We start from the raw sequence: 72089 nt of genomic DNA, 5'->3' as shown, positions 1-72089 counted from the left end.
GAGAGGCGGAGACAGAGAAAGCTGGTCCTGGTGACTCACTGTCACGTTCCTTTTCACTCCAAGCTCCTGTTGCCTGGGAAGCGTGCCTTCTCGTCAGCTGACTCCTGATCTCTCTCCAGGCCAGCCTTCTCTCCCAGTAACCGCACCTCTGCGCACCTTGGCTTCTGATAGCCAAGCTCTCAAACACAGCATGTCCCCTAATGAGCGCTTCCTCCCCTGACACCCTCTCTCCCTCCTGCTCTCAGTCTCCAGAGCGAGGCCCCCTTACCCTCCAGCCAGCTGCCCGGCCAGAGTCTGGCGTGCAGCTTGACCCCCTCTCTCTTCTTGTCTGTCACAGCCAATTAATCCTCTGACTCTGTGTGTCACCTCCTAAACATCTCTCCACTCCCTCATCTTTTTCCCACCCTCGCAGCTCTGGCCAGAGTTCTGAGGTGGCCCTGGACAGGTTAATCTCCCAATCATTCGGTCCTCCTCTCCATCTTCCTCACCCCGTGGCCCCTGGAGTGCGTCCCGGGGTTCTGGCTCCATCCTGCTCTCCCTTCATCGCCCTGGGGCGCCCAGCTCTCCCACTGCAGGGCATACAAGGCTCGGCTCCCTGTCCAGCCTTCGGCCCTGCAGCACTTCCCGGGCAGCCTCTCTGAACACATGGCGGGTGGGAGGGTGGAGGCTCTGCCCAGTATCTTCTGTTTCCGTAGACCAGGAGGAATACTCGCCAAGGGAAGGCGTGGAACAAGCAGCCCTCCCCGCCGCCCTGTTCTCCTGGACTGCGGCTGGGCTCTCTGGGACCTGGGAGGAGGAACCCAGCCCCCTCGGCGGGGTTATCTCCCCGTTTGTCCCGCAGAAACGTTCATTGGGTGCCGGTGCGGTGCTGTTTGCCAGTGTTCATTGACTGGGCTGGGCTTTGCTTGGGGAAGGGGGAGGCCTGAGGTTTTGCTTGGGAGGAATCCAGTTTAGAGGGCTATTTATTACTCCGCTAAAACCCCAGCCAAGCCAGGCTCTCTCAAACCTCCATGCTTCAGCCTCTGCTCTTCCATCCCTGAAATGGCCCATCCTTCTTCTGGCAAATCCCTCTCCTGTCTCCAGCCTCCCTCAGGCTCTGCATCAGCCACGGTGTCTCCCCAACCCCTTCCGCGCTGCAGTGCTCCTTCCCCAGGCGTCCCCCCACACTTGGTGCCTTCTTCCATTCTCACCAGTACCTAATGCTACTGCAGTGTTTGTGTGTCTAATGCAGATTGTCCCCCTACCCCCTTACTTCCTTCTCATTTTTGTATCCCTTGGTCCTAGCACAGGGTCCGGCACACAGTATTTGGCTTGATAAAAGTTTGCCGAATAATTCAGTTCAACATAGTCTATGCCACATATATTATGTTCTAGGCATTGTAAGGTAAGCATTGGGATACAAGATGAGTAGATGGGGACACTTGGAATTGTACAGTCTACTGGAAAAGTGCACACACTTGCAATTAAGTCCTTATCAAGTAATATGATAACTCCTACAATAAATCTATGAAGAATGCAGCTCTTGGGTAAAGAAGTATTGGATCTGGAGTTAAGACTGGGTTTAAATCTGCCAACTGAAAATTGGCAATTGCCATCATCTGCCTCTACAAAGATTGTCACTAACCACTGCAGTCTCTGACCTTCAACACACCCTAAAAAGAGTTTAGGGTGGAGATCAGGAATGAGGCACTCTCTGCTCTGGGAAGAACTGGCAGAACAGGCCTTCAGATAGTTAGATATTTTCAGAAGATTTTATGAGCCCAAATTCTTGCATCTTCTCATATCTAGAAAAGCACTAAAGTAATTAACAGAGGTGTCTGCTCCTCGTGACTAGCAGCAAGCTTCTGCCAAAATGTGTGTTTGATTGCATGTATCCCCCTTCACCAAAATCACATATATACTGACCTCACCCCTACCTCTTTGGAGCAGTTCCTCAGAGCTACCTGAGAAGCTGTCTCCAGGGCTATGGTCCTCATTTTGCCCCAAATAAAACTTAACTCACAAATCTCATGTCGTGCATTTTTTTTTCAGTCGACAAACCCTAGCTCCATAACCTACTAGCCTTTGTTTTCATAACTGTACAATGGGAACAATAGTACCTATCTCAATAGGTTAAAGATAAAATGAGATGTAGCATGTAAAAGCATCCTGCATAGTTACTGGGCACATAAGATATGCCCAATCAACATTTGCAGAATTGTCCCTGCTGCTAGAGCCTTTGATTTTGCCTGGGGCAGTTGTACAGACTTCGCAGAGGAGTGATACTGGCACTAGATTTGGGGAGGGCAGCTGTAAATTGCATTTCTGGACAGAGGTCTCGGAGCTGTGGCCTGTAACCTGGGGAAGCTGAGGCAAGTCATCTTCCAGAGGACAGGAGCAAGGGGATCTGTGGTAATGTGTCCCCGACCTGCCCCACAGCTGCTGAGTCAGGCCCAGGCCCAAAGGGCTCTGTTTTGTCTGAGGGAGCGGGAGCTTGCTGCTGCAGGACAGGCCTGGACAGGCCCTGGGTGCTGGGACTTGTGCCCAGCTGTTTCATGGGAGCAGCTCACAGCCCTGCCCAGCCCCTCCTGTTCCTCCCATCCCTGCAGGGGGGCCCCAGGGAACCTCAGCCCAGATTCCTAGAGTGACTGCCAGCTGGGATTTAGAGTGGGCATGCTTTTTCCTTGGGGCTTTAAAGTGCCGCCCCAAAGCAAAGAATTCCTGCCCCAAGTGGCAGAGTTAAAGGTCAAGCAGCCCTGGATGAAATCCTAGCTCTTTGAGTTTATAACCTTGGGCGTGTAGTCTGACCTCTTTAAGACTAGTTCCTTCATCTGTAAAATGGGGATAACAATTCCAACCTCCCAGGGCTGCTACCAGAATTAAATAAGGAAAGCTGTGCTTTCTTACTTTGCACAATGAAGACCTTTGTACCTGGCATTTATTATTCACAGTAGCTGTAGGGGAAAGTTAAAGGATCTAGAGACTCACTCTGATCTAATCAATCATGGAGTCCACAGAGTCCAGTGCTTCTCAAACTTTCCAGTTCAAATCACCCAGGGTTCTATGAAATGCAAATTCGGATCCAGTGGGCCTGGGGCAGGAGCTGTGAGTCTGCATTTCTTTTTTTTTTTTTTTTTTTTTTAAGGGAACGCTATTTATTTATTTATTTATTTAGGCTGTCTTCGTTTCTGTGTGAGGGCTTTCTCTAGTTGTGGCAAGCGGGGGCCACTCTTCATCGCGGTGCGCGGGCCTCTCACTATCGCGGCCTCTCTTGTTGCGGAGCACAGGCTCCAGACGCGCAGGCTCAGTAGTTGTGGCTCACGGGCCTAGTCGCTCCGCGGCATGTGGGATCTTCCCAGACCGGGGCTCGAACCCGTGTCCCCTGCATTGGCAGGCAGATTCTCAACCACTGCGCCACCAGGGAGGCCCTGAGTCTGCATTTCTAACAAGCTGCCCGCCGGGACCACGTGCGAGCAGCACAGCTGTAGGTGCATCTCCTCACCTCCGCAGGGCCCTGCCCAGTTCTCCTGACTGGCCTGGCTCCTGCAGCCTTCCCCAGCTCCATGCAGGCTTCTCACTCTTGTCAGATGAATCTTCCTAAAGTGGAGGAGAAAATTTCTGATGTACAGCCAAGAATGATTGCAGGAGCCGCTGCTTTTGTGGGAGAGGGGAGGGAGGGCATAGTTGTCTTAAGAGTGGATGGCCTTTAAGCTAGCAAAATGCCTTAGACTCCGTGGTGTGGGAGGTGAGTCACCCAGGGCTTGTTTCTTTTTTTAAAAAAAATATTTATTTATTTAATTAATTAATTTATTTATGGCTGTGTTGGGTCTTCGTTTCTGTGCGAGGGCTTTCTGTAGTTGCGGCAAGTGGGGGCCACTCTTCATCGCGGTGCGCGGGCTTCTCACTATCGCGGCCTCTCTTGTTGCGGAGCACAGGCTCCAGACGCGCAGGCTCAGCATTTGTGGCTCACGGGCCTAGTCGCTCCGCGGCATGTGGGATCTTCCCAAACCAGGGCTCGAACCCGTGTCCCCTGCATTGGCAGGCAGATTCTCAACCACTGCACCACCAGGGAAGCCCCAGGGCTTGTTTTTAAGAAGACTTTAAGTGCCATGAGGCTTAGCAAGAAAGGTGGCTGTTTCAGGCATGACCTCCCTCTGGGTGGGGGATGCTTGCTGTTAGGCTCTTTGCTGGACTCAGTTTCTCTGTTGGGAAAGGGCTCAGCAGGTGCCTGGAAGCCCTGGCTGATGGCAGTGAGGAGCACCTGCTTGGGAAGGAGACCAGATGAAGGACCCAGAGCCGTCCTCTGTGCCCCATCTCCACGCAGCTCCAGTGTCTGCGGGGAGGAGGAGGGAGAAACAGTGGCCACACAGACATTCAGACAGATCAAGCCCTGCTTTGAAGAGGTGGCAGCCATCGCCATAATGTGCCTGGAGATGCTCTGGACAAAAGAGAAAAATGGGCAGAGGCGCTGAGGCATAGGGCTGGTGAGGGGCTCACAGCATTGTGGGGGGCTGAATCCCGCAGGAGTCTTCCCTCAGGTGGGAGGACTTCTGATAGTCACAGTATCAGCCAACAAGAAGCTTTGAGCTGGCTTCATATAGTTCTAATGTCAAGAAATATAAAGTTGAGATTTACTATTAATTAATTGCATGAAACTGAAGAAGGAGCCGTGCGCTGGCAGGGTCTGGAGTTGCGGCAGAGATTCGGCCGCCAGGGGTTGCGCTGGTGGAGCCCTAAGCTCGGATGCTAAGAGTAGGTCTGGAGGAGTGTAATTTTCGAGCCGATGAATGAGAAAACGCAGATGGCAATTACTGCACATAAACCACATTCAAGAGGACATTGGGGCCCCTGTGAGGCTTCATCAACTTTTTTGTTTTTGCATAAAAGAGATGACTGGCATGAGCCTGGCTGGTCTGTTAGCTAAACACAGATGTGCATTTGCAGCTGTGGTTATACTTGTCGGGCTGTCAGGAGGAAACTGTATATTGAGTATTAATGAACAACTGATTGAATAGAGGAAGCTGACTGTCCACCAGTTGTGGCTCTGATTCCACTTTGACAGCATAGACGTGAGATAAGGAAATGCTTTAAAACACGGGAGGGCCTGGAGTAGATCTATAGCAAATTATTTCACACCCATGGTGGCACCGTGGGATTAAAAAAACCAACCCACTCTCATAATATTCTTCTTTCATTTATTTATTAATCTACTTCCAGAAAGTGATGGAATCGACTTACAATTAAAAACACCTATGGGGCTTCCCTGGTGGCGCAGTGGTTGGAAGTCCGCCTGCCAATGCAGGGGACACGGGTTCGAGCCCCGGTCCGGGAAGATCCCACATGCCGCGGAGCGACTAGGCCCGTGAGCCACAACTACTGAGCCTGCGCGTCTGGAGCCTGTGCTCCGCAACGAGAGAGGCCGCGATAGTGAGAGGCCCGCGCACCGCGATGAAGAGTGGGCCCCGCTCGCCGCAACTGGAGAAAGCCCTTGCACAGAAGCTAAGACCCAACACATCCACAAATAAATAAATAAATAAATTTATTTAAAAACACCTATGTAACATGAAATATCTAAAAATCTTATATGTTCTGGTATAATGTTATAAGTCATAATTCTAGTTATTACTTTAAAATGTATATCTCAGAAATAACTAAATTTCCTTGTCAATTGCATTATTATGAGCTTTCACCAAATCTTTAACCGTGGTCATTTTAAAGTCTTTTGTCATTTACAGACAGTTCTGGGTGTACTCTGATGCTTTTGCAAAAATGTTCCTATAAAAGGGTTTCATCTTCAAGGAATTCATGGGAAAGACTCTGACAAGTACAGGTTTCTGGTAACTGACTATACTGCTGAACTGAATGAATAAGCATTTTCAGAACTCTAATGGAAAACTGATGAATTCATAAAAGTGCTAACAAAAGATCAAGATGAAAAAAGAAATTTACATGGGACTGAGTGAACTGATGAGGATGATTATAATTTTTGTGACTTTCTGTTTGAATAATAATAAAAAAAAATCCCACAAGGACTCAGAGGCAAAAAATATACAAATCAATTTTCACTGCAAAGTAAAGGAGCTGTTACAGTGGAGGATTACTGGACTGAATGTCAATATTATGACATAGTATGAGTGTGTTTCGTGTTTGGTAATTGCAATCATTGTTGCTTTTGTTGTGGTCATCCATTTACAATGCTTGGTGTCAGTCTATTTATCTCTTGTAAAAATAAAATACAGTGTGTGTGTGTGGGAAAAAAAAAAAAAGAGCTAGGGCAGAGTTTCTCAAAAAAAAAAAATATCTACAAACAGTAAATGCTGGAGAAGGTGTGGAGAAAAGGGAGCCCTCTTGCACTGTTGGCGGGATTGTAAACTGATACAGCCACTATGGAGAACAGTATGGAGGTTCCTTAAAAAACTAAAAATAGAACTACCATATGACCCAGCAATCCCACTACTGGGCATACACCCTGAGAAAACCATAATTCAAAAAGAGTCATGTATCACAACGTTCATTGCAGCACTATTTACAATAGCCAGGACATGGAAGCAACCCAAGTGTCCATTGACAGATGAATGGATAAAGAAGATGTGGCACATATATACAATGGAATGTTACTCAGCCATAAAAAGAAATGAAACTGAGTTATTTGTACCGAGGTGGATGGACCTGGAGTCTGTCATACAGAGTGAAGTCAGAAAGAGAAAAATAAATACCGTATGCTAACATATACATGGAATCTAAAAAAAATGTTTCTGATGAACCTAGGGGCAGGACAGGAATAAAGACGCAGACGTGGAGAATGGACTTGAGGACACAGGGAGTGGTAAGCTGGATCGAAGTGAGAGAGTAGCACTGACATATATACACTACCAAATGTAAAATAGATAGCTAGTGGGAAGCAGCCACATAGCACAGGGAGATCAGCTCGGTGCTTTGTGACCACCTAGAGGGGTGGGATAGGGAGGGTGGGAGGGAGACTCAAGAGGGAGGGGATATGGGGATATATGTATACATATAGCTGATTCACTTTTTTATACAGCAGAAACTAACACAACATTGTAAAGCAATTATACTCCAATAAAGATGTTAGAAAAAACAAAAAACAAGTGCTACAGGCAGAACGGGATGGGCTCAGCGGCAGAGGCTGGGCTTTCAGGCCAAGGAGAGCTGGTCCTCCTGCCCTTCCAGCCTGTCCATCACACCAGCACCTGCTCCATTGGAACCTGAGTCATGGACTCAGACAGCAGCTTCCTGCCTGGATTCTGGACACTTCTGTGTCCTCTTGGCCCTGTGCACTGAATCCTGTCTCTCATCATTTTCTTCTCATCCACCATTTTAATTTGTTCTGTGGTCAAGTGGCCCTCTTTTATGTAGCTGATTGAGTAAATCAGCCTTTGATGTATATACTAAAGAATTTTTTATCTCTATACAAATACCATGATTAAGAATAAGAAAGTATTAGGAAAAGTACTGAAGGACTGTATAAATGAAAATAATATAATTATTATTGCTTTTAAGTGGGGAATATTAAATAAAAGTGCTTTGAAGAAACAAAAAACAAAAAACACATATGTAAACTGGGCAGCTTAAATATAAGTCAGAAAGAGCAGAAACTAGAGAGGAAGTGGAGAGAAAATTCTGCCCAGAACCCAAGGTAAGAGGTACTAGGCATTAAATATAGGTCCGACGCTCTCTTGTCTTGCTTTCTTCACCTTCCTATACATAAGACTCCGAAGAAGTTGCATTTCCTGTGGCTTCCATCAAAGAAGTTATGAAACATTTCCCCAGGAGCTCAAAGCTGGATTCTGGATCAGCTTTCAGCAGCTTTCTGAGCCCAGAGAGCACTCAGGACCATCTTTTTGGTCCTGTGGCCCCCTACTCTGCTTCCCTCTCCTCACCCTGGAAGATTACTGCTAACTGCCCATGCTTGTTCCGGACCCCAGGCCCTGAGACAGACGCTGTCTGGGCCTCAGTTTGCACGGTGGGTGTCCAGTGGAAAGGCAGCCTCGGTGAGTACAGTGAGGCCAGGTCCTGAGGACAGGCTCTCAGCTGGTGTGCCCACCTGGTTGGATTCCCCTCCGAGTAGCCTTCTGAATTGGGGCCGGGGGACCAACAGCACAGGGAGAAGTCAAGAGTGGGAGAGACAGGAGGCTGGAGAGTGGGCGCGGCCTTGAAGGCGTGTTGAACCTGGAACTCTGTGTTTTAAAGCAGGGAAGTGACCTGCCCAGAGTTGATCATCACACTCACGCAGCACTGGGTCTCCAGCTACCGTGCTGGGCGACAGGACTGAACACAGGGAATCCATCAGGTGTGGAGCTTGGTAGTGGACCGTGGCTTGGGTTAAAGGTGGCAGGTCCATCCTGTGGGCTCCTTTCCCACCTGGTGTCGGTCACTCCCCATTCCTGTTCTCTCGGATCCAGTCATATCGTAGATCTTTAAGTTCCGGGAAAGGGCTTCATCCTCTCCCGTATCTGGGCCTTCCCAAGATAGTTTTCCCTCCCATGAATATAAACCCACGAGCTTCACTGGCTGATACCCGCTCCTTCCTTCGGGAGAACGTCCCTGATGCCTCATCCTCCATGGCAACCTGCAGTTCTCCTTTGAAATAGTCACTGTGCTTGTAATTACATGGATGGAGTGGACATTCCCTATTTTTGTGGACCAGCAACCTATTTTGTATGTATGGCTATAGTACCCTTGTCTTATTTGGGGGTACCACCCCTCCTTCACTCTGGACCTATGTGCTTTGGGTAAAGTTGACCCCCGCCCCTGGGCGCTGAGAGTAGAACATGTGACCTAGGCTAGACCAATCAGTATAGTCCATCCCTGTGGGCTTCAGTGATTGGTCCAGGAATGGGCAGGTGATCCAATTAAGCCAATCAGGGCTAAGGACACTCAGCCCCTGGATATTTGGGTTTGGGGGAATCACTGACTCCCACAGACCTGAGGCTGTGATGATGTGAACCTGAGTTTTCCTGGACCACCGTGACTGAGATTGAACCAACCCAGAGGGAACAGAGCCAAGAGATATCTCTTAGTGACATCGCTGAAGCTCTGAATCAAGCTGTACCTAAAGCCAGCTCTATCTTTGCACGTTTCAGTTATGGGAGCTAATCAATTCCCTTATAATACATAGACCTGTTTGAGGTGGATTTTCTGTCAGTTGCAATTGAAATAATCTAAATGATAGCATTGGTCTATGTTGTCTTCCTTTTGCCGTGAGCACAGGGACTATATCTGTGTCTCCGGGCCTGGCTTAGTGCCTGGACCATAGGAATGTTCAACAAATGAATCAACCAATGAAGAGAGGGGTCTCAGAGCTTCTCCAGTCTCACCCTTTCTTCCTTTCAGACCCGGAAATGAGGCAGTGGCTTGTGGTTCTTTCTGGGTGATGATTTTGTTACAGAGTCCCATTGGAACCAATTTTCTCTAGAGCTGGGAACTTCAGCTACAAGAAAGCAGGCACTTACAAGTCACGACAAAAGGGGCTCTGGGAAAGACCTGTTGCTCAATGAGATTTTCAGAGTGTCTAAAGTTCTACTGTTGGCAGGATTCCTTTGGTTTACAGTTCTGAGACCTTTTAGGAATTCTCTGTAAATACATATCTGTATCTGCTTATATGAGTATATAGAAACTCTGAAAAGATACGCAAGAAACTAATGAAAATGGTTATCTGCAGAGAGTTGGGATGGGAATTGGCTCAATGGAAGACAGGTGGGTGTAGGAATGAGAATTTTTATACTGTTTAAGTTTTGAGCCCTATGTATGTATTACCTTTTCAAAAATTAAGAAGGAGAATATCCATGAGAGTGCAGAACCACTAGAAGCCATTATCAGCTCTTAACAACTGGGGTGGGGGGCATTTATTTATCAGCTTGTTTTTCAACTGGGGCAGCTGGTTTTATTGCGGGAGGCCATGATAGACTGGGCAGGAGTTGTTTGTCCTTGTTGAGGAAGGGGAGTCAGAAAGAGGGATGAAGAATTCAGGGGACCATTTGGAGAGATTTGGCCTGGGCAGATCATGCACCTGACAAGGTGAGAGGGAGAAGAATTAGGCAGGTTGAAGGGAGGGGTAGGGCATCAAGGATCCTCTTTCCCAGGGGCCCACCTGTCCCTGGCTGGACTTGATAATTTCCAAGACTCCTCTTATCTAAAAAAGTTCCTGACACCCCCATCTGTGTAATCTGTAGGCATGTCCTTTCAACTTTCCAAGCCTGTTGACTCATCTATAAAATAAAGGGGCTGGATTAATGATCTAGTCCCAAGTCCTTTCCAGTTCTGATGATCTTATGCTAAGATGCTATCTTCTCTCCCTGCAACTCCTGTGATAAAGCCCCACCCCTGTTCAGAAATGACACAAGTTATAATCAGGGAATAACACACGTACCTTCAGGACATGCCAAGCTTAAACCCTGAAGAGAGCTTGCCTGTCAGAGCACCTAGCAAGAACATTCACGGTTCCTTCCTATGTTTAAATGTTGCTCGCTGAAGTTAAGTGAACGAGCAGGTGGTGAATCAGCTGACAGTGCAGTTGATGTACTTCCTGCCCCGCTCGCCCTGCGTCCTGGGGACTCCCTTGCAGGCCCTCTAACGCCCTCCTGCTGCAGCGCGCTCCCCCACCGGCCAGTGGCCTTCTGCAGAGCTGAAAACCTGTTTCGGTGACTGTGACCCTTGAAAGGCTGCTGCCCCTCACCTCTTGAGAGAACCCCCGTGAGAACGGGGAAGGCCCTCACCTTAGGAGCGCAGTGGTGGCAGTTGCTATGGTTGTCAGTGGTCAGAGCAGCAAGGTGGGTGATAGGCAGCATCTGGTGATGGCTGGAAGGACACTGACCTGGTGTGGGGTGATGGTGGAGCACCCAGGCTGGTGCGTGGGGCTGGAGGATGGGTGCCCCTCAGGCACAGGCTCTGTTGAGGGGCAGGAAGACAGGTGGCCCGGTGGGAACATTCACAAGGGCTCAGCTTTAGATTTCGGTATGACAGCAAATGAGACAATAAATTCAGGGACAGAGGTGGAGTGACAGGACTGAACGTTGTTTGTCGCATCACTGAAAATGGGCAGCTCTTGGCATCCAGACCTTATGGCAGGGTAAGAACAATAGCATCTGCTTACAGAGGGGCGGAGAGAGTGGGGGGCAAAGGTACCACTCAAACCCCATAGACCCTACTGCCTATAATGCACTGTAAAAGAAAAAGATATACAGCTTATATATTACATATATGTCATTAAATTCTGTAATTATTATATGGCTTGTGCTTTTGTGTTAATACAGTAATTTGCTCAATGTAATAATTTAAATGATATCAGTATTTTGGTGACTCTGTTCTGAGCCCTCATTTCCTACCTGACTGGGAGTCACAGTATGTGGAGGTGAACCAGGCTCTTCTTTCCCGGAGGCTCCGTGGGGACCCCTCTGCTGAGGGTGGTGGGCTCACGGTTGCCCAGGCAGCCCACAGGGAATTGGAACAGCAGCTGAAGAGCTGACTCAGCTGTCTTCTGGCGTCCTGAGCACAGGGCTTTGCCCTCTGTCTCTTTACCTAGATCACCTGCCCCAGGTAAGGAGCATACCACTGGATGTCAGGTGCCTTCCTGTGACAGGGGCTTCTGCACTGGGAGCTCCAAGTTCCTATCCCCCAGTGGCTGGGATGGATGGCCCGAACTCTCTGCCCAGGCAGTCATAAGTTACACGCTGATTTCTTTTAGGAATATGACTTTGGTTGGCGCCTCCTACTTGGCATTTCTCAAAGATTTTTCATTTCCCTATTTCTCCCTGACCTCCTCCCATTCTTAATCCTACCAGCAGGAACCTCCTAACAACCTCATGTTCTCACTCCCTCCCAGCCTCATGTCCTGTCCCCCTTTCCCCATGAAGCCCTTTGCTGATTTTGAGATTATGGCTTACATCTTGTCAGCAGCCTCTGGTGGTGCCAAAGCAAAGGGAATGGGGAGGAGAGGGCCAGAGGACCAGCCAAATGTTTGTTCTTTTCCTTTTTAGTTCTGTGGTCTCCAGAAGCTAAGGTGAGCTTGGGATGGGACGGGAATTGAGGGCTATGACAGTATGACCCAAAGTTTGAAACTTCCACTACTATTTATCTAAATACAATTTGAGTTACACTGTATGCGAAGGGAAGCTGGTAAATGAAATGAGTTTGGGCTTTGAAGTTAACCAAATTTGGGCTGAAATCTCAATTTAACAATTTAGCTGAAGTGGACAATTTTCTGGAGAAAAATAATTATTAAATTTGATGCAAGAAGTGATAAAAATATGTATGAACCACTAATTTATCCTATTCTCTGTACTTTCCTGTATGTTTGAAATATTTCATAATTCAATATATTTTAAAATGCTAATAATGATCAACAAATATAGACTCTTCATCCCATTCCTTTAGGGAAGAAACTAGTCACCCTCATCCATAGTTCATACTGACATACAAATTGAAGCCATCTTGTGAAAGAGTAATTTGACAATATCATCTAAATTAAAAATGTGCTAATTTGATCAAGCAATTTTTATTTTTTTATTTTTCTTAAAACCACTACCATTTAATCTCACAATTTTGTGGACCATGAATTCAGACGAGGCTTGCCTTGGCAATTCTTTTGCTCCACATTAACTGTGGTCACTTGCTAGTACTGTATTTAGATGGCAAAGGGGCTGATTTGGATGGTCTAAGACAATTTCACTGAGTAGGAAAGGCTGGGCTCCACTCGCACCATCAACCAGAGGGTCTATACATGGCCTCTTTGGCATGTGGATATATCTCAGATTAGTTGGACTTGTTATTTGATGGACTACTTACATGACCCGGCTGCTCGAAATTTGGTCCATAGACCAGCACTACAGGCATCACCTGAAAGCTTTGAGATTATGGCTTACATCTTGTCAGCAGCCTCTGGTGGTGCCAAAGCAAAGGGAGTGGGGAGGAGAGGGCCAGAGGACCAGCCAAATGTTTGTTCTTCAAATCCCATTTTTAATAATCTGTAGGAAATACTAGTAAGTGTACAGATATCTCTACAAAGATATCTCTACAAAGTGTACAGATATCTCTACAAAGATATTCCCTGAAGCATTGTTTTTTACAGAAAAATATTGAAACAGAAATCTCCATAAATAGAAAAATAGTTAAATAAATCTGGGAACATCCATCCCATGGAATACCATGAAGCCATTATAAATGAGATAAATCTATGTATACTGGTCTGGAAAGATGTCCATGATATACTATTTGGTAAAAAACAAACAAACAAATAGCAAGATAATATATCTATATCTATCAGGACTCTATTTTTGTTCAGAAAAAAATTTCAGGAAATATCTCTATCATCCATCCATCCATCTATCCATCCATCCAAAAGTTCAGAAGGATGGGCATCAAATGAATAATATTTACCTTTTGGGATAGTGGAGAGATTTTCACATTTTTCTATATTGTATTTTAATGCACAAAAAAGTGAGAGTAGGAAATAATTTTTTATTTTCTGTTTTGCTTTATGTTTAAATGAAAAAACAAGCCTTAAAATAAAACCAAATCACTGTAGTTTGGGAACATTTGTGCTGAACAATCATGCTTAAAGGTCATGAAGATATGGTTTCCCGGTCTCAGAAAGCCTGTCAGCACAAACTCGCTCACCCTTGCAGTTTCCTCAATTGCTTTTGACAAGCCCGTCACCTTGATTTCCCATCTTTTGTTGTGAGGAGTCATTTCATTGCTCCTCTTTATCTTTAGATCCTATTATATTCCTTGAAGTGCTCAAGGAGTTGATTTTCAAAGTGAATCCGTTAAAATGTTCCACTTTTCTTCCTCACCTGGGTTCACAGCTCAAGACAACAAGTGCTTCCATGTAGAAAGGGCTGTGAAATATTCTCGGTAAGACTGATCTAGTGTTTGGTGCCTACCCTTTTCTCCGAAGAACAAAGACAGGTGGTTTAGACTAGGGAGGATTTCTATTTTCAGCCAGAGAAAAACATTTAACTCCACCACTACAAGATATCTTTAACGAGAGCAGGCAGATTTTGATGAAAAACCGGAGTGCATGATATTTGGGAGTGTTCTCCTGGGTGCTTTTCCCAGAGACCAAAGCCCAACAAAGAAATGAGATCCGGTCCTCAGTGCAGGTCTGCCCCCTATGGGCTAGATTCTCAATTTATTAGTTTCACTAAGTCAGCCTTACTCAGAAGAAGGGTCTTTTTAAATCACCAAGTTAAGTCCCTGGAACAAAATTGGTCCCTTTCTTGTCCACTGTGTTGAGCTGCTGCCGTGAAGGCTTCTTCAGGACTTCCTTCCTTTTCTGGTCCTTCAGGCCTCAGGGATGGCTGGTGCTGGGCTCAGAATGTGGGTTGATGACTAGACAGCTGACCTGAAGTTGCAGCAGGAATTTTAGACTATGAAAAGGGAAGTTTAACAAAGTGCTTTCCTTTCTCCTTCCCTGGGGGCAGTGTATGTTTCTAGCACAAGCACTGACACATGGGTTATCAGTTTCCATTTTGGTTACATTAGAATCAATGATGAGCAAACAGGGGTATGTCCAGCGGTGAATTTCACTTGGTTGTGAAATCACCTCCCTGCACCAGCTCTGCCCGTAGATGTCGACACTTCGATGTTTGGTACTGACCAGAGTCAAAGACACCTAACATAAAAGACCAGTTATCACCATTCATTAGGAAATGACCCATGCGTTACCAACTCTACTCCTGTCTGAAAACTATCACCTCTGGGCCCTGCTGCCACAAACCCGGCGCAGTGCAGGCGGGCACTTTAGGTGAAACGTGCCTGTGCTTTGAAGCTCCCTTTAAATGGGTCGCTTTGGGTCTCCTGCTATAAGACAAAACTCGGTGGTACTAAAACATGCTTAAGGCAAAATGGAGAACGCTGAAGGAGAAGACCTATCTAGAACCATGGCAGAAAGTTATCTTTAAGGTGTGCATTTTTATATTGACAGAGATCTTAGCAAAGAATTCACACTTACTAAGCACTTACTAAGTGCCAGGTACCACATTAACTGTTTTACATGGGTTATCTCACTCACTTCCTCCCAGCAATTCTGTGAGGTCAGCATTCTTACCGTCTGTGTTGCACAGGTTGGGGAGAAGGGGCTCGGGATGGATAAGTGACCTGCAGAACACCATGTCCCCTGCATGCTGCACAGCCAGGATTCCAATCCAGGCCATCCGCTTCCAGGTCTGTGCTCCTCACCTCACCCACTCCAGCAGCTCATGTAGGGCACTAAATACTGATTAACTGGGTAAAGGCAAGGAGGCGCAAGGAGCCCCTTTGCTGAGGACACAGTGCTGAGCCACGTGTGTGCCTGCATAATCTATGCCTTTACAGGTGGAGCCGTGTAAATCCTTTCCTTCTCATTTCCTGGGTTTATTATTGGACCGGGTATATTTCAGAATAAATGTGCTGGCAATTAAATTAAATATATAAACGTCTTCCATAGAAGCTGAGTGGAAAGAAGCCCGAGTGGTCTTCTGTACATAGTCAGCTGTGGGGAGAAACCAAGAGAAGGGACTTGGAAGGCCCTTGCTGGGTCCTTCCGGGCTCTAGATGCTGAGGCTGAAGAGACTTAATAACAGGCTATGCCTCAATCCACTGGGAAAAATCTTGTTTAATCCCCTATCCCTTAAGAAAAATGTAAAGGTAAAACATTATACTCTTTGAGAGCAAATCTTTCATAATCTCCCCTACACATCTTGTGGATGTCAATTTTAAAAGAAAAATCTTGAATACAAGGTACAAGGCAATACATTGGCTTCTAAGTTTCTCTACTGACTTAAAATTGTCCTTCATCTATTTCCTAGAGCCCTGTTTTCTACCTAATATTATTAGTGAGTGCTGCTGTTTGCAGTGGAAGATGGTGCCCGTGACTCACTTTCTGGAGGGCACATCTCTGAGGTGCCTCTTCTAGTGGGCAAGCATTGGCACTGTCCACATTTGGAGGCTGCTGTTCTTATCCACGTAAGGTGAACGAGTCATTATGGAACTCAAACCTCAAACTCAGCATTGACCCCACGCCGCTTCTAGGTACTAAGAGAAACACTGATGACAATATACCCTGAACCTTATATGAAATCATTCCTTTAAAATGCTTACATCATGAGAAGAGATTCATGAAAATTTAATCCTGGGACATTAAAAATCACTTAGTACAACCTCATATTTTTATATTGGCAGTAAGAGCTCTTAGCAAATAATTTTTTTTTTTTTTTTAAAAGCAGGTGAAGATACTAAAGCCCAAAGAGCAATGTGACATGCTCAAGATCTTATCACTGCTAGTAGATTATCAACCCTGGCTGCGCACTGAAATAAGTGGGAGAGTTTTTAAAAAATACTGATACTTGGGCCTCACTGAAGACAAGAGTTTCTGGGCCTAGGGTCTGGTTACTGACACTTTTTAAAGCTCTCCAGGCAACTCAACTTAAGCCAAAGTTGAGAACCACTGAGGCTAGACAAGAACCCAGGCCCTAATATTCTCCCAGGGTTATCAAAATTGGGGCAGGCTCTCAGTCTTCATTCCTGAGCACATGGAAGACTTGACTAATGAATTCTGGAACTCCTTCCTGCTGCGTCTAACCTGGCCTCCTTCTCGTTGGAAGCTACCACCTGTACTTCAGTGTTGGGAGACAACCTGAAGCCTAGCTCCACCTGGGCACTCTATCTTGCTTCCTCTAAACAGTCATGGAAAATATCTGAAAGTATTATTCTGGTAAAGCTGGGATTGTGTATTCTCACAGTCCAGTGTATTCATCAGTTAGTCGACCAGGGCTCTGCTGGGGAATACCAGGGTGAAAGCCCTGGGTTACTCAACTGAGGTTCTGCTCTAGCTCATCTTGCAGAAAGCAACTTCTCCTTTCCCTTTACACACAGATGTGGAGTCAAGTGGATCTAGGTTTGAATCCTACTCTGCTATTTACAACCTATGTGAATTTGGGCAAGTTCTTTGTGTCTCAGTTTCTTCATGTGTAAATAAGAATAATGATAAAACTATCTCCTGAGTCCAGCCTTCTTGCCTCTCCTCTGGTATTGATCTCTAGCAAAACTGAAGCCTGGGCCGGCGGTCTTCTTTATCTGTCTGAATCTCAATCCTCTCAGGCCCCTGATAACAACTTGCTTTGATGAACAAAACCTTGAGAAGAAAGGCCTTACTCACTAGTATTCAGAGTTCCTATAAATGGCCTTCTGAAGACAATGACTACATTACAAAACATCTTTTCTTGGGTACTTTGTACTCTTCTAGCCAGAGATGAGCTCTGTAGTCTCCTAACAATTTGGATTTTATCAGAATCAATTCTATTCAAACCTGAGAGTAAAGGGTAGACGGCTGACCGGATGCAAGACACAGCAGTCCAGCAGCCTGGGTCATCACTCAGGGACATGAGCCTATGTCATGCACAGAAACCATCTTGCTTCTAGTTGGAACCAGAGTTTGGTTAGATCTGTGAGGCCAGCCAACCCCCCAGGTCTCTCTCCCTGTTGCTTTTTGGCTAAAATGTAAGTTCCTTCAGGCTCTCATCTCAACACTGCTCAACATCTCTAGCCATCCCCTGCTCCCTCATCTCCCCGCAGTGTGGACCCTGGGCAACTTCATTCCCCACACCTTCTGGAATGCCCTTTTGTGGTGAACTCCACATGCCCTTACACTGCCTTAACAAGGCTTTCTTGGAATGGCTCCCTGAGGTCCTTTCATTCTCCAAGTTTGAGATGTCATTCTTCTCCCCCTGAGTTCAGATGAGGACATGCAATCCTCTTGGAAGGAAGGGGAAGATCAATTGTGAACAAAAGTTCCACACAAATAGTACACGTCACTCGGAAAAAGTGTTCGTCATCTTTCTCCCTCGACTGCATCTTCTAATTAGTTCCGTTTGCATCTCATGGGACTACATGGGACAGGTTCTTAATCCAATCCTACCTCTCCAGTGCAGCCTCTTATCTAACCATACCACTCTGCCATATTTACGGTATAAATCAAGCCAAAGAAATTTACTTGCAGCTCTTTAAAAACAACTTAAGAATCATTACCTACAAGAAAGAAGAGCCTCCTTCCCTCCCACTTGGATTTCAATGCCTATGCTCTGTAAGGACCCTGTTTACTTCTCTCAGAGAGTATTCATGGCCTCAGCAGTCAGTGGTTCACTGCTTTCTGCCACTGACTGAAAGCTCCAAGAGGATGCAGATCATGTGTTTTGGAAACTCACATCTCTCTGACCCCAGAATCTGCGCTCTTCCTCACAACACGAATGCCATCTCCCAACGTATGGCTAGCACAACACTGGACCCACAAGGTATTATAAGAGGAACAGTATTCAAGTATCTCAAGCTGGAAGGAAACTCATATGTCATTAAATTCAACTCTCATTTGGAATTTGAAGCCCAGGACACAGTGGCTTACCCACGGTGCCCCAGGAAGTTAGTGGCATACGGTCCCAGATAGTTTCCCTGTACCACTAGGAGATCATTCAAGACTATAAAGAGATTGCAATCTAATCTCCAAGATGAATATACAATAAGCACACAGATAATTATAATACAAGGCATTATATGAGAAATAGAAAGTTTGAGAGCGGATGCGAGGGGGAGAAATCACACCTTTAGGCTGGGGTGAGGTAATCAAGAATGTGCAACAGTCCTCAACCTTTTTGGTCACAGGACCCTTTTACTGTCTTAAAAATTACTGCAAACCCCAAAGAGCTTGGTTTTTGTGATTATATCTATTGATATTTATCGTATTAGAAATTAAAACTGAAAACATGAAAAACTATTCAATTAACTTAAACCCACTGCAAATCACTTGTTCGAATCACTACTAGACTCATCAGTAAAGTCTCATGCTCAGATCGGTAGATACGAGTTTTCCAAAATTCTAATTTTTGCTTGAAGACTTACATTTTATCATTGGCAACAAATACTAATCAGTAATTTTCCTGGAGGTGACTCCCTTTGTTAATTTTTGAGAACATGTATGCTAAGTCAGTCTGAATACCCATAGTTTGTCAGTTGTTCTTTCAAGCAAAAGTGGATTCCATGAAAAAAGTGGTTTGTTCAGCTCACAGACTGCACAAGTGCTTTTTGTGTACTCCCCATTTAGTCACACAGAATATTTAAAAGATATGCTTTATTAATCTGACTGCCTTTATGCAGGACATTCTTAAGTGAAACTGACTTTCTCTATTGCCGGTGCATGGTACCACTGCTTTGAATCGTAAGGTGTCAGCAGTTTTACCTATTATTTGCACCACGAGTATAAATGTCAACAAAGCGAAAACGTGAAAAAGCACTAACGTCTTAGTGTTATGAAAATAGGTTTGACCATGTGCGCCCCCTGAAAGACTCCCGGGGACTCCTCTGAGAGTGGACAACACTCTGAGAACCATTAGTGTACAAGACACAGGCTTTGAAAAAATGAGTCAGATTTTGATAGAATAAGATGAGGGAGGGCAGGAACATTCAGACAGTAAAATGTGAAGTATATCTAAGGAACAGTGGGTGGGCTGTAGGTCTAGCTGGAAGAGGAGGGAAGAAGAGGCAGAAGAAGCCAAAAAGATACTGTGAAAAGCCTGGAAGGCCTTCATGAAGATCAACTAGGTTTAAACCAGACAGGAAGAAGAGGCTAGGGTGAGCAGGTGTTTTGTTTTTTGTTTTTGAAAGTTATTTCAACTTATATAAAAATAAAGCTAGACATGTTTACATTTACTAGTTATAAAATAAAAGTGACAGCAGAGCTACCTTTCTCATATGGAATATTTAGGGAATGAATAAACAAACATGTGGCGAAATGCTTTCCTATAAGAAACATGCTGCACCAATCAATTTAGATAGTATTACTTTTAGAAAGAAGAATGAGAGAATTTATTAAGCACTTATTCTGAACTAAAAACTATACTGTTATATTATTTTCACATGTTATATGATTTAATCCTTACAACAAGCTTACAAAAGAGGTATCACCACTCATATAGATGAGGCAAATGAAGCCCCAAAAGTTTAGTAACTTTCCACAGGACATGACTTTCAACTCTGATTTTGTAACACTTCATATTGTCACCCATTATCTTTGGGGGAAGTCTGAAAACAAATTTAATTATCAACCATATGTATATCTATATATTCCATGCAATATTTTTAAATAGGGCACATTTTGGTGTCACAAACCCAAATAAATATGATACAATGTAAAATCTCTAAAGAGATTGTATATTTTGAATTTTTTCTTTCCTTCCAGAATTACCTTAAACAATACGTAAAGCTGATTACTAGCTGGTATCAGCTGATGGAAATTTTGTTAAAACCTAACAACTGAAAAAAAAAATCAACATTTGAGTTACTGTTGAGCTTCATCACAATACTTACTGGATTCGAGACCTTTTTCCGACCACATTTAAAAATATCAGATGAGTAAGAAAAGGAGGGAAAACAATTAAAAATCATAGTTTGATGCCATCTCCTTTGGCCCAAGAAAAGAAGTGTTAAATGTACTGACATCATCATACAGGTCTGGATGTACACCACCATATCAACATGGCTCCTTCCTGCACTTGGACCTGTTCTTTTAGCTACTACCCTCTCTTACACGTGCATGTACACACATACACGCTTACACACACACTAAAACTTATGGCATGCTTCTCTTCCCCAATGCAAATAAATAAATTCTTTGTTCAACTGGAGGTTGGAAACATTTTGTTAACATTTTAAAGGAAATTATCAAAATTATATCAAATTAATCCCCAAATATTTTATTATAAAACAAAAAAATACACCTAAATACAGAGTAAAGCTACTTATTATTTATTCATTTCTAGGCAAGATAAGGGTCTGAGAGTACAATGCAGTTCAAATAAAGTAGCTACCTGGCTTGATAAAAAAATAAATACTCATTAAAGGTAGAAAATTATTATGAATATTGAAAACAAATATGCAAAACATCTTGAAAGTTTTACAGACTTTGCACTTAAAAATTATAGTTGATTAGAAACTATACTGTTCTTCTACATTGATACTAAAATAGCTGCATTTTTGGCTTAAATTACAACTGGTAATAATCTATCCATTTGTATATAAACATAATATTCTTTCTAAATTTTTGATTAAAAATTATACAATATTAAAAAGCTTATAAATTGCCAATAAAAATGTGAACTCATTTATACATTTCTGACATTAGGGAACTAATTATTATAATTATTATGTTATGGAATGCCAAACATGGGCAACATATCTAAGTTATAGAATAGTTATGATGAACTAATAAAAGAGGAAAAAAATTTCAAATCCATAATTTAGTAAATTTGCTCATTAAAAAAAAAATCACCATTATGATTAAATGCGTCAAATTCCATGAGGTTCTGAATGTGTGGATCTTGTTGCTCTGCTATTTTTTGAAATAAGCGACTTCAATCCAAATCCCCGTTTCCTTTTTTTTTCTTTAAAAGGATCAATTAAAAAAAAAAATGTATGTATGTATTTATTTATTTATTTGGCTGCATTGGGTCTTCGTTGCTGCATGTGGGCTTTTTCTAGTTGCGGCGAGCAGGGGCTACTCTTCACTGAGGTGTGCAGGCTTCTCATTGCGGTGGCTTCTCTTGTTGCAGAGCACAGGTTCTAGGCATGCGGGCTTCAGTAGTTGTGGCTCGCGGGCTCTAGAACGCAGGCTCTGTAGTTGTGGGACACAGGCTTAGTTGCTCTGTGGCATGTGGGATCTTCCCGGACCAGGGCTCAAACCCATGTCCCCTGCATTGGCAGGCGGATTCTTAACCACTGCGCCACCAGGGAAGTCCCCCACTACGTTTCCGATACAATTACACTGAGATAAAATTTTAGGGGGTAAAAAATTTTTATTGAAAGATAAGATTGGTAAACATATTCTTAATACAAAAATGTGAGCATCTGCCACAATGAGATTTATCCTGTTGGAATACTAGGCTTACTGGAGCAAGTGATACACATATGCAAATGTATCACGGTTAGGAGGAGTTTAATGACCAGATCTTTCTTTGCTTGAGTAAAATGGCTGGAACAGATTCAGTATAAGACTACGCAGATCATAACTTTGCTTCAGTTCCTCCCTTTCAGCAAGCCTTGTGTCACGCATTTGAACAATATATTAGACACATGCGGTAAAGAGCTTCTGGCAAATTGGAATCTCTTGATGGGGCTGTGAGCTGGTAATTTTGAGGTAGCCGATTTTCTGAATGTGTTGCTATTGTAGGGCTCCTCAAGTCTTAGTCATATTAAGAAGGAGCCCAACAGGTTACCTGTTGGTTCAGCTATGCTTTCTTTTTTCATGTACTCACCAATAAACAGCATGTCAACCTGATCCTACCAGAAAAATCAACAGGCTGCCTGAGAAAATACCTTACTTGCTGTTCTCTTTACTTAATGGAGTTTTAGGGCATTAAAGGCAAGAGGTACTTGGAAAATCCAAAAATGACCTGTCTGTATTAGGATTTTTCCTTGTACTTTTGGGTGCATCAAAAAACCCCACTTTTATATAGAAATGAATACTTGCTAAAAGAGCAAACTAAATAACTTCTGATATCTAAATGAACAAAAGGAGGAGAAATAAGCTAAAACTGGTAATATATACTTACTACTGTGCGTAGTATTGCTTTGAATTGGTGAAGTTAGATCAGATACAGGCAGTGTTTTCACCTACAATATACCCAGACTCCCGAAAACCCTTCAATTAGCCACAGATCACATGGTTTCTGACATGTCTAAATTATGATCTTTGCTAACAACAGATCTGACTGGAAGAGGTGACGTGTACACCCCTCAATGACCTCTCTGCAGGGCCAGCTTTATCCCCTTTAACTGCTGTAACGAGGAATGTTTATGCTAAGTATATTAGCAGTCAGTAGCACTGCAGTTGCTACTGAATGGCTATATATTTGTATGAAACTCCACAATTCAATTTCTATTTAACAGGGGACAGGCTAGCAAAGAAGTATTTGGATAACTTGTTACCTTCCTTACTAAGTGAAATGTCCATATATCAAAAAGGAATAATTCCAAAATGTTAAAGCACATTATCTTCCCAAGTCCATTTGGTCTTTGAAAATCTGTACAGCCATTAAATGAAACTTCCTGTCTTTTCCAAAGGGCATGATACTATGTACCTTTACCTAAATATCATGACAATTAATAGAGACTGTTCTCATGGATGCATTTGTCTGAATGTGGAAAGTCTGCATTCCTAGTGTTTACCGCAAACCCAGCGAAGGTGATGATCCGTCTGAAGGTCAGTCAGCTCTCCAACAGTTCTCCAGCTGCACTGGCAGGCGTATGCCCGTGTTCCTTTCTTCTTTACCAACTTTGTTTTTAATTTGTGGAATTCTGGCATATTGTTCCTATTAGTAAAACAAGAAGGTTTTAGCATAGTTGCTTTGGTCAGTGCTTAATGACTTAAAAAAAAAAAAGAAATTCTAACTGCTTTATTTTCCTATCTTCACAACATCCAAACACTAAACTACCTGGTGTTCTCACATGAAAAACAGAAGATACACTTTGGTGTTCTCTTTCTGAGGATTTCAATGTTTTTAAATGGCAATCCTCTAGGTCTGTTTATTAAGGCTGTTGTAGAACACAGTGACCTAAAGAGCTGAAGAATTATTGATCTGTCTTATCAGAGACTACATGATATAAGAATAGAGTGGAAGAGATGGTGGTTCATCTCCTACCTCAAATACTCACCTGTCCCATATTTTAAAAGCCTGCAATGTGGCAAATGGAGGGCATATAAGAGGCATAAAGATATCAGGCTTCTGATGGGTTAACTACAGAAATTTTTCATTAATAGAGAAAAAGTGCTTGTTATTTCTATGTGCTGAATTCATATTATATCTCATTTGTTTCAATGATCTGCTTATTTACGTATACTACCAGAAACAAAACAAATGCCTATCCTGAAATAAATGTCAGTAATTTTAACATAATTAAATCTATGCGCACATGAAAAACGATAACCATCTGACTTGATGCTATTATAAAAAAGACTGCAGAAGTTAAATTTAATTAATAGAAAATCAATTATGATTTTCATAATCCATCTACTGAATTTATGTAAATATTCCATGACAAAAGAAAATGAAAAAATTCAAAGTGAAATGATGAAAAAATACATAGTGAAATGATGAAATACAGTATAAGTATTTTTTAAAAAAGAAATACACTGTTAACTGTTACTTGTTGATGTCACTGGAGCAGAAAGCAGGAAACAAAGTGCCCTCTGGTGGCCAATGGGCACCACATTCAGTACTGCACAAAATTCAGGCACAATTGAGGTTAGACCCTAACAAAACCTAAGAGATTTTCCAGGCCAACTGTCTGACTTCAGGAAACTGAGACTTTGACCAGCTGAACAACTTAGCTAAGGTTACAGTGAGATAGCGGAAGAACTGAATGAATAAGTTTTACTGCAAAGAAAAAAGCCGAACAAAACTAAATGTGTTTAATGAAAACTAAATGGCTAAATGAAGGACTGTCCTTTATTCAATCTGCAATATATTTTGACAAACTTAACATGTGATACTTGACTGAATACTTAGAGATTTCAGGAATAGGAATCATGAAAGCCAAGGAACTATCAATAATTAATACATTTCAAGTAGTGCATATTTTAGAAGCTGAGAAAGAAAATTTCATTATTTCCCATAAAGCAAACACAGTTTAATAGAAAAATAAGAGCATTTTATTTAGCTATTATGGCAGGATGGTCAAGTATAGCTTATACTTCTTTTTGAAAATTCTAGAACTTGTCAAAGCTAGGATACACTTATTGCCCTCAAGTGTTTCATCTCCCCTCTACTTTCAAGCAGATCACATCTTCATTCACAAAATCAGGCAGTGAGATGTGAAAAGGCCTCCATTTCCTAGCTTTCCCCTGGAACACATCAGTATATGACCTCTTTCCACCCAGGCACAGAGGTGGCCTCTTCCTATCCAAGGCCCACTTTTCCATCAGACCCCAAAGCCTCCAGGACCTTGTTACTCACACAACCTTCCCTTCTCTTGTCTTCCCCACCCCCCCACAATATAAACATCAAAGCATCTCCTATCTTTTTTTTTTTTTTAATATTTATTTATTTATTTATTTTTGGCTGTGTCAGGTCTTAGCTGCAGCACGTGGGATCTTTCATTGAGGCATGCAGGCTCTTCGTTGTGGTGAGCGGGCTTCTCTCTTGTTGTGGCACATGGGCCCCAGAGCGTGTGGGCTCTGTAGTTGCGGCATGCGGGCTCTCTAATTGCAGCACGTGGGCTTAGTTGCCCTGCGGCATGTGGGATCTTAGTTCCCTGACCAGAGATCGAACCGGCGTCCCCTGCATTGCAAGACTGATTCTTAACCACTGGACCAGCAGTTAAGGGAACCACTGGACCAGGGAAGTCCCAGCATCTCCTATCTTAAATAAATGATCCCTTAACTCTGCATTCACTGACAGGCCTCCAAGTCACCTTTCTGGGTAATATCATCCAGTTTCATGGTTTCATCTACCACTTCACAGTCTACATTTCTTTTTTTTAAATTTATTTATTATTTATTTTTGGCTGTGTTGGGTCTTCATTTCTGTGCGAGGGTTTTCTCTAGTTGCGGCAAGCGGGGGCCACTCTTCATCGCGATTCGCGGGCCTCTCACGATCGCGGCCTCTCTTGTTGCGGAGCACAGGCTCCAGACGCGCAGGCTCAGTAGTTGTGGCTCACGGGCCCAGTTGCTCCGCGGCATGTGGGATCTTCCCAGACCAGGGCTCGAACCCGTGTCCCCTGCATTGGCAGGCAGATTCTCAACCACTGCGTCACCAGGGAAGCCCCAGTCTACATTTCTTATCTGAGCTTCAGAGCCCCAAACAGTACGGGCTCTTGACCTGGGATTTTGGGACCGCGCTAGGCTTTATTTGGGTTGGGTACTATGAAATCTCTCAAATTGTAAGTTTTCTATGTATTTGCATATTTGAATTTTTCTGTGGGTATGTTGAGAGGATTCAGATTTTCAGAACAGTTCTTGATGTGAAAAGTTTAAAAACTCTTACATTAACACTAGAGGAGACTCCTAGAGATTTACATGAGAATGGATGCCAGAGAGGTGTGAAGAAAGCCTCTCACAGTTTTCTTTATGCTACTGAAGAGTGCTGTAATAATTCTGATGACTTGTATCTGAAAATACAGTCTTTGCTTAGGCACAGGTTTGGGGGGCCAAAAATGCATGATATATGTACTTTACTAATTTTTAGCCCTTAATTTTTATTTGAAAATGTGAATGTATAGTTCAAATACATTTTTATAACTTAAAAACATTAGGTATTCACTGAGTATTTAAGGATGTACAAATTACAAAAATATGAGTAAGACACTATCCCAACCACAAGGAGGGAGGCAGACATATACCAACCTAAGATATTTTCAGTCTTTTATTACAGTAAGTGCTATAACAGGTACAACGTGCTGTGGACACACGGGAGAGGATGAGTTTACTTCCAAGTTGAGAGAGTGGTAAAGGAATCATAGAAGATGAGCAATGAACCATACCCTGAGGGACAGGTAGGGTTTAGGTAGATAAAATGGTGGGAAGGTAGCCCAAGAGGTGGAGAGTTTATACTAAGTCATAGGGAATGGGAGCATTGTTTTGATGTAGCTAAAATCTTGCAAAGGTGAAAAGTATACTGTGGAAAGACAAACAAAGCTGGGTGATAGATAGATGGGGACTGGATTATGGAAGGTCTTGAATGCCATGCTAAGGAATTTGGACATTATTCTGTAAGCAGAAGGGTTTTGGGCAAGAGGATGGCATACTCAGAGTTATGCTTTAATTCTCAGCAAGTGAAGGGTGGTCTGGAAGAAGAGACTGTACACAGGAAAATCAGTGAGGAGGCTACTTCTGAACTCCTGTCCAGAAGTAACATGTCCTTAACTAGGCTGACAGCAGACAGATGGAAAGGAGGAGATGATGCGAGAAGTATCAAAGAGGTGGAGGCCACACAATCTGGCCAAGGCCACCAAGAGGCATTACTGCACAATAAGAAATATAAAGTTGTATATTAAGTACATTTTTCACAGAGTAAAGTTCTTTAGAAACATACCTGAAAAACAGATAATCACATGATTTGTCCCACCCATAGTCATCGTAGCTTACTACCCAGAAATCACAGGCTATACAACGCAGATGGTCACATGCTCTGTTCAGAGAAAAAGAACTGTACGTTAGAAATTACTGGTAAGTTAAAATATGAAAATATGCTGATTTATTCATAGACTATACCACATATTACAGATTACTGAGTAAACAACAGAAAAGTAAAGATGAATCTGATTATAAATTTTTATACTATTGGTCTGATTACCTATTTGAACTTTCAGGTCAAATTTCTGCACAAACCTACCTATTTTACTAAGATCTTGCATACTGATACATACATGCACACATGTATATTTACATATATAAAAGAAAAAAAATGGATGTGTAGATCTTTTAGTTCAATGGTTTTCAAATTTGTCTGAGGGAGATCTTCACTTAAGCTACCTTCTTTACGTGTTTCCCTTCCTAATGAAAATTTCAGGATGCCTCTATCACAGAATTTGCCACATTGTATTGAAATGCTGGGACAATATCTTACGTGTGCTGGGACAATATCTTATTTGTTTCTGTTTCCCCACTACTTGGCATTAATGTATTCATTCACTCACTTAAAAAATATTTACTGAAAGCCTACTATGTGCTGGTGAGATTCTGTCCTCAAACAGCTTAGATTCTAATTCGAGAAGAAATAAGCAATACTCATAAATTATGTAGCATGTTAGAAGGTAAAAAGTGCTTTAAATGAAATAAAAAGTAGAGTCGATAAAATTGGAAGTACTGGGAGGAAGTGTGTTATAATTTTAAATACAATAGTCTGCATAGGCTTCACTGGTAAGGTGTATCTAAGCAGTTTCTTTAAGTGGAGTGGTAGTTGGTAAAGGAAGTGGGGTTAAGAGAAGGTTATATTTAAGAAGGAAAAACAGCAGGTTTGTATACTGATGGCAAAGATGCAGTGAAGGGAAAAATGCTGCTGATGAGAGAGGGTAGAACTGCTAGAACGATACTCAGCACATAACAGGTACTCAGTGACAACCTGAGGAACCGAAATGCCAAGCAAATCTCAAAATTCATATAGTACATAGTAACTTCAGGAGTAAAATGATAATATATGGTAAGAATTATGAATTGCTGCTGCAAACCATTTGACTTGTATAATAATTGTGATTTAAAGATTCTCCATTGTTTGAAGTATTTTAAAACTAGAATCAATATAGATACATTTGATCATCTAAAAATTAAAAGGAAATAACAAGAGCTTTTAAGATACCAAAAACAAAGTGAAAAGACCAATAATAGAGTGAAAGAAAACATTTTCAACACATAGTCAAATACTTATACTGATAAAGAGTGCTTACAAATGACAACAAAGAAAAAAAACCTAAAAATATACTCTATGTCACTAACATAGGTAGCATAGATTAGTAGTTAAAGAGTGTAGACAAGATTGCCTATGTTCAAATGCTGATTCCCTAGCTGTGTAACTATAGTCAAGTAACTTAACTTCTCTGTGACTCAGTTTCCCTATCTGTAAAATGGGGATAATAATGCACACCTCATAAAAGAATTATGAGGAGCTAACCAAGTTAATATTGATAAAGTGCTCATGACAGTGCCTGGCATACAGCATTTATTAAAAAGTTAAAATACTACATAAAGAATTAAAATTTCAAGCAACCATGAAATATATATTTAAACCAATTAAGTGAGCAAAAATTAGCACTCTCAGACATTTCTGGTGGGTATGTGAACTGCTATAACCTTTTGGGAAAAATCTTGGCATTATTTTAAGATTAAAATTATACCTAGCTGCTGCACTAGCAATCCCATTTTGGGGAATATATTACATATAAATAAAAGCACCAGAGTATAGGCGTGTATCGCAAGAATAATTCCTACTGCAGTGCTGTTGAAGTGGCAAAAAACAGGATACCACCTGGATAGCTATCAAAGAGGGAAAAGACTGAATAACATTTATACTATGGAATATTAGGCAGTTGATAAAAGAGTTAATTAGATTTAACTGCTGACACAGAGGTGCACAAGGCAAGGTACACAATAACATATATAACATGATCCTGCTTTTATAAAAACGACCCCCCAAATTTTCCTGTATAGGTGTTTATAATAAGTTTGTAAGAACATGGAGAAAAATGTGGAAGGTAATATACCATGCAGCTATCACTGGTTGACTCAGGAGGGGTGGGAATGGAGAGGAAGGAAGGAGAGTACTATCTTTCTCCTTATACATTTTGACTTTTAATTTTTTTCAAAAAGCATATAATACTTCTGCAATTAAAAAATAAAATAAAATCCATCACTATATTTTTTTTCACTTATTTCCCTCTAAAATTCAGATAACTTAACTTCAAAATTGCAAATATATTTTGGCCTGAAAGTTTCTTTGAGAATAAATGCTTTATATTTCTAAAAACATTAATCACAACAATAATTAAACACTTAAAATCTTAAGTTTCATAAACAATTCCATATTTCCTTTTAAACTTTTAGCAATTTATGAAGTTGTATTTGTACATATGGAAATTCAACACAACTACATTTGTACACATTTGAACTTGGATTTTGAATGTACAAGTCAGGAAATGCAAAATGATGGTTCCCAAAGATGCTGTAACTTGCTTTCTTATGCATATGTATTTATTACATGATTGCACAGAGTGTTAACTTTAATGCCTTAATACATATGTGCAATTTGGCTGAATTATTGCTGTTGTGGGAACTATAATTTAGAATTTCCTGACATTTTGTATGTGTAAAATTTCAACCATAATGTTACATACAGCTTTTTAATTTAAAATTTAGTAGTTTATTCAAATCTATTCACACTAACACATTTTCCTACAAACACTGTCCTTTGAGAAAAATAAAACTAACTTGCAGCTAAGAAATCATTCTGCTGCTACGATTCACTCTATTAGACCATTATTATACCAGTCTATGGAATAATCCAGGCTTGCAAGTAGTTTTAAAAATAATCAGGAGAGGGCTTCCCTGGTGGCGCAGTGGTTGAGAGTCCGCCTGCCAATGCAGGGGACACGGGTTCGAGCCCTGGTCTGGGAGGATCCCACATGCCGCGGAGCAAATGGGCCCGTGAGCCACAACTACTGAGCCTGCGCGTCTGGAGCCTGTGCTCCGCAACAAGAGAGGCCACGATGGTGAGAGGCTCACGCGCCGCGATGAGGAGTGGCCCCCGCTTGCCACAACTACAGGAAGCCCTGGCACAGAAACGAAGATCCAACACAGCCATAACTAACTAACTAACTAAATAAATAAAATAAAAAATAATCAGGAGAGTAAAATTCAATTTGGCTTGAAAATAACACCTTGGTTTTATCTGTATCTTATTAATGCCACCACGCTTTGCTACTGCTCTTTCTCCTTTACACCAAGTGGGTAAAAGATTCAAATCTTTACACTCTAAAACCATTCGAGATTATTCTCAAACCAGAGCTTTATCCAAAAATCAAACAAACATAACACATGAAAAATAGGCAGAACAGACTCGATTTCCTTTATGCCCTAGGCATATAAATCAGTGCTTATTTTCAGGGCTTAAATATATTTTTCTTTTATAACTATATATAAAAGAATATCTAACATAAAGTCATGGTTCCAATGAAAGATAAATTGTCAGGTTTTTCCTCTAAAATGTGAGTAAATACAAACATGGAAGTGTCACCAACAGCTTCGTCCTTTTATCAGGCTAGTAAGTAAAATCTTTACTATTTTAAAGATGTTAGTGGTGGGAATGTCCCAAATATAGCCCAATATAGTCTTCTGCACAGACTCTGGTTCTCAGTCAAATCCTGTCAGATCTACACAGTGGACTGGGGAGTCTTGCTGTTTGGGCAGCTGGAAAACAACAGCTGCAAGAGCAAAAGCGGCTTCCCTCTTACATAAATTATACAAGCTTCTGCAAATTGGTATACTAGAAGGCGTAATGGACTAGGCATCAAGTTACACGTCTGAGTCCTTGCCTTGGGCAAGGCACAGGGCTTGGGAGTCATTCTTGACAACTTTCTCTCTTGCCTCCAACAGCCATTTAATCACTGAATTCTGTCAATTCTATGTTCTAAATATCTCAAGTGTGACCCTTTTTCCCTACAGCCACTGCCACCACTTAGGTCACAGCTGCCATCACTGTCTCTTTCCTGGACCACCGGTACCTACTGCCTGTTGACTGGTCTCCCTGTGTTCTCTCCTATCTTGTCCCTCCAACTTCCAATCCATTTTCCATTCTGGAACCAAAATTTCTTTCTTTAGAAACACAAATATGATTATGTCACCCCTATCTGCTTAAAACAAACCCCAAAACAACCCAATGGCTTCCACTGCTGTAAGACATATTTTTCTAAAATCCTCCAGGCGACCCCAAACCAAACGTCCCCTGACTACCTCTCTCCAGCCCCACCAGGAGCCATTCTTTCCCCCACTCACTACACTCCAGCTCACCTAGCTGCTCTCTGTTCCTCCCACACCCCTGGCTCCTTCCAGCTCAGGGATCGTCTAACACGGTGGGTCCTCTGGCTCCAACGCTCCCCTGTCTTTGCTTAATTCCTACTTATTTATCATATCATAGTCTGATTAAATGTTATTTGCTTAGGAAAGCATTCCCTAACACTTCATATTAGTTAGGATGCCAATTATCTATGCTTATAGTATTCTGTACTTACCCTTCACATTACATATTATGTGGAAATTTAATAGTTATTTGTGGAATTAAAGTCTCTTTCCTCATCTAGACTGAAAGCTCATTGAGGGCAGGGAAGTGTCTATTTATTTGTTCACCACAATGTGTTCACTCAAAACCTAGGACTTAGCAAGGACATGATGAATTAATACGTGTTTAATGAATTTAACATCAGTGCCTCAATTTCCTCATTTATAAAATGGGGTTAAAAATTCTTGCTCTATCTGCATCTTGGTTTTTCCCTGTGAAGCAGGTGAACCAATACACATATATTTACAAAAAAGTGCTCTGGACAGTATAAAGTACTTCACACATATAATATTTTACATGCACGTGAATATGTATGTACTTCACACATATAATATTTTACATGCACGTGAATATGGATGTGCTTATCTTTCTGTGTGTGCTGATCTATGTCATGAAGAAGGTGGTCAATGATTAGTATCTTTGTGATGGGTGAAGAAGAAAAGATCTGTGAATATAAACATTTACCTGTGCATATATATGCAAATTGTATGTGTTTTCCCTTCTTGTCACTGTGCAAAAGGTAGGAACGGGGTCGAAAGACTGTGGCATTCTCATGGATCAATGTTATATAATAGACATACATTGACATTCCATCTGGAACGAGATTCTTCTCTGCTAGACTAAATCAAAGTACATGTAAAAATATACTACATAAAAGAAAATCTTAATAAAATATTTACTCTTGGAAGTAAACCAGAACACATAGAGATATTTCCTGAGATAAAATGGAAAAGTAGTAGAATATAGGATTCTTGCAGCTGAGGTGTAACACAATGAGAAGGCAGCACAAACAGATGAGAAAGACCCACAAATAACTACAAACTAGTGTACCTATAGTAGCTAGCTGACTTGCAACATGGGCGCAATTTTAATGTATTATTTCATTTAATCCTTACAATAACTCAGTTTCCTCACCCATAAAAACCAAAGTTTTTATGGGTGAGGAAACTGAGGTTTTGTAAGATTATATCCCTTCTCAAGGCTTCACAGCTTGTAAGAGGCAGAATGAATATCTGAACTTAGGTATTCTGTCATCAGAGCCCTTTTTCTTCATGCCCTGGGTATAGTCATTTGTTTCTTTATCAGTTTCTCTACTGGCCAGTGTTTTATCTTTTTTGGTATCTAGTACCTAGGACATAGAGGACATTCAATGAATATTTAAAAAAAGAAAAGGAAAAGGAAGTTCAAACAGAATGACAAAATGAGTCTACAGTAAGTGAATTAAGCAGGTAAGACAGTGGGGACATGCATTAGAAAGGAGTGTCATTCTAGACAGGGAATAAGTGTAAAGATACTCAGAGGCAGAAAAATATAAGTGGAAATTAGAAGGATAACAAGTGTTCTAGTGGAAGTAGAGTATCTAGCCCAGGCTTTAACTGGAGGTGGAAGAACTAAAAAGAGAAGAGGAAGAACAAGGACAACAATTTGGTAAAGCAAACTAAATGAGTTTAGAGTTAATATGAGACAGATGGCAGCTCTCATTTTCCTTCTGAACAGGGGAGAGGTGCTCAAAATGTTATGTTAGGTATATTTTCTTTAATGCTCTATATGGGTGAGACTATAGAAGATGGAAGTGGATGGTAACTAGGAAACGTTTGCCGTATAGCTCAAGGATGACTTGAGGGAAGCCTGGATTTGAGGCAGAGTGGTCTGGCAATGACCGAGACAAATCCAACCGGGTAGACACAGTAAGTCAGGATCGATAAGCAACCAGACTGTATTCTTCTCTAAGGGCATTTTGTGCCTCTAATGCTTTGAATAGACAGTCCTCAACGCACGACGATTCAGGTGCTATCAACTCTTTATTTACAGCCCTCACAGCAGGCATCACCCCTGTGGGCTGCTATAGCCTGTCTGCTGCCTGGTGTTCCTGGTCCAGGCTTCCCCAGATTCCCAGTTTCCCTCTGGTCCTATAGCCCTTTTTTTCCAGGCCTCCTAGGATCTAGGCCAGCTCTACCACAACCCTCCAAAAACGTCCTTTTGGATCCCACTTCCATTATTCAATATAATGGTTATCTCTCCTGAAACGTGATCAGAATGCAATCATATAGCTCAGTCTTTTATTTCTTAAAAAATTATCAGAAAATGAAAAAGTGCTTTAGAAATAACTAGACAAAATATAATAATCTAGTTAAGTAGGTCTCTATAAAAATAGAACCAAACTTAACAGGATGGTAAAATTATTTGCTGAACTACTTACAATAGACAAGACATGGAAACAACCTAAATGTCCATCGACAGATGAATGGATAAAGAAGATGTGGTTCATATATACAATGGAATACTACTCAGCCAAAATAAAGAATGAAATAATGCCATTTTCAGCAACATGGATGGGCCTAGAGACTATCATACCAAGTGAAGTAAGTCAGAAAGAGAAAAACAAATACCATATGATATCACTTATATGTGGAATCTAAAATACAACACAAATGAACTTATCTACGAAACAGAAATAGACTCACAGACATAGAGAACAGACTTGTGGTTGCCAAGGGGGAGGGGGGTGGGGGAGGGATGGCTTGGGAGTTTGGGATTAGCAGACACAAACTATCATATATAAAATGGATAAACAATAAGGTCCTACTGTATAGCATACGGAACTATATTCAATATCCTGTGATAAACCATCATAGAAAAGAATATGAAAAAGAATGTATATATATGTATAAGTGAATCACTTTGCTGTACAGTAGAAATTAACACAACATTGTAAATCAACTATACTTCAACAAAAAAAAAATTGCTGAAAATCGATCTGTCTCCCCACTTTACGACAGTGACGATGGAGTAGGCTAGGAGTCTGAGGCTGGTAGGGGCTTGGGGTAGGTAGCATCATGGCCATAAGATTGCCCTGAAAGAGGTACTGAGTGAGATACTGGGTGAAAGGAGGGTTGGGGAAGAGACAACAAAAGGAGGGTTTCTCCTTTTGAAATATGTAAAATCAAGAGACTGTGCTTAAGAACTCTCACAGCTTCTCATGCTGACTGGCCAAGGCAGTGTGGGTGACACATCATATAGTTCACCTGTCCTACTCACTGGTTTTCACTGCCTGGGAGGAAAAATGGCAAGGCAGAAGCTCAACTCCTGGTGTCTTGTGGAAACCAAGCTGGGCTGGAAGTGATCCAGGCACTTCAAGTGGATCTTAAAGAAGGGTGTCAACACAATGAACAACACATACCCGACACCATAGCTTTTAACAGCTATCACCCAAGAATAATAAACATTTCAGTAAAGTGTTCTTAGACTGGCTAACAAAATATACCTTTTATTATGAAACAGACTCATGCCAAGATGATAAGAACTATGTTTTAACAGGGCATCAATTTGGAAAAAACTAATTAAGAAAGTATAACATATTTCTGACATCTTACCTCTGTGAAGTATTTGTCCCAATCCCACACGGAACAGCGCTTCCACCAAGGTATACTGGGCTGCAGCTGGACATGTTCAACAGATGGGAGAAAAATAAAATTAAAACATACAAGAAACATGAGAACTTAATTTGGCCTCATCGACTCTATATTCTTGTAATCAAATTGTATATTTTCCTGAGCAAGTCAACTATTTCAAGGAAGAGGTATTTATTCCAGGGTCAGTGTGTTATTGGATAAAACCTGTATATTCAGGAACACTCAAGGAGCTAAAATGAGTCACAGAAAAATGTGTTTGCCAAATAATGTAAGGGACAAAGTAAATACTGAAGAATATAACAGAACATTAATTTTGAGAAACCATTCATACTTTTTTTTTTTTTTTAACGCAGCAGAAAATTATTTACAATAGCAATAACCTCCCATTCAAGTTCCTTTACACTAAGGAGTCACAGACCATAAGAACACTGAAAATGCTGCTATTGGTCTGTCTCCTGAAAGCCGACCAGTGCTTTGTTGCTCGATGTTGTTAAATGGTAACAAAATCTACTAGACCATGCTCACCAGTGTGTATAATTCACCAAAGCAATCCCAACTTACCTCTTACCAAGGCCTTGAAAGGAAGCTCTGACAGATGTGTTACCTGAAGATTTAGATTTTAATTTCTGTTAAAAAAACAAAACAATAAAAGGCCAAGGGTAACTTAGAGAATTGTAACATGAAAACTAATATTCTTTACTTTATAACAAGAATATTTTAAAAATGGCTTAAAATTTCCTATGATTTTAAAGTTTCTGAAATGAAAACAATGATCAAAACCCTTTAAAGGCAAAAGGGAAGTAGACCTCCCTGAGGAATTTACGAATTACTATGCTAACATTTAGTCTAGAAAATTGATATACTGCCATTATTAGCATGCTAAGATTCAGAGTCACTTTATAACTCTTCAGTTAATACTAGAGTTCAATGATTTAATATGAAGGAGCTGCTATTTAAAACTTCATCCTGGAAAAATTCAACTGAGGAGTAAAAAAACCTCAGACTCATTTTAAAGGCTGTGAATGGTACTCACCTGAACTAAAAATAAACTAACCAAACTCCTGGGTAACTTCAGGAATATTAATTATGATCAAATGGAATGGTATCAACCATTAGATGTTCAAGGAAAATGTACAGCTACCTAGTCACAACCATACAGTAGTTCCTATATGGTTACATAACATCATCATTAGCAAGCATTTATTAAGTGTTAACTGGTATAAGGTACCAAACAACATAGCCGACCACATACTAGGACCACCGCCAAGGAAAGGAAGTAGGATGGAGAAAAGGCAATTTAAACTGCAGAGACATGCCATCATTTTACCTAGTAGGTGAGGAAATTTAATGGAGGCAAAAATACTTTACTATTTCTCTTAACTCTTTTATTTGTTGAATAAAACTGATGTTAAACAGAACTGGAAACATTCTTGGTGCATAGCTGAAAAGTAATAATGTGCCTAAGTCTCTTTTTGTCTTTGGAAGCATGCTCCATGTGCCATCCAGGCTTGTGTTTACAACTCAGAGCTGGCACACTGGGACATCTACTGCTGTTTCTGGGCTTTCTTGTGGGAGTCTGAGAGTGGTTAACGAACGAAACAACCTGCAACTGATATAATATTGTAAATCAACTATACTTCAATTAAAAATAAAAGAAACACAACAGAATGGGTGAGCAATGGGGGAGGGAGCAATACTCTGAAGAGCATGACCTGGCCTCCAAGGACAAGGTGGGCATGGACTGGCAATTCACAGACACTTCTTTTCCTCATCCAATCAGTGTTTTACATTGATCTGCTTTCCTCCAGGAGTTTACTTGGGTTGCTTTCTCCCCTGCAGGCTGGAAAACTGGATATAATAACTAACTTCAAAAAGGGAGCATACAGAAGAAGTGCATAAAAGCTTATTTCTTCTTGATTATAAGAGTTATTTTTGTTTCAAATTAGTGTATCTTCTCTAATACTTCTTTAGAGAAGTATTTCCTTCTCTTTCTGAAATGCCTTGAACTGAAGAGACAGTGCCTCACACACAGATACATACCCGGTAGTGCTTAATAAATAATGAATTGCTCAGATGATCAATGAATAACATCATGTAGTTTTTTTCCCTACCACTAATTAAATTAGTACTGCTATTCAGCATTTATGATGCATTCTGTTCGCAGAGTATTCAACACCATTGCTATTGTGTTGACATGTTATTCAACTAGGCCACCAGCTTATTAATTTACCACAGATGAACTGAAAATGTTAAATTTAGAGAAATTAAGATTTTTTTAAACTTGGTTTTATTTTTATTCTTTTTTTTTTTTAATTGAAGTATAATTGACCTACAACACTATGTTAGTTTCAGGTGTACCACATACTGATTTGGTATTTCTATACATTACAAAATAATCACCACAAAAAGTCTAGTCACCATCTGTCACCATACAGAGCTATTACAGTGTTATTGACTATATTCCTCATGCTGTACATTTCATCTCTGTGACTCATGTATTTTGTAACTGGAAGTTTGTACATCCCTCATGTATTTCACTCATCTCTCCCACTCCTCTCCCCTCTGGCATAGAGAAATACAAAGCTTCAGATCTATACCAGTCACTTGATTTTTAGTCTGACAAAAAAAGAAGTGGCCCATATCCATAATCTTAACACAATCATTGCCTAGTTATTTTTAGTCCACTGTCTTGCTTTAATCTTCCTTACCTTAAAAACAAACAAACAAACCCTCTTTGGTATTATATTTATTTCTTAGATTGTTTTCCTTGTGGTCCTTGTAATTTAGACTTCCATTTGGTCTCTTTCTAACAAATATATATATATATATATATATATATGTATATATATATATGTATATAAATATATCTATAAATCTAACAAATATATTCTGTGCCCACCAAACTGGTAAAAATGAAAGTATATACATTCTCATCGCTGCTGGTGAGAAGAATACAAATAAGACAGTCACTTTGGAAAACATTTTGGCAATGGGTAGAAAAGTTGAAGATGAGCACACCTTGTGACCTCCTAGGTTTATATATCCTAGAGAAACTCCTATACATGGGTTAAAAAAAAAAGACATACAAAGATATTTGATGAAGCATTGTTTGTAAGAGCAACAACTTGGCATAATCAAAATGTCTAATCACCAGGGATGTAGATAGATAAACTGTGGTGGAGTTACGTAAGGGACTGCTATACATTAGTTAAAATTGTTTATGCTTACATACATATGTAATAAAAGTATAAAAGTATGGATGGAAAGGCTAATGGTTACCTTTGAGAAGGAAGGCAGTAGAGTAAGATTTGGAGAGTTCTTAAACTATAATTTTTATTTCTTTAAAAAAAGTCCAGGGAGTTCCTGGTGATCCAGTGGTTGGGACTCAGCGCTTTCACTGCTGTGGCCTGGGTTCAATCCCCGGTCAGGGAACGAAAATCCCGCAAATCACATGGTGTGGCCAAAAAAAAAAAAAAAAAAAAAAAATCCAGAGGAGCAAATATGGCAAAATGTTAAGATACGTTCAGTATGACTAGTAAATATATAGGTGGCTGTTATATTATTTTATGAGCTTTTATAAAGTTGATATAGAGATATAAGCATTTAAAAAATTAAAATACTACCAACTTAACTGATTAGTTCTTGGGATGAGAGCAATGGCAAAGCATTTGAGATGCTAAGCACATTCCTATAATGAAAGCTGATTTTGGTCTTTTAGAAAAGTATTCTTAGAGTATACAAATAAATACAAGTAACCAACTTCATCTGCAAGTTGACTTTTGTTCAACAGCTTTTCTAATTTCTCATTCTTGCTGAGAAATAAAAAGCAAAACACACAGTTTCTAATTTTTTTTCCTATTTAAATCTAAGTGGAATAATTTCTTTAAATAATTGTATTTCTCAGAATTCAAAGGACTATAGATACTTGTGTATTCTATAAGTTTTCAGACTATTCTAAACATGTCTTGAGCTAATGAAAGAATTACTGTACATTTAGAACATTTGACTTACAAAGCGTTTTTTGTCAAAGCTGGGCTCTTCAAATATTTCGTTAATAAGACTGTCAAGATCATGTTCTTTTTTAAATGTTTCTGTTGATCTGAAAAAACAAACAACAAACAAACAAGAAAACAGCTGAAGCTTAAGTGCAGATAAAGTCAGCCAGCATCAGAAGAGTTTTGTTTAAATAAAGTCCTTTACTAGAGTTGATAACAGAAGGAGAAATGTGATGTTATTTTTTTCCTACTATGGACATAGCCTAGGTTTCTTGAGAAAAAAGATGTAGTTCATCAGGTACAAATTCACATGTGTACTTTTACATACTTAAAATATAACATTTAAAGCTGTATGTTATATATAAGAGAAAGGTGGGTATGCACTTTTCTAAATTACATCAACCATTTATTTAAGAATACAAAATATGTACAATTATAAGTAGAACCTGAGAATTATAAACAAAGATAATTTTAATATGTCTAATTTTCCCCTAAGGGTTCCATTGTAGGTCAAATAATCATATCTCTTTACTACAGGAGCCAAAGGTTATATAACCAAATGATCAATTACACACATACACACAAAAAAGTGATATTTGCTTGACAGAGTATCTCAACTATCTCTTTACCTTCTGCAGGTAAAGCCATCACAGGATTACTGACAAACTGTTACTGCATGGAACTCCTATTTAATAGCTAACATTTACTGAATACTTTACATAGATGAAGATATAGGGACCGAGAGATTCAAAAACTCGACCGAGTTCATATAAACAGTGGGAGGAGAGGCTTGGAATTGAATCTAGGGCAGTCTAGACACCTAACACTAAATGAGATTAACTCTCTTTAGAGTTTACGTTACAGATGCTGTAAAGCATTATAACTTTATAACTTCATTGGATCATTATTTGTTTTAAAAGACAGGTTTTTTAGACTAACTCTCTATTTCTAGAAACATATTTGCTCCGAAATTGTTAACATCAGGATTATAGCCCTTCTCTGATACTGCTTAGAGTAAGATAATTAACCTGATGTAAGAAAACACAGAGGCTACTGCCTAACACTGAATGTCTGATTCCATCTACGTCCAGGCGTTGCCTCTTCAGTTTTTCCCCTTCTAACTTTTACCCTTAATATCTTCCACTGTATACTGGTTTCTTCCCAAGTATGCTAAGTATGCTTTCTTCTTCAAAGAAACATTCCAAAACCCCTCTTGAAGCTGCCACCCTATTTTACTCACTACTGAAGAGTAGTCTATATCCATTATTTCTACTTCCTTACAAGTACATTGGATTTAGCATCAGCTGGTGATGTGGATAAGGGTTTCTTAACCTTAGAAATACTGACATTTGGGACCAGAAAATTCTTTGGTGTGTGTGTGTGTGTGTGTGTGTGTATGTGTGTGTGTGTCACAATGAGAGGGGCAGGCTATTGTGCACTGTAGGATGTTTTACAGCATCCCTGCTTCTACCCACTAGATGCCAGTAGCACACCCTTCCTCAGTTGTGACAATCAAAAATGTCAAGACATTGCCAAATGCCCCTTGAGTGGTAAAGTCATCACCTGTTGAGAACTACCCACCTAGTTTAAATTATTTAACCTCTCTGAACCTCAGACATTTTACATGTAAAAAGGAAATCTAGACAACTATTTAAAACTTCTTCCAGGTGTAATATTCCATCTCTGGCCTCTATATCCCTCAACTGTAGTGAAACTCTTTTTTTCAAAGTCGCTACTTCCCAAATCACTATATTCAATGGCCTTTCTCAGTTTCAATTCTCTTTAATCTTTCAGAAGCACCTGACACTTGTGTACCAATTCCTTCAATTTCTTTTGTGACAGCAGGTTGCTAAGATGTCCTCTAGAAATTTTCTCCTCTGGTTTTCGTGATGTACTCTCTGGGTTCCCCTCTCTCATGCAATTTCACAATTTCAAGAATCAGATGCATTCAAACTTTACCAGTCTACTCAGTACTGTTAGGGATCCAAACTATAAGCTTACATAAGATTCTGGTCTGTTATTAGATCACACAATACCATGATGCCTACACTTGCCTATGCTTTGCTACAGAAATGGGAAAAAAATGCCATCATTTCATTGAGAAAGCATATAAATTTTAAACAACAGTATACTTTTTGTCTTTTGATGCTGTAATACAATAATCTTAATCAAAGGTTAATAAACATTTATTGGTTCCCTACTTAACTTTGCTTCCTATATTGAATCTTGATTTAAGATATAGTTTCTGTCAAAAATAAAATATATAGTCTAAATAAAATAAATGTAAACACTTGAAACCCATAATTAAATGTGAAAGGTATACATAAAAGCTTAAATCTGGATGTACAATGTCCTGGTAGACTTGGAAATATGAACTTGGGCAAGCAACTATTTTTCTAGGTCTTGGTCAGTGAAATGAGGATAATAATAGTATTCACTATGTAGGGATGCAGAGATTAAATGAAATAACACAATAAGGCATATAAAAAGGACTCAATAAGTATGGGCTATTATTATAGCTATCATCTATGAGGTTATGATATTATCTCTAAATATTCCCATCTGTATAATCCTGAACCACTTTATTCTTATTGCAGTTCAACTCACATCAGTCTTTTTTTTTTTTTTTTAAAAACTAATCATATATTTCTCTTTATCATTTTGAACTCTTCATCAAGTTGTATATGTTCTGACCATTTATATTAGCAGTAGTTCCTGGTATCCAGATGTGGCATGGTCATTTATTATCTGCAGAGCTATTGTTTTTAAGGGACAATTTCAGTATTTTAACTCTTTTAAGAAAAAGAGATACAGGCTATATCACTACACAATTGGCAGGTAGTCTCCTATTAATAAATTCATAATGTAAATCAGTTCCTAACTTTTAGGTATCAATTTTGGCTCAGGACAAAATTTTAATATTTGACATTATATACTACATTTGTTATTAAGTTTAGGGTCTTTGTTGCTGTTTTTTTGCAAAATTTACCTTTACAACTACAATGCCAAATGAAGTGAATGACAACACTTGAATTGAACACATGAATGACAACAGTACTGGTTTGTTACAGCTTCTATAAATGTATTATTGAAAAATCTGAGGTAGTTAGGTGGGATGGGATGCTACAAGGATTATGCATGGATTTTAGCAGTATAACAACAGGCTACGGAGAGAGGTACAAAAGGACCTGTGCTTGGAGACGATCTGTCCACCTTAGTAACCCTTTCCATTTTCAGCAGCCTGCTCCAAGACATCCTATCCCTCCGTGCTAGTTCTCCTAAGATGAATAGGCTCTGGAAGGCTCTTTGATAAATTTTCTCCATGCCCCAAAGGAATAAACAAAAAGAACAAAAGAACTTGCAAGGTAACATTGTTGTAGGATAGGAATGGTAGATGTGCTGGGAATGAGTAAATTAGAATGTCCAGCATTCAAGATAATATACAAATTAGTGAGAGTGATATTTGCATAAACAGTCAAATGAGCGTTAGCCCATTCAAAGCGGTCATTCAAAGCGGTCATCTTTTTGGCCGAGTCCCCACTAGGGATGAACCCATGCCCCCTGCACTGGGAGCTCGGAGTCTTAACCACCGAACCGCCAGGGAAGTCCCCAAAGCAGTCATTTTAGTTGGCTCTACAGTTATTTTTTAGAATGCTGCCAAGTACTCGACTAACTTTTAGAACTTCTGTTTCTAAATTTTAGACTCTTTTCAATGTTTTTATCTTCCGAGGGTGAATTTTTATAAACAAATGTCATTAGAGGTAAGTCTTGGAAATTGGGTAGCAATGGTGTTGGGTTCTGGGAAATCACACACAGGTGCGCAAAAACAAAACAAAATCCACAGATGCAGCCATAAATGAACAAGATTGATTTTCTTGGGTTGTTCCAAAGCTGCCTCTGTGTAATTCCACAAGCGTCTCCAAGAGATTCAAGCAAGAGTTACTGCAGAGGCTCCCAAGCCAACACTTTGAGGGACAATACTCATTCTGGTAAAAATTTTGGTTTTTTGGAATTGAGGGGGGAAGTGAGATAAAGAAGAAAGTCTATTATTGAATAATTACACAGAAGAAAAATGACTGACAAATTTGAAAGATACTTTTTTTGGATCAAAAACCAAGACTTAAGAAAATTCCCCAAATTTCAATTTGGATGCCTGAGATCCTCTGGGACCCTTAGCTGGGGCCGTGGGGAGAAGGAAGGTGGCTGGATTAATAAAGACAATGTTACCAATAATTAAACCTTTTAATCTTAAATCTAATCTCATTCAATTCTCTGAGCTTAAAAAAAAAATCAACTAATGATGGAGTAGAATGGAATCGTTTTCTCCAACAATTGCCCCAAGAATTGTTCTGCCTTGGGAATGGGGTCCCAAGAGGACCAGAGGCAATAAGATGAGGTTCTCTGTGCGGGCACCTCAAAAGCGGAAGAGAATCGCTCACGCAAACGGAGGCCCGGGTCACCGTGACCCCCTCGGGGCTCAAGAGGGAGAGCCTAAACTGCACTCCCCCTCCCCCATCGGAACCCGAGTGAAGCCGCGGGCTCTCAGAGGCGGGGCATCAGCGGGGCCAGTCCTCTGGGGCTTGCTCGGGGGCGGAGTCTGGCCTTGGGAAGAGATGTTAGGATCCTCCAGGCTGGGGAGTTGAAGTGTGTGCGGCCCCGGAAGTGGGGAATTGAGAGTCTGGGCCCTAGCAGGGAGAGGAGCTGGAGGTTGCAGGCGGGGGTACGTTTCTTTGGGTCCGGCGGCGGAGGGGTGGCTTTAGGACCTGAAGCAGGCTTCACCAGAACAGCCCACCCCTCCCGCCTGTTAACCTGAGATTCTCTTTCGCCTCGGCTCGGCTCCGGTCGTTGCTGAGGATGCCGCCGCCACCGCCTCCGCCTCTGGGCCGTTCGACCATACCCAGTCTCAGTGGGTCTGGTCTGCAAAACTTGGACTCGACCTCATCCAAGAGCTCGTCCAGGTCCTTCGCCATCTTGAATCGTCATGTCCTTCCCCTGCTCTTGTAGCTACAGCACCGTGTGGTTTCCAGGGGCAACGCGAGGAGCCGCAGGGCGCGCTGGTCGCCCCCGCGCATGCGCGAGCCGTTCCGAGGCTGTCCTAGGCGCTCGCGATGCCTGGGCGCTGACGCGCTCGCGCGGAAGGATGCAGTGGGGTAGCGAGGCACCGGGGCACAGGCTTTCCCGCGGGGCGAGAGGTCTGTCGGAACTGTCCTTTCCTGCGCTACCTCGCGACGCTTCGCTTTTCTTTGTTCCAGATTGTGTGGCGTGTTTTGTCCCATTTCCCTCTTCTGGACTCAAGTTGTAACCACAATCACACGCCTGCCTAGCTCCCTCATCCGCTCTTCATCTTGCCCCATTGGGGTCCCAGTTGTATTCCAGCAGTTCATAAATTCTTTAAATAATCTGCGGAGAAGCCTGCAAAAGGAAAACAAGGATCTGTACCAAAATACTGCCTGGTCGTAGTCGGCAGGATTCGAACCTGCGCGGGGAGACCCCAATGGATTTCTAGTCCATCGCCTTAACCACTCGGCCACGACTACTGTTGATATTAACTTTGGCAATGAGATCTATGTAGTCTGCACACAAGTATCTACTCCAGTAACAGGTATGTTTAGATCGTGAGGAAAACATTACAAAGCTGCTCTGCCAGATAAGAGCATATTTGAATGTTATGGCTCTAATAATTTTAACTTCTTGAAGGGCTCTTAGAGCATATCCCGTCCAACCTTTTAATCCCCATCAGAAAAAACTGAATTTTAGTAAAATCGCTAAAGTTAGCGTCAGACAACAAGAGGTAAGGAAGAAAGCCTGGTGCTGCCGTACACCTGCTTGCAGAGGTGTGCATTTCCAGGAGGGAACCGGCAACCTTGGGGCCACCGACCAGCCTCCGGGCTTCCTTGCCGGGCTCCCAGCTCCACCCCTGCCCCTCTCTCTTGGACAGACAGCTCCCAAGGACTCTTTTTACCCACTAGGCACTAAAATGCTGTTGCCCACTGATTTAAATTCACTATGCAGGGCCAGACTGTCCCACAGTGCCGTAAAAACACTACTTTGAAAAGTGTGATGCGTGATAAAATGCAAGGTATTGTCATTTCATGGTACTACTGTAAATACTGTACATACCGAAACCTGAACTTTGAGTATTTCTAACGTGGGATAGCAAAGAGGTTGGCAGCCTTGGAAACTCTGGAGCTAGTTTAAACAAGTTGAATTAGTAGCTTCATTTATTTGGTTTGTTGTTTGTTCAAAATATCTTTAATGTCCCTGAAGAGTAACATGAAGTGGTGTGATGGAGCGAATGTAGAGCCTGCCTTTAAATATTCGACTTTTGGGAGCCAGCTGTTAAATGCAACCATTATTAAAAAATTAAATTAAATATTTTAAAAAACAAAAGCAATACTCAAAATTCACTACAGTCTAGTTATTTCCCTACATTTTACTATAATTTATGCTGTTGAGGTTATTTACATCTATTGTATCTGAAATACTATACAGTGGGTTGTTATTGTGAATCTCTTCCTAACTTCCTGTTAGTGATGTCCCTTGGGTAGCTTGGAATCAGGCTTCCTGGGTGTATTTATGCCAGGGAAATTGCACATGCTACAAAATACTTTTCTCACTAGAGCTAGTTGTCAAGCACTTACCAGCACATCACTAATGTTTACCATCAGACCAACCTTGAATATTCCCAGCAAGGCAACATTCCCCTTACCTGTCCGGCTGCCCTGGTTATACTCCCTGAAGGTTTGTTTTAGCTATCAGAATCCTAGCATATTGTATGACTTCCCACTCAATATTTTAAAGCTGTGTTTTGTTTTTCCCTAACTTGCTTTGCTGGGTGATGGTACTTGGAACTGGCCTCCAAAAAAAGACAGGAATAAGCCACTTGATACTGAAATTGCCCTTGCAATATGGTTCTGGGGGAGTTATGCATAGTTGCAATACAGTTTAATAGGCTTAAATTAATAATTTGATTTTTCTCTAGAAAAGATGAAATCTGAGGTATACCACCAGTGGCTGAAAGAATCTTTTAGCATGTAGAAGATTTGCATGAAGGACTATGAAAAGATAAACGAGGAAATGTTTCTAGTTGTGTGTTTTGTTTACATGAATATTGGAAAAAATTGGAGCTTGTTTCCTTCTTCCACTCCCACTCCGGTTTTAATAGAATATCATGTATAGATCATCCAGAGGTTTGGTGTTTTGAGAATTTCACTTACAGCTTGTTCAACTCTTCATTGCGTCTTCTGACCTCAGCTGTGTTGTCTTTCCGGTTTGCGTTAGAGTGAGAAAAGCCAAGTTCAGTGTCTGCAGTGAGAAATGCCACATATCACATATGTGTATGGCTGTATGATAAATGGGAAGATGACAGCATACTATTAAAAATCTGCAGGGAGTTCCCTGGTGGCCTAGTGGTTAGGATTTCAGGCTTTACTGCTGTGGCCCAGGTTTAGTCCTTGGTGGGGTAACTGAGATCCCACAAGCCACAGCGGCAAAAAAAAAAAAAAAAAAAAAAAAACCTCCAGATGTCAGAAGTGATACCAGGTGAACTTCAGCAGCCTCTAAGCAATGGAGGTGGATGTACATGATGAATGTATACTTGGCTTTGGAAGAGTCTGTGTTCGTGCAAATCATATTAGAAGATAATTTTTAAAAATATTATATATTCCTTTGGTCTTTTTGTTTTCCAAAGTGAAGAATCTTATTTGTTCTCTCTATAATTGTTAATATGTGTAGACAATGATGTGAATCCTTGTCCCTTAACTCTTTCCCTGTTTTGGAAAGCATGCCGAGCGTCAGATGTTTCATAAAGGAGTATAGCCAAGAGTCTTCAGACAATACAATTATTAAACATGGTAAAAGTGGCGTGCTGTGTATTATTACATTTACTTAGCATTCCAAGGAAGTATTTTAGGGAAAAGGTGTCCATAATAAGAAAACAAAGCCCCGTTGACTTTCCCAAGTAACTGAAGACTGCTCGGAACCTGCCTTCTTGCTAACACTGTTCTAAATGAGTTAGAGGCGGTGATACAGCTGGTCTGTTGTCACACACAGCTCCAGTGCAACCCCTTCAGTTACAAGGTGTTTTATAGTCCTCCTGGCTGTTCACGCAATGAATTGCAAGGCCTCTTTGGATTCCCATGTACTTGGGTTTAATTTTTCCCAGCCCCGCTTTTCTCTGCACACATCATAGACTTTCTGAATAGATGCCCACCACTGGGCAGTGACAGTGGCGTGGGTGTGAGGGGAGGCATCTTCACAGAACATTCGCCAGCTTCCCAGCAGCTAATGCTATAGAAGGAATGGAAATAGCATTGGGGGGCAGCTCTGATTCTTTTAAGTGGTCCTGAGTTAGGCCTTGATGCCGTGTAGGTAAATTCAGTCCATAACACGCAGAATCTTTATTGGAATTTGTACATTCATCTCTCACAGCTGTGGAGAGTTTAGACTAGTCACAACTCTCACTGGAATACTATCATCTTTGTAATTTGAAAAAGGATCAGGAGCCTGCAGGCTTGGAACATCTTGAGAAAGCTCTGGCTCTGAAATACATCATCACACGTGGGGGACACCACTTGCGGCATCATCGCAGAGAGCTTAAGAATGCCGAAATCAAGTACTTCTCTGGCGTGATTTCAAATGGCCTGAGAAGTCTGAGAACTGTTTTTTTTTTTCAACTGCAAAACAGATTCTTTCCTCTTCCATCAACCCCGTTGCTGTCAATGTGTCCAGTGTTAGGTGCCAGAAATGAGCATAGCCTCTTAACAATAACAATGCCAAGGTTAACACAGCCGCCGGGGGCTCTCTCAAGAATCTGTTAGGGTGTATTTGGATCCACAGACACGTTCTGAAGACGTGCACCTCTTTAGTCTTTCTAGCCTAAGTACATTTCTCTTTGGCAGCCTGGACAAAACCTGTCACTTTTTTGCCAGACCTTCTCATGCTTTCAGGCCTCTCGGCCATTATTTTTCATGGACCCCCATGTGTCCATATGGTAGGGCTAGGCTCAAAAGTTGGTATTTGGGAAGCAGCCTCTGACAGCACAGAGGCCTGGTGAACTATAGTCATTTGTTCAAAAGGCCAGTACTCACAGATGTGCTCTAAGAGGGTAATACAATTTTTGATCCCACCCAAATGGATATTTTATCACCATGCACATAGCAACCAACAAACAGATCAGCCTGAAGAGGCAAGTGCTAATGTATGTGGCGCAAACCCATTATCCCTCTGAGGAGTGAGTAGTCGAGCCTTTGTTTGAGGCTTTGACATTAAAATAATTTTTTCACTTCTATTGTTCTGTGAGTCCAACTCCCTCTTCCTTCCTCCTTGTTTCATATCATTTTTTGCTTTATGATTTTCAGTCTTCAGAAAGTTAAACCTGATTCAAGCAAAAGAAAACAAGGATCAGTTGAGGAACCATGTGGGGCAGTAGGAATTTCAGCTAGGCGTTATAACGAAAACAAAGTGAGAACCAAATGGATGGAGGCCATCAGAAAAGTCTCACAGGCCGGGGCTTAGGTTTAGTGCCTTGTAGTCTTCTGTGTCCCCAGTTGGCCACAGTGCCTCTTAGGAAGGAGACCAGGGTTTTAAGCTGACCAGTTTGCTCTATTTCCTCAGTCACACTTCCACCTATCAATCAATCTTTATAGCTTTAAAAAAGATGCCTGTAGGTTTCTGAAAATCCAAAAGCTCTCTACCTACATGAAAAGCTCACAGAAGTCCCTAAGGATAAAGCCGACAGAACTGTCTCCCTTACAGTGAACTGCCCAAGGAATATTATAGGGGGATGGAAAGGACTTTAGTGATTGTGTATAAAACTCTTTCATTTTACAGACGAAGCAGTTAAGGCCAGAGAAGTGAAGCAATTTAGAAATTCTTTAATAAAGAGATTTTCATTGCAACCATTACATTGTCATATTTCATTATCATACTGGTTATCCTGGATAATACTGTTTTTAGTGGCTATAAAATTAATGATTTAAATTTAATATCAGATTGCCACATTTTGGAATCCTTTCATGCCTGGATTGACCGTATCAATAAAAGCTATTTTATTCCCTCTAGTTCTTTGTCTCTGATTGTCTGTGTCATTTGGAGGTACCCACTGCTCTGTAGTTTTAAGTGATTATGTCTAGACCTCATATTGCATATGAGGACACAAACTCCTGAAGGACAGGGGCTGGAATTGATGCATATTTGTTTCTCCTGTAGTGCCTAGGAAGGTGGGGGAGAAGTGTGGCTTTTGAGAACATTTAAATTGAAATCCTCTTATTATACTACTTTTGGGGACTAGGAAATCCCCACAGTATGCTAACAGTGAGGCTGACTCAACGACCTGTGAATTAGAAGCCTGTAGAGATGCTAAGGTCTTCCTTTCCCCATTCCTGCTAATATGGGCGCAGAATGGTCTGTTCAAGCCACAGAAGCTCTCGGCTGAAGGAGAATGAGTCTTCTGAGCATGCAGGGAGGTCTCAGCTCCAGGAGAGGCTGTGGAAGCTACAGAGGAGGGCCAGAGCAGAACTTGAGCTCACCTCTGCGCCCCCAGTGCTGGCATGTGCCTGGCCTTTGAATGAAGGGGCAGATTCCTTCCATAGAAGGAGCAGCATATTTTCTGGCCTTTTGTTTTTTTTTCTTTTGAAATGGACATCGTCTCAGACTGCACGCAGTCATATTCTGTGAGATATTTATCATTTATTGGCAGAACATCTCTGATTGCTCTGTCAGTTCCTGTTTGCCCTGCTTGGTTGCGGGTACTGAAATATCCTGCCTGCAGGATGAACCCCACCAGCCCCTGAGCCGCCCCAGGACTTGCTCACTCTTCTTCATCATGGTTAGATCTGGAATTAGTCTGGGATGGCCTGAGTCTGATATCCAGTGAGCGAAATGCCACATTGATGTCTGCCCCATGAACCCCTGTGTGATGGACTTCTACTTTTAGATTGAAATCCATTTCTATTCTTGGGTTGAAACTTTGTCCAAACCCCAAACCCTTGTCCAGGGCTCTAGTAGTTTCCTAGGGCTTCCAAAGATAAATTGCTACAAACTTGGTGGATTAAAATAATAGAAATTTATTCTCTCAGTACTGAAGGCCAGAAGTCTGAAATCAAGATGTGGGCAGGACCACACTCCCTCTGAAGTTTCCAAGGGACAACTGTTCCTTGCCTCTTCCAGCTTCTGGTGGCTCTTAGCATTCCTTGACTTCTGGCCTCATCACTCCAATCTCTGCCTCCGTCTTGACATAGCCTTCCCTGTGTGTCTTCTCTGTGTGTCTATTTTATGAGGATCCATCTGATTGCCTTTAGGACTCACCCAGATTATCCAGGATAAGCCCCTCCTTTCAAGATCCTAAAGTTAATCACGTCTGTAAAGATCCCTTTTCCAAATAACGTAACATTAATAGATTCCAGGGATTTGACATGGATATCTTTTGGGGGGGGTCATTACTTAGTTTACAAAGGCCCCGATATCTCCTGGCCCATGTTGGCCCCTCCTCCTGGGAGATGGGCCCCTTGTCTTTCTTGTTTCTGGCTAAGGTTAAGTTTCAACATGAATGGGTCTGTCTGGAATTCTGTCACCCGCTTGACAGTATCTCCACAGCTGTGGACACATCTTGCGAGTATCTCCACAGCTCCCATGTTCTTACTGCCTTTCCAGGCCTCCAGTTCTAGCCCCTTGGGTATAAGTGTCAGGCTGGATCAGATCCAAGCTTGCCTTTAAATAATGTGATTTTGCCTGGTGGACTCCTTTCTCACAAATAAGCCCAAGGGCAGGTCAGTTCTCTTAGCCTGAGTCATACTGGAATGGTTTCCATCCTCTTGTCAGCCTGGCATTGAGGTCTCAGCATGCCTCATGGCAATGCCTGTGTCAGGTATAGTATTCTCATGTCTGTAGTATAATTTATTGCACACCTGCCATATTCTGAGCTCTTTGTATAACTTATTATATTTAATTGTCACATGTGAAGAAATAGGGACAGAGAGCTAAAGTTACTTGCCCAAGGTCAAACAACCTGGGGTTTGAAATTGGGTCTAACTGCAAAATTCATGTTCATTTTTTTGTTACATACTATATTTTATGTGTTTTTATTATTTATCTTAAGGTTATCGTCTCTCCTCTCATGGCTGGTGATATCCTTAGCTTTCTATGGTATAATCAACTAAAATACAAATTTAAAAAGATAACTTTCTTAATCTAAAGGAAACATAATTTAATGAAAGGCAGTGTACTAATGGTGGTGAACGTGTGGCTTTAGAAGTCACATGGGCCTTGGTTTCAGTCTCACTTCCCCAGTTTACTAGCTGAGGATGGGGGTACTTGAAGGCATTCTTTATCTTCTCTGTCAGTTTCTTCATATGTTAAAAAATGGGGTTAGTAATACAGTAATGGCCTGGCAAGGATGTTGAGAGGGTTGAATGGGAGCCCAAGGTGGAGGCGACAGAATTGCAGAGCTACTGAGAGAGCAGGACAGCCTCTAACAATGAGCCCAGTGGAAAAGACCATCTTTATGGCCTAGCACCTCTCTGGGCTTGCCTAATGTTTTCTGTCCAAAGTCAGGGCACTGCTTTGTAACAGACAGATTACTGGACTAAGTAGAGAGGAGTTAGTTTCATTCCTTTAAAACAAATCTACACATCAAAGACTACTTTGCTTGAGCCCTAGGGAAGGGCACAAGATGGAAGTTAAGCCTCCTGATAGTGAGGAAGTAGTCAGGCAAGTCAGAAGGGGCCTTCGAGGGATCCCTATTGAGGGCAGAGAGAACAGGTTAATGATGTTCCAGGGCAGATTAAGTCAGAGAAAACATATATCTGTTGCACAAAATCCTTTCTGTTGAATCCTGCTGCTACTACCCCAGTTCAAACTCTTGTCCATTACAAAAAATCTGCAAATATCCTCTAACTGGTTTCCCTACCCCCAGGCACTCTTCCTCCAATCAGACCTGTATACTTCTACTCCTGGCAATCTTCTTAGAACTGACTCACAGTAAGAAATTCATTTTAGATGACAGCACAGTATACACATACATCTCTCTGCTGTCTATCTATCTAGTCATCTACTTCCTTACCTGTATGTTATCTATCTAAAGTGAGACAAAAGTTTTATGAAATTGTATTTTAATCTATGTGAGATGCATTCTGATATATTCTATTCTATTCCATTCCATTCCATTCTATCCTTTTATTTGGGAAAAAAAGTGCTAGTCAAAACCTACTTAAATTGATTCCTAATAAGTAGCGACCCACGGTTTGAAGTATTCTGTTCTTAGAGCATTACTCTGATTATGTCCTTAGTTTCTTACTAAAGCTCTGATGGTCTTATATTGCCTTCCATATGAAGTCCAAATCCTTAGCCTGGAAGGCTCCTAGTTCCCCCTCAGATCCATTACCCCTGGCAGGAGGCAGCAGACTGGGGGCTTTGGAGTCAGGTGGGCCAGAACCAAAGGCTGGTCTATGGCACTTAGAAGTACTGTGGCCTTGGACAAGTTAACTTAATTTTTTATATCCCTGAACCTTCACTTGTAAGAGGGAATAATGATGCCAACCTCACTGGGCTGTTGTGAGGGTCAGATGAGAGTACACACAGTAAGTGCTCAGTAAAAATTAGTGGTGAGGTTTTCTGCCCAGTATGTACTCTGGTTCCCAACATACTCCACTTCTGGCTGTTTTCCAGAAGAATTTGGTGCCCTCCTGTATCTGTGCATTTGCTCATTCTATTACTCCTTCCCTGACCTGACTGCCTTTTTTGGGGAAATCTAATCAATCTTTCTTGACTCAGCCAAAATGTCACCATTTTAGTTTTAACTGATTGGTGAATGAAAAGTGGTCCACTCCTCCCTTGAGTATCTGTAGCCCTACAACCATGTGTGGCACTTATTGTCTGTCGTAGTTATTTCTAGTGTCCCTTACAAGAATGTGAGATCCATGAGGATGGGGAATGTATTCACCCCATGTGTACTCTCCCAATGTGCATCCCCTCAAAACACTTAGCACAAATAATATATTGAATGATTAAGTGTGTAAAATTGCCACTTGCTGTAGGAAGCTGGGATGAATATGGCTCTAAGTTTTCCAGTTAAAATAAAATGTTTGATAACTGTGTATATAACTGAGGATGTCTTGCCTATCCTATATTTTTAATTCCATCAGAAATAAAAATAATCCTTGGTTGATCTGAACCTTTCATATATACATAGATTGCTCATGTAAGTGACCAGCTTGGGCTGTTTTGTTTTTTTTTTTTGGCTGCGTTGGGTCTTCGTTGCTGTGCGTGGGCCTTCTCTAGTTGTGGCAAGCGGGGGCTACTCTTTGTTGCGGTGGCTTCTCTTGTTGTGGAGCATGGGCTCTAGGCGCGTGGGCTTCAGTAGATGCAGCAGGCGGGCTCAGTAGTTGCAGCACGCAGGCCCTAGAGTGTGTGGGCTTCAGTAGTTGCAGCATGTGGGCTCAGTAGTTGTGGTGTGCGGGGTCTAGGGCATGCAGGCTTCAGTAGTTGTGGCTCACGGTCTCAGTAGTTGTGGCTTGTGGGCTCTAGAGCACAGGCTCAGCAGTTGTGGCACACGGGCTTAATTGCTCCGTGGTATGTGTTATCCTCGTGGACCAGGGATCAAACCCATGTCCCCTGCATTGGCAGGCAGATTCTTAAACACTGCACCACCAGGGAAGTCCCTCAGGCTGGTTTTTTATCAGTGATATCAATGTGGTTAATGATCATTCCCAGAATCATCTTGTATACACGTGTCTGTGTGTGCTTTAATTCTTATATCAGTGCATGGTAGGGGAAAATTAGTTAGCAGAATAACAGAATGGTATAGTCCTAGAAGAAATCCTGGCTTAGGAGTACAGGGTGGTGGTTATGAGTACAGGCTCTGGACTTAAACCTCCTGAATTTAAACCCTATTTAAATAGAATTCATCTATTTACTGGTTGTGCTATTTAATCTATTTAATCTCTCTATGTCTCTATGTCCTCATCTGTATAATTGGGGGCTAATAAGAGTACCTACATTTTGGGGACTATTATGAGGATTAAAAGAGTTAATACATGTGAAGTACTTAAATAGTATTTGGTCAGCATCTACCCGTTGAACACTATGCATACCCTATGTTCTAGAAATTCCGCTTCTAGGTATATACCCAATAGATATGAGTACATATATTTACCAAGAGACATTTACTGGAATGTTCACAGTAGCATGATTTATTGATATAATAGCCCCAAACTGGAAGCTACCCCAATGCCCATCAACAGTACAATGGATAAATAAATTCTATTATATGTAAATAACAGGATGTTATATAGCAATGAAAATGAATAAACTTTATGTGCATGTAACATGGATGAATCTCACAAACATAATATAGAGTAAAAGTAGCCAGATATGAAAAAGTAAATACTGTTTATGATTCCTTTATATAAAGATCAAAAACAGGCAAAACTAGAAAATAGAATAATGACTGCCCTAGTTGTGGAGAATGACTAGGAAGTAGCATGAGGAGAGTATCTGGGGGTGCTGGATATGTTGACTTTTTGTTGTGGATACTGACTATGTGGGAGTGCTCAGTTTGTGAAAATTCACCAAGCTGTATACTTGTGATTTCTGTACTTTTCTGTATGTAAATTATTTTTTAAAAGTTTTTAAAAACACTGTTGACCTGAACTTAATAGACTGCCAGATATTTCTCCAGCAAAGATGGGTTTATTCAGGATTGGCAGAGAATTGCAATTTGGGCTCTGCAACCATGGCAAGCCATGTGCAAGTCCCCACACGGCAAGGGAAGAATGCTTTTATAGAGGGAAGAAGTAAGTTGGGAGGGCTATTGTAAACAAAGTCCATGGCTTTTCATCGACTGAGTCCTTTCCAGGGAAGAAGAGGAGTCATTCTTGTTCCTTTTGGGCTCTGCTATCATTGTAGGGCATGGGAGATCCCTCTTCTGGTCTCCCAAATCTATTTAATTGAGGTTTCTGTTTATTAATTTTTTATATTTCCCCCTTTTGATCAAGATCTTTCTCTGAAAGCATCCCTGATCAAGAGTCAGATTTTCAAGTTTCAGCGGCTTTTTGTCTCTCAGTGTTAAGAAAGATGTAGTGTCTCAGGTTGGAGGGAAAGTGAACAGATTGGAAACTTATTAAGATCACATTCAAGTAACAAGGAGGGTTGGAGGGAGAACTCTCAGGCACTTTTAATCTAAAGTCTATATGTTATCAAGATTATAGACATTAGAGATCATCTGAAGTGTTGTACAATCTCAAAGGTTTGGCAATAAACTTCCAAGAGGCCTGGTCTAGATATCTTGGGAAAGCTGTGTTGTCATCAGTTGTCTTCTACTTCAATTCCAGGAAGTCTTAACTTTCAGGTCACCAGATGATGTGCAGGTCGAGTCACGTTTCATTGCTTTATTTAGGTGTTTCATGTGAATCCAAGAGTCTATTCCCTAGAATTTGGTGGCATGTGGGTTACTTAGCAATACCTGAAAGGGGCCTTTCCAGCAAGCTTGAAGAAGGTTCTTCTGGAGGTGTCTTTTCTAATAACAAAAATCTCCAGGTTGCAAGGTGTGGCACTTAAGGTCTTTATCTCCCGACATATTTTTAATAGAAGCAATTAGGCCTTTGCAATATTGGACTATCTCTACTTTTATCAGTTGTGGGTCAAAAGAAGCAGGAGCCAAGTACATTGGGCATCCTATGACTATCTCAAAAGCTGAGAGTTTATGAGTTCCAAAAGGTGTGGATCTGAGATTTAGAAGCATTAATGGCAGTGTTTTGGCCAAGGTATTTGAAAGACCTCTACAAATTTTGCCAATTGAGTCTTAATAATGCCATTAGTGTGTTTGAAAAACCAGAGGATTGAGGGTGATAAGCATAACAAAAGTGTTATAAAACCAGAAAACAGTGCAGACCTGTTGAAGTACATGGCCAGTAAAATGCATTCCTCAATCACTATGAAGTTTTAGAGGAGTTTCCCAGATAGGGATAATCTTTTCCAAAAGGACTTTAGCCACAGGAGAGGCAGTAGTCTGAAAGGGAAGGCTTCAGTCCAGTATGAAAACATACAGACCATGACTAAAACAGATTTATATCCATTAGACAGAGAAAGCTGTATGAAATCCATTTGCCAGACCTCTAGGCTGTTTACAGTGTTTGGGTGCAGTATGAACAGGCTTCCCTGGTTTGTATCAGACAAGTGGAATAGTAAGGTAGGCACTTTTTGTGGCCTGGTTAATATTTTCCCAGCAATATTGGTTCAATAAGGCTATCATTTTGTCAGTAAACCAGTGGTTTAATGGATGTACTGGGGTGAGGAGTGGGAATTTTAGTCTCCAGTAGGACTAGGTTGATATTTGGCCTAAACCAGAGCTTTCCCTTTTTGTCAAACCAACAGTTGTTGAATTTCCAATCTTTTTTTTTTTTTCCTGAGGCCAATTGTTGGGCTTCTCTAAGTCAGTTTTTCTAAGTTATCATTTGGTGAACTATCCCTCTAGACCATGACAGAGGTTTGGCTGTTGTTGGTCCCTTTAAAAAAGCAGCATTCCTTGTGGAAATATTAGCAAGGCAATTTGCCTTAGCTTCCAGAGAGTCAAGTTTAGAATGCCTTGGAATCTTAAAAATAGCTAAAGCAGCAGGTAAAGGTATTGCATTCAATAATTTCTGAATGTAGGAGCCATTTTTAATTTTATTTCCACTGGAAGTAAGAAAGTTACATTGCTTCCATAACATTCCAAAATCATGAGCTACTCCAAAAGCATGTCTACTATCAATAGAAATATTGGCAGTTTGGTCCTTGGCTAAAGTACAAGCTTGTGTAAGAGCAGATAATGCAACCGGTTGGGCTGGAGTAGCCATAGGTAAAGATGCCGACTCAACAACATCAAAAGGAGTTGTAATAGCATACCCAGCACAGTATTTGCTATTTCATCTTTTAAATAAGGGACATGAGTGAACCATTAGAAGTCAGCATTACCCAAAAGATTTTCCTGCAGATTATCACAAGGAATCAGGAAATGGTCTGTCAACATTAGGCAGTGGTGAGGGAGTTTGTCAGTGACAGAGGGGAGAAGGGTAGCTGGGTAAGGTTATTACATAAAAGAGTTATGTGAGGAGCAGTTTACAAAAGGACTTCATAGGAGGTGAGGCAACTAGCTGAGAAATACTGAATATGAAGAGCATTCAGGAGGACTTCTACAGCATGAGGCACAAAAATGGTTAAAGGGATCCCACAATGATTTTCTCAGTGCCCTTAACCAAAAGAGCAGTGGCAGTAATGGCTCTAAGGCAAGGGGTGTATCCCCATGTCACAGGGTCCAGTTGCTGGTCCAGTTGGTGGCCCTTGTGTTTTTAGGTGAGTACCCAAAGGGCATTTCCTTCCTTTTCCTATATAAATAGGAAAAAGGGAATTTGATAATTGGGATGCCAAGGGCAGGTAGGTTCATCAAACTCTTCTTTTAGGCACTGAAGTCTGTGTCTCTAGTTCTTCCCATAAAATTGGGTCAGGGCTGTTATTTTTGAGTAAAACATGTAGAGGTTTGGCCATAAAAGAGAAATTTGAAATCTAATTTCAGTAATAACTAACTAGCCCAAGAAAACCTCCAAGTTTTCTAAGTTGGCACTTAGTTTTGGGTTTTGGGAAACTTAGGACACCATGAAGTCTACCTGGATCTAGGTGTAGCCCTGTTCTGATATCAGATGCTCTAAATATTGAACCTGGGTTTGGACAAACTGCAATTTTTCCTTGGCGACCTTATATCCCTTTAACATGAAAAGCTTTATCAAGTGGATGCTGTCTTCCTGTGAGGAGGCTTGAGAAGGAGGGCAAAGAAGCAAATCACCTACATCAGCAGTCTCCAACCTTTTTGGCACCAGGGACTGCTTTCGTGGAAGACAATTTTTCCACAGACCAGGGTGGGGGTCTGGTTTGGGGATGATTCAAGTGCATTACATTTATTGTGCATTTTATTTCTATTATTATTACACTGTAATATATAATGAAATAATTATACAACTCACCATAATGCAGAATCAGTGGGAGCCCTGAGCTTGTTTTCCTGCAATTAGATGGTCCTATCTGGGGGTGATGGGAGACAGTGACACCCTAAGTGTGTTGCTATGTCTAGTCTACTCTGTAATCTTGTTTTGGTTGCTGTCACTGCAGAAAACCCTGCCTCACAAAGGCAGGATGTTGGGAATGGAAGCAGGCTTTTCAGTGCTTTTGTGGCAATCTCAGGATATTCTGCCTTGACTTTTTTTTTTGTTTCCCCCTCCCCATTTATTTATTTATTTATTTATTTTTGGCTCTGTTGGGTCTTCGTTTCTGTGCGAGGGCTTTCTCTAGTTGTAGCAAGCGGGGGCCACTCTTCATCACAGTGCACGGGCCTCTCACTATCGCAACCTCTCGTTGTGGAGCACAGGCTCCAGACGCGCAGGCTCAGTAGTTGTGGCTCATGGGCCTAGTTGCTCCACGGCATGTGGGATCCTCCCAGACCAGGGCTCGAACCTGTGTGCCCTGCATTAGCAGGCAGATTCTCAACCACTGCGCCACCAGGGAAGCCCTCTGCCTTGACTTTAATTCGAACATATGGAGATTTGAAGTTGTCTCAAACATACTTTTAAGGGCACCGTCATTTGCGATCTCAAGCAGTTGATCCTCTTCTAGCACGGGCAAAGTCAATTCACCTGGCTTATTCACTAATGGGTCGCGGATCCATTCCTTCCCAGTTTGGGGATCTTTTGTGGTTGGGAAGTAACGCTCAAACTCTTTTGAAAGCTGAGATAGGTGATAGCTGGGAGAAAGAAGGCCCTGGCTCAGCCTCTTTCCAAATCTCTGCTAATGTTTGAAACATGACAAAAATCCCAGTGTTCACTTGTCGTCCCCATAATTCCAGTTTAGCTTTGAATGCAGCCACTTTATCTGCCGACTTGAACACAGTTGTCGTTCTCCCCTGAAGTGACAGATTGGGTTCGTTGAGCAGGTTGCATATGTCACACAAGTAAGCAAGTTTTGCGACCCATTCTGTGTCACTGAAATGTGCGACCAGTGGTGACTGTTTTTCTAAAAGAAATCTCTGGAGCGGCTCTCGTAACTCAAAAACTCTGGCCAGTGATCTACCTTTAGAAAGCCACCTAGCTTCCGTGTATAAGAGAAGACGTGTGTGCTCTGTGTCCATCTCCTCACAGAGCTGCACGAACAGACGTGAGTTAAGGGCATGTACTTTAATGTGGTTGATAATTTTAATCACATTCTGCAAAACGTTGTTAAGTTCAGGTGATATTTTTTGGCTAGCCAACATTTCTTTATGGATGACACAGTACGTAGACTCACATTCAGAAGTGACCTCTTTGACCCGAGTAGTGAAACCAGAAAGCCGTCCAGTCATGGCAGCCACTCTGTCCGTGCATATCCTGACACAAAATGACCAATTCAGTTTTCCTGATATGTAATCATTTCCTGATATGTAATCATTCACAGTTCTGCAGCTGTGGTGTTGGTTGGCAACAAAAGTGCACATAATATATCCTCATGCACGTCCTCCTGAAAAATATATCGCACAAAAACAAGCATTGTTGCCTTGTTGTCAACATTGGTAGACTTGTCAACCTGGATTGCATACCATGGTGACTCATTAATTCTCTCTAACAATTGTGCGTCAATATCCTCTGCTATTTCATCAATTCATATAGTTATGGTGCTAGCCAAAAGAGGAACATGTGCCACCTTTTGAACTGCAGCCTCTCCTAAAATTTCATGACAAATGTCCTTAGCAGTAGGCAGGATCAACTCTTCACCAATAGTAAAGGGCTTCTTAGCTTTAGTAATGCAGTTAGCCACTAAGAATGATGCTCTTAGTGCAGACACATCTGATGAAGTGGTGGCCTTCAACAGTTGCTTCTGTTCTTCGTGTTCACGTTTTTTTCCTTTTGAAAAACTCCAAAGGTTTGTCTTTTAAGGTAGGGTACTTGGTCTCCACGTGGCAAAACACTTTTGAAGGTTTCATGGCTTTGTTGGATAGCGGGCTTGGAGAATGTGAATCACCTGTTGCAATGAACCTGTAATTTAAGTAGGACTCTTGGTATTTTCTTTTAAATGCAGCTTTCTTTTTGTTGGCACTCTTAGAGTCTTCTGCTGTCTCATCATTGGGTCTTTCCCCCTTTTCAAAGAAGCTCTCCAGCGACATTTGTTTTTTACTCATTTTGGCTAGGGTTAACTTGTGGGCTTACCATAACTGTGACTGAGACAAGCGTGCAGGGCGGGAAAGAGGCACGGACAGAAGTGGTAAATAAAATAATGCGCGGGCCACGCACAGACTAAAATAAGTGTCGGATTCTGACTTAAAGCCTGCCACCAGATGCAGCTGTACAACTGAAGTTCATCAACTCACTTGCCACCATAAAGCCTGCTACTAGCAGGCTTTTTTGTCTGCTTTTTTTTGTTAATGCAGCTTAATTGTCACTTGCCACTCACTGATAGGGTTTTGATATGAATCTGCAGGCAACTGATTTATTATGGTCTCTGTGCCGTCAAACCTCTCTGCTAATGATAATCTGTATTTGCAGCCGCTCCCCAGTGCTAGCATCACTGCCTCAGCTCCACCTCTGATCATCAGGCATTAGATTCTCATAAGGAGCATGAAACCTAGGTCCCTCATGTGCGCAGTTCACAGTAGGGTTCGCGTTCCTATGAGAATGTAATGCCGCCACTGATCTGACAGTAGGCGGAACTCAGGCGGTAATGCGAGTGATGGGGAGCAGCTGTAAATACAGATGAAGCTTTGCTCGCCCTCCGCTCACCTCCTGCTGTGTGGCCTGGTTCCTAACAGGCCATGAACTGGTACTGGTCTGTGGCCTGGGGGTTGGGGACCCCTGATCTACATATTGCAACAAAGTAGAATCTCTAGGGAACTTTATATCATCCAGATTAGCCTTCAGGATTTGCAAGAAATAATAAGGACTTAGTAAAACCCTGAGGCATTACTGTCCAGGTGAATTATTTTTCTTCCCAAGTGAAGGCAAAAAAAAAAAAAATTGGCTAACTTCATCAACTGGAATACTAAAGAATGCACTGCATAAATCAATTACAGTAAAGAATTTGTCTCTGGTGTAGATGGATGTTAGTAGTGTTCGAGGGTTAGGAACAACAGGGTGTCGAAGGGTAACAATGTTGTTTATTGCTTGGAGGTCCTGGACAAACCTCCACTCTTGGCTCTTAGGTTTTCTCACTGGTAAAATGGGAGTGTTAACAGGGATAACTACAAGGGATAATGAGGCCTTGAGCCTTGTAATCTTCTAGTATGGGTTTTATACCTTGAAGGTCTTTTATTACTTACAGAGTATTGATTAATTCTGGGGAGAGATTTTGAGGGGTCTGTTTGAATCTTGGTGGGAGGTACATCATGAATTTTGCCACCATCAGTTGGAGATTTTACCCAATAGGAAACTGGTAACTGATTCAATAGGGACAGATGATCAGTGTCTCTAGAATCGCTCTAATATCATCAGAGACCGAAGAAATAAAAGATGTCAAAAGTATCATTTAATTCACCTGGTTGGTTACTTCCATGACTACTTTAAAATTCTAGATTTATTTCCCCCTTTGGGAGAAAGAAATTCCAGCATGATACTTCTCTAAGAAGTCTCAGTCTAATAAATGGATAGGGGCAGAGGAACTAAGGAGAAAAGGGTGTGTATCTCTCAAAGGGCTCAGAGGCAGGAACCTCTTGAGGTTTATTGAAGATCCGCACTATTTGAATTACTTGAGTACTCCGAGGCAAGGGCTGTTTTATAGTAGTGGAGTTGAGCACTGAGAGTGGCTCCAGTGTCAATTAGGACTGGAAGAGATTCATCCCCAATCTGGAGAAACGTTTCTCTAAGCTGATTAAGAGGGAGAATTGGGAAGAGCCCCTGCACTTCCTTGGAGGCCCGTCTTTGAGAATTGGGAGGATGTTGGAAAGGCTGGTTAGAGGGCTGAAAGTACCTAAAGTGCTTAAATTTGTAAAGATCTCTTTTCCAATACCCTAGATCTTTGCAATAATAGCAGAAGCTAGGAGGGTTTGGTTTCATTTAGGAGGCTTCATTTGCTAGAGGTGAAGATTAAGAATTTTGGTGGCCTTCCTTTGAGGACATTCATCTAGGATGAGAGAGAGCTGCTTCGCCAGATTAACTAAATCTGGAGGGAGGTAGTTTCCCATTCCATTCTGGTCCTTGTTACTAGAAGGGAAAGGTCTCAGTTCAGTCCATAAATAAAAATAGAGCAAAAGCTAGCCATGTGGACTCAACATCTGAAGGAAGACCAGAATTTTCCTTAAAAATAATCTGAAGTTGAGTGTAATAATCATGAACACGTTCATCAGATTTTTGTGTGCCAGCCTGAATTTTATTCCAATCAACAGGCTTTGGAAAAGCCCTAGGAATTGCTCAATGAAGTCGCCTAGCAATTGCGCAACCCTGACTGTATAATAAGCAGGCCAGTCTCCCAGTTGTTATTCTAGAGACCTTTCAGGATTCTCCCAATTAGCAGTTCCCATCCAATGTTGAGCCTGGCCTTTACCGACAAGCATATGAATTAGGTGATGTAAGTCAGAGAAACCAGGTTGATTAGTTTGAACGACTATGTTAACATTTCTCAGCGAATCTGTGAAGATCTTTGGTTACTTTGGGAAAATCTGACTATGGCTTGCAGTTAGGCTTCAGTCCAGAGAGTATAAGAAATTAAGGGCTTAGCCTCTCGATCCTCAGGATGCTTAATTTTAAAGGGACAGGTTCTGAAAAGTTCAGAGGAAGAGGGAGTGGGGAGAATTTCAGAGAAAAGGGGAAGCTGGGTGAGAGAATTAGTATGGCAGTATTGAAGTTGAAAAGGAGGTGTCGGCAGGGTAGAAAGGAAGGAGGAAAATGGCACTGGAGGCAGAGTCTGGACTTGAGGAGCAGGAGAAGAGAGACAAGGTGGCTCTGGAGGCGGAGCCTGAGACAGAGAAGCCTAGGAAGAAGAGCCTGAGGCTTCAGGGACCACTTTATTTTTCTTAAATCGATTGTTTGCCTCAGTTAATCTTAAAATTTTATTTTGCAGAGAGGCAATTTTAGATTCCTGATAACACTGGGAAACTTCAAAATACCAACTGAAATAAGCATTCCATTAAATTCTGAAAAATTTTGAGCTATTGTAGTCCAATTTGGTTTTAAGGAAATTAAGTTTGAGGATTTCAGAAAGTTCCCCATAATGGCCATTGATACTTTAGATTGCCTTTGATCAGGTTGGTCCTTTTAGTTAGAAATGTGCATGAGGAAGGACATAAAATTGGCAGGAGTCATTGTGTGGGCGCACCCTCAAAATATTTAGATAACTGGGATCCCATTTCTCAGAGGTTTTTCTCTAGTCTAAAAGAACAGTTTTCAAATGGGTCAAATAGCTTACAGTTCAAGTCAAACAGCTTGCAAACCTGAATACCAGCCAATTCAAAGGCAACAGCCTTGTCCTGGAGGAGTAGCCAGGCTGAAGTCTTTTCCAGCCACTTTTTGGAAGATAGCCCCTTCCTGAGGAATAGGCTGAAGCCTGAACGGCCACAGTTTCATTTGAAGCAACTTATTCCTGAAGGATGAGCCAAAGTTGGTTGATACAGTTTGACCTCAAGATCAGACCAAAGTGCTAAATGAGTACTCATATACAAAACAAGGCCTTAACCAGAAAGATGAAACCTTAAAATAGAGCCCAAGTAAAACCTGGAAATCTTCGAATGAAAGAGGGAGTGAGCTTGGATTGAGGATAAAGATGTACCTTCAAACTGCAGGGTTGGTGAGAAAAGTAGTGAGCGACAGTGGGCTCACTTGTGGGTATTGTCCCTGTTTGCTCATTCGACCCAGAGCTGTCAAGGGTCTTCTCTGGTTCCCATATGGGCCACTAAGATGTTGACCTGAAATTGACTGCTAGACATTTCTCCAGCAAAGATGGGTTTATTCAGGATCAACAAAGAACTGTAATTTGGGTACTGCAACCATGGCTAGCCACATGAAGGTCCCTGCGTGGCAAGGGAAGAACACTTTTATGGACAGGAAAAGGAAGTTGGGAGGGCTAGAGAAAATGAAGAGCCCATGGCTTTTCAATGTTTGAGTCCTTGCCAGGAAAGAAGAGGAGTTGTTCTTATTCCTGTTGGGCTCTGCTATAGTCACGTATGGGAATAGCCCCTTCTGGTCTTTCAAGTCTATTTAATTGAGGTTTCTGTTTATTAATTTTTTGTTTATTTTTTTAAAGATTTTTTTTTGATGTGGACCATTTTTAAAGTCTTTATTGAATTTGTTACAATATTACTTCTGTTTTATGGTTTTTTTTTGGCCGTGAGGCATGTGGGATCTTAGCTCCCTGACCAGGGATCGAACCTGCACCCCCTGCACCGGAAGGCGAAGTCTTAACCACTGGACCACCAGGGAAGTCCCTGTTTATTAATTTTTTACAATATACAGTAAATAAAAAGCGCTCAATAAAGGTTATTATTATTATTTATATTGTTAGCCAGAAAGACCAGGTTTTGAATCCTGGCTCTATTATCATTGAGACTAGGGGCTTTCTTAAACTCTCCATTCTTTAAAACAATAAACAGAGATGATGATAATGATACTTGCCTTGAAGAGATGTTAGGTGTTATTGAAAACTGCTGACATGAGATGTTTAAAATGGTGCCAGCCTCTTTAATAGCCAGCAACAGCCTTGGAGCAGAGTTTTTATTATAATAGGAAAAATCACTTGAGTGCATCCCTTAGCTGTAAAAATGTAAGGCCAGTAGATATCTCTTATCCCTGGGGTAATATCATCAAGGGATTTTTTTTTATGGTCTGACAGAGGTAGCCCCCTCACCATAGCCCTTGGTATATAGAACTGGTCTTGGGTAGGAGTTGGTAATTTTTCCAAGTAGCCAAGGAACCCCCTGGAAGCAAAGGGATAAAGTCCTTGGTCCTTCTCTTTTGAGAGTTAATGTCATTAGACATTGATGTACTGGGCTAACATTTGTTGGAAAGAAAGAACACCAAGGGGCCTAGAGTGGAATTCACCATGGGCATATCTAGCTTGGATTCAGAATCTGGGTCAGGGCTTCATGGGGCCCTGGGACTGTGAAAAGGGGTGGTTCTACAGCACTTGGGTGAGGCAGGACCTTTCTACAATCAGCCAGCTGGGCATTGTTTCATGCTTAGAGATGATGACTGAGTGTATGCATTTGACTTGAAAGGATGGGTGGAGGCTTGACAGTGGCCTGAGCAAAGCAAAGACTTCTCCGTGGCAGAGATCATCAGCCATTGGACTGGGTGGGACCAGTGTCTGGTATGACCACGAGGTAGCCACCAAGCAGTGGTACTGGTGAGCTAGTAGAACCTTTCTAGTTATTTCTCTCACCTGGCATTTGGAAGTACGACTGACTCTTTAGAACTGAGAAAGGCCCTGGGATGTTGTACTCTATAGGGATGAAAGAATGGAAAAGGCCCCAAGGAAGGAATTTCAGACTTCATGCTGGTAAGGTCTTTGGGCCTTAAGCAATTTACTAGAAGAACAGAATAAATGAAACAGTATTTGTATTCTAAGCTTGTGAAGCATACATCCTGGTTAATAATAATAGCTCTAATAATAGCTATCATTTGTTGGGCACTTTATGTCTGGCATGGAGACTGATTTTTGTTCACCAAAATTTGTCCTCTCCTTCTTCCCAGACTTGATTAAACTAGCTATCCCAATATCCTTTGAGTCAGATGTGGTCCTGTGACTAAATTCAGAAAAGAAACATTGTGTAGCACTTCTGGTCTTAGGCCTCAGGACAATAGGTTTTCCTCCAGTGCTCTCCTTCCCTGCTGCTGGTTGGAACCCGGAGTGGTCCAGCTTTGAGCAGGTGGATGTTAGCAATGTCCTAGGGGATGACAGAGCAACAAAAAGGAAGGAACCGGGATCCTAAATGACTGTGTGGAGGAGGACTTCCCTGCTACCCTGGACTGTTAGCCCTGTAACTATTCTGTGAGGAAAAATAAGCTTTTTTTTGTCATATAAGCTTACGTTTCTCAACCTTTAATGGGCACATGAATCACCTGGAGATCTTGTTAAAATGCAAATCCTGATTCAGTAGGCCTTGAATGGGGGCTTGAGTGGGGCTTGAGATTCTGCATTTCTAACAAATTCCTAAGTGATGTTAATGATGCTGGTTCAGGATCTATAATTTAAGTCTCTCTCCCAGGAATTCTGATTTAATTGGTTGCAGTGGGGTTCTGGGACAACTAAAAAAAGAAAAACCATACCCAGGTGATTCCAATCTACAGATAGGGTTGAGACCCACTACATGGGAGAACATTTTCTGGGGATGCAGGAATCCTTTCCTGGTGCCCTTCAGCAGAGGAGACAATTCCTTCTAGCTTTTCTAAACAGCATTGTCATCCTATCTTCTTATTATTAACCACTTATGGATAATGCTTCTGGTTGCTTGTGTGCACTGCTGGGAGTACTTGTTTTACTAAAACTTCATTTCAGCCAGAAACTTCTTTTTTTGACTTCTTGTTTGACATCTTGTTTTGGATGCTGAGCTTTGTCTTTGAACAAAATAATTCAAGATGATGATGTATAGAGAAGCTGCTTGTTGGCTCTTCCCAAAATCTGCCTTTAGGGACCACATATTGAACATTTGATCTTCAACACTACAGCACTGGTTTAACTTGAGCTTTCAGCCCTAAGACAGACGGACGCTCACCATTACTGAGATGGATGATGTAATAATTAAACTACTATTTTGTGCAATCAGTTTCACTTGACGGTTTCAAAGCCTTAAGAACATCTGGTGGCAATTTGTAGTTAACACAACATTATTTTGCATTTATTAAGTGTTGATAATGCAATAGGTGTTGTACAGAATACAGTCCCTGCTCAGAGGTCAGGAGAGGGCAAATATGTCCCAAAGAAAGAATGTGAGGCTTATAATAGTTAAGGATTTTTCCTAAAAACCCCATGTTAGTTGAAACTTTATAATTTTGGAAAAAGCTGTCACTTGTATAACTTTTCTGCAGTTTATAAAATGCTTTTACATAGATTAGTTTAATCTTTACTTTAGCCTTGTTGCATTGTGACTTAGTCAGTAGCTTACAGTCACTGGTTTGGGTTCCTCGACCAAAGGAAAGGTGGGGTTACTGTGATTGGCATAGACCAGTCCGGATCCCCTCCTGGAGCTGGGCTGGGAGTCAGTTTCCCCTGGGCCACGTGGAGGGGGTGGATGAATGAACAAAGTCAGGTCTCTGTTAGGAAATAAGCAGAGGGGAACGGATGCTGGTAGCACTCAACAGGGTTTAGTGCCAGTATTTGGCGCTGATTTATAGAGGAAAAACCTGAGGGTTATGGAAGTTGAATGACTGCCCAAGATCTCACAGTTAAGTGGTGGCAGAACGGACACTTCTAATTGTAAATCTGTTGTCCACTTTAGCAGTAGAACCAACCCAAGACAACAGTCAAAGCAGAGGTTTGTCTGCAGTACTTCCCTCCCCCCCTCCTCCTCCCCTCCTCTCTTATCCTCTTTCCCTTACAATTTAGAAAAAAGGACTCACTGGCCTTGTTGTGGGGTCTCAGCCCATTGATAGTGATGCTGTCCGCCAGGAATGCGCGTAGCACTCGGCAGGCCTGACCAGCATTACTTGTAGGGAAACCCCCAAAGATATTGCCCCAACCCGAGCCAGTGTTGTGGGTGGACCAGCCCTTGTGGTTCTTATTGTAATCGCAGGACGCACTTCAGCCAAGCCATCAGGGAACTGTGCTGAACAAGATTTATTACTTGTGAGTCCCAGAGGGTACAGGGCACACCTGATGGCTACACAGCCAAGTGGAGGAGAGAGAGAGAGAGAGAGAGAATGAGAGAGAGGACCTGGGGCTGTGCGTATGTTAGGGCCCAAGGGCGGGATGTTGAGGGTTTTGTAAGTTCACTATTGGCTAATTTAAAGCATAACAAAGGGAATTAGGGCACAGGAAGGGAGAAGCGAAGTCACTCACGTGGTCAGTTATCTAGGTTACCCAGGGCTTTCTGAAAGAGGGACCTTTATGGGTGAGGGCAGCCTTAACTCCTTATCTGATTTTTTGCTGGTAGCGGTGTCAGACAGCTGGCAATGTAATTGTTAAATGTGGACGTCTTTGAAATGGATGCCTTGACAATCAAAAGCTTAATGTCAGGCACTTACATTAGAGTAATGAAGATACCGTTTCTGCACTGTCCTGAACCCTAGAACCTTGGCCACACTTATTTTGTCCTTTGGGCTTCTATTCTTCAAGGAAGGAATTAGAACTGTTGTGGCATTTGCTAAGAACTCTAATTTTTATGAATTTTACAACTCTTTTCTCCCTCTTCCCCTGTTTCCCCTGGAGCCTCTTCTTATCAGTGGTTTCAAACTTTTTTGGTAAATACACACAGTAAGACGTGTATTTTATGTAACGACGCACATACACTGTGAATTAAAAGTATCATTGAACAATGTTTACCCTCGGTACAGAATGCGATGCACTCTTCTAGTATAATCTACTGTAGTCTATATCTTATCTCAACCTTCCTAGCTTATTTTATTTTTTAAAATTCTGCAGAAAAAGGACTACATTGATTTCATGACCCTTCCATGGATCTCAACCCTTAGTAAAGCTGTCAGGGTCAACCTTCAACTGACTCTTTGGGCCTTAGCTAGGCAAGTCTTCAATTCTCCCGATTTCCCCATCCACTACCTGACTCCCAGTAAAATTTCTCAACCTTACATCTCATCTCCTTGGGATCCTGGCTCCTGCTTTCCCTTGTGACAGTCGTCACTTAGGTATTCTGACATTTAGCTCAGCTGTGTGCTAACACTCTTTATTCTGCCCAACTCTCTCTGGCCCAAGCGATTATGAAATCGCTTAGATCTAGTGACCTCAGATTTCTGTACAATCAGATTCCCTTCTCTTTCTGCCTCTCCCTCCTGTCTCTCTCCCTTCCTCCCTTCCATCTTTTCTTCTCCTCAGAGTGAGGTGCTCAAGTCTAAGACTTAGTAATGGTTCGTCCCACTTAAATACTAAACCTCTTTACCAAAAATGTTTGACGTTAGCTCTGCCTGTAGAACTGTAGCTCTGCCCAGAATCCCTGCAGAAATGCTGAATTTGTGCAGGTTCACCAGCAACTTTCACCCCCAGAAATCAAGTCCAGTCTAGCTCTTCATAAGTACATAAATCATTTTAGGGAAGGTGAAAGTTCATCTGGCCCAATATTTCTCCTCTGTTTTTGGTTTATCTTAATCCCATTTTGCTATTTTTTCACCACGCCCTCAATCTTCTCTGTCTCCAAAAGAAGCATAACTGCCCCTCCTCAACTTTTACAAATTCTGTTAGAGCCACTTTCTTCAATAACTTATTCCATATGTTGCAGACATAAGCTCCATCAGGATCCTCCCTCCCCCCGCCGCTTCCTCATTTTTGTCTGGCATCCCTCAGTGTTTGAATCATTACAAGTAAAAGGAGAAAATACTCTCCAGTCCCATACCAGTGGGGCCTTTCTCCTTGGTGCATTCTGTGTGTTGCATCATTTCAAAGGTTTTGTGGGAGTTTAACCCAGTGAGAAAGAGCTGCTCTGCCTTTACTGTCCTTCTTCTTCCCTTGAAAGCCCCATGTGGCTTGGGTGATGCTGCCCTTCCCTGCTCAGGACACTGTGCTTCCTGGGATAAAGGACAAAAAAGGCCTCCATCTTCCTTGGTGGGGTCCAATAAGAACTCTGAGCAGAGGACACCTCTCCGGTTTTCCAGTCAATTTCCTCTGCAGACACGCTCTCAGATTTTAGCTGTTTTTAACTGCAGCTGAGCATAGGGCTTTTGATTTTTTTTTAAAACAGATTTTTTTCTTTCTGTAAATAACTCCACTTATCTCCATTCTAGTTCTTTTTCTGATCTGTGCCCAGATTTGACTGTTTCGTGAGAAATGTACTCTGTTCTTGGTTCTCTGCTCCCAGACTAATTATTTCCCTTTTCACTGATAATAATTACTTTTACCTTTGTTGACCTGAAATGAATAGACTGCCAGCTATTTCTTCAGCAAAGATGGGTTTATTCAGGATCATCAGAGAATTGCAGTTCAGGGTCTGCAACCATGGCGAGCCACACGCAGGTCCCCCCATAGCGAGGGAAGGAGAACACTTTTATAGAGGGGAAAAGGAGGCTGGGAGGGCTAGAGAAAATGAGGAGTCCATGGCTTTTCATTGGCTGAGTCCTTGCCAGGAAAGACGAGAAGTCTTCTTCCTGTTGGGCTCTGCTATCATTACAGGGTATGGGAGCTCCCCCTTCTGGTCTTCCAACTCTATTTAATTGAGGTTTCTGTTTTATTAATATTTTTATACCTTTCAGGTGGATATAGCTTTTCTTTGTGATGAGATCCGTTCTGTGCACCCACAGGCTTTATCACCTTTTACCTTTTTCCACATCCCTCTGAAACCGGAGAGGGGGCCTTGCCTGCTGTGCCCTGGGGTCAGGGCCCCACAGGTGCTAGGACCTGTGAACAGTTCACAGGAGGGAGGGCTGCGGGTAGGGAGTTGCACGTCATTGTGGTTGATTTGTAAGTTTGACCTTTCTTGCAAAGGTCAGCCGCCAGGAAGCTGCTTTAGAGTGTTTGCCGTGCCTCACAGGCATGGCGCCCTGTGGATGTGGTGGCTGTGCCAGCGGCCATGAAAGGGACAGTGATGCAGGCTGAGTATTTTTTTGCAGTACCGATTTCTTCCTTCCCCCCCCCCCCCGCCCCTTTCCAGTCTTTTAAAGATGTCATTGGGTTTGCTCCACAGCTCCAATTGACCACCGCTTTGTAAACACTGGCCTTATGTGCACTGACACCTATCACTGGAGGCACTTCTAAGCCAAGGGGGACTTGATAGATTCCTTTGTCTCTCATTTGACCCCATAGTGCATTATTTAAGGGGTTTCTTTGTCTGGCCCCGTAATATAGTATTCAAGTAAATAAACTCCGATGCCATACTGCCCGAATAAAATATTACAGCTGAACTACCTATTCACTGTGGATCTTGGGGAAATTACTTAAGCTTTCTGTGCCTCAGTTTCCTCATCTGTAATATGGAGCCGATAATGCTACTCTCCTGAGAATGAAATGAGTTAATGTATGGGAGTGCTTAAGAAGAGTGCCTGACACATTGTAAGCACCCAGAATATATTGGCTTTTATTATTTGGCACTTCCATATTCTGACTCCATTCTCCAAACCCCCCACCCTTGGACCACTTCTATGAATGGACAGTTAGGAGACATTGGTCCTTGGAACTGTATTCTTTTTTTAAATCTCTGGTTTTATTTTGCCAACTTCTGAGATTCTAGATCTATGCATAGAATGGACATAGGATTTTTGCATTTGGAGCGCCTCTGATGGACACAGTGACTCCCAGCAGGGAGAACAAAAGACACACCCCTGTCTGTGCCTCTCCTGGGAAAACAGCTGTATCACTTCCCCGAGTGCCTTGAGGGAATCAGTAGGAACCAGCTCCATCCAGTTGTCCCTTCCTTTTTTTTAAAAATAAATTTATTTATTTATTGTTGGCTGTGTTGGGTCTTCGTTGCTGCGCACAGGCTTTCTCTAGTTGTGTCGAGCGGGGGCTACTTTGTTGTGGTGCACGGGCTTCTCATTGCAGTGGCTTCTCTTGTTGCAGAGCACGGGCTCTAGGCATGTGGGCTTCAGTAGCTGTGGCATGTGAGCTCAGTAGTTGTGGCTCACAGACCCTAGAACGCAGGCTCAGTAGTGGCGCACGGGCTTAGTTGCTCCGCTGCATGTGGGTTCTTCCCGGACCAGGGTTCGAACCCACCTCCCCTGCGTTGGCAGGAGGATTCTCAACCACTGTGCCACCAGGGAAGTCCAAGTTGTTCCTTCCTAATTGCCCGTATTACCTGCTCTGATTTAGCTATCACTTTGGTATTT

At 41.6% G+C, this 72089-nt stretch overlaps 1 protein-coding gene and 1 non-coding gene across 3 annotated transcripts; both read right to left on the bottom strand.

The window, feature by feature from the left end:
• Positions 1 to 20810: 20810 nt before the first annotated feature.
• CFAP418 (cilia and flagella associated protein 418) lies at positions 20811 to 44220 on the bottom strand. Of its 2 annotated transcripts, XM_007164939.2 has the most exons (6): positions 44002 to 44217; positions 39209 to 39296; positions 35759 to 35823; positions 35159 to 35224; positions 27051 to 27146; positions 20815 to 23330 (listed from the first exon to the last, which is right to left on the bottom strand). In XM_007164939.2, the coding sequence occupies exons 1-6, from the start codon at positions 44160 to 44162 to the stop codon at positions 23177 to 23179; spliced, it is 630 nt and encodes a 209-aa protein (XP_007165001.2). In that variant the 5' UTR covers positions 44163 to 44217; the 3' UTR covers positions 20815 to 23176. The 2 variants fall into 2 exon arrangements, with proteins under 2 accessions (XP_057388349.1, XP_007165001.2); XM_057532366.1 differs by lacking the exon at positions 27051 to 27146 and having other exon boundaries at positions 20811 to 23330; positions 44002 to 44220.
• A 427-nt stretch (positions 44221 to 44647) lies between these two features.
• TRNAS-AGA (transfer RNA serine (anticodon AGA)) lies at positions 44648 to 44729 on the bottom strand. The gene has a single exon. It is a non-coding gene; the product is annotated as a tRNA-Ser (tRNA).
• Between the last annotated feature and the right edge of the window lie 27360 nt (positions 44730 to 72089).

This window comes from Balaenoptera acutorostrata, chromosome 17 (assembly GCF_949987535.1).
Source record: "Balaenoptera acutorostrata chromosome 17, mBalAcu1.1, whole genome shotgun sequence".
NCBI lineage: Eukaryota > Metazoa > Chordata > Mammalia > Artiodactyla > Balaenopteridae > Balaenoptera > Balaenoptera acutorostrata.
Note: the sequence above shows the minus strand (reverse complement) of the source record. Positions and strands in the feature narration are given on the sequence as shown.

Excerpts from the sequence above, each read along its gene's own strand:
- CFAP418 (XM_007164939.2), bottom strand. The coding sequence starts at position 44,162 with ATGGCGAAGGACCTGGACGAGCTCTTGGATGAGGTCGAGTCCAAGTTT. Across the intron at positions 35,824-39,208 it reads GCTTTGACAAAAAACGCTTT|AAATTAAAATCTAAATCTTC; the intron begins GTAAGTCAAATG and ends TTTTTTTAACAG. Across the intron at positions 27,147-35,158 it reads GGGACAAATACTTCACAGAG|AGCATGTGACCATCTGCGTT; the intron begins GTAAGATGTCAG and ends TTCTCTGAACAG.